The sequence below is a fragment of the Oncorhynchus nerka genome, linkage group LG13, assembly GCF_034236695.1.
Source record: "Oncorhynchus nerka isolate Pitt River linkage group LG13, Oner_Uvic_2.0, whole genome shotgun sequence".
NCBI classification, from domain to species: Eukaryota; Metazoa; Chordata; class Actinopteri; order Salmoniformes; family Salmonidae; genus Oncorhynchus; species Oncorhynchus nerka.
Window position 1 is genome coordinate 31191825 of NC_088408.1, and position 72089 is coordinate 31263913.

Sequence of the window (72089 nt, forward strand, 5' to 3'; positions counted from 1 at the left end):
CACTCATACTAAACAGTCATTTCTCTGCCCAAAAACACAGTGTTCAGCTGGGTTGACATCCCCCGAGGAAAGAAAGTGGCAGAAGTGAGGGGGAAGAAATCACTGTAACTTGGTTGAAGAATTTTACCACCACTAGCATGTGATGGGAACAGTTAATTGAATTAGCCACCTGCGGGCAGCAGTAGCCACACCGGGCCCAAAGCAGCCCAACAGACAGGCCGGTGTCGAGGGAAGGAGAGCCAGAAATGCAGCACACATAAGCGTCAGCAGAATCAAAAACAGCAGCCAAGAATATCCCTCTCAGCATACAGAACAGTAAAGACACAAACCAAATACATGACACAAAACACCCTTCATTCTACCAACTTTTCCTCTCAAGTAGTCTAAAAAAAGTATTGTGGAAACTCTCCAACATGAGGAGTAAACGTTGCGGGTTGAGAGTCCTTCTGCTGTTGCAGCAATCAGACAGCTTGCAGTCATCTTCTGTAATGACTATCACAGTTTCCTTCCTGTGCTAGCTGCTAAAATCGTTTGAGATTAAAATGAGGGCTTACCTCTCCAGTTCTCTGAATCTTTTAAATATTCTCCTGCTGCCACAAGATAAGGAAGAAGAAGAGAGCGAGAGGATTGCTGTCAGCCCTGCCAGCTTGCTACCACAGCACTGGAGCCTAGAAAAGCCTATTCAGTCAGCCACTGAGGAGCTGGGTAGAGCATCAGAAATGATAGTTCTACATTTCAACACTAATGGCCTGGTCTGAGGGCTCCCTTGTCTATGCTACTGAGTGCGAAAGAACATTGTGGTAGTCACAGGGTCACTAGCCAGTGTTCCTGTGGTATTGTTCACTTCACACCCCTGTGCATCCCTTCTCCTTCCATCATTCTCTCTACGCCGGGCCGAGTGTCTCTGAGCCATGGGAAGACCTAATGGGTGACTGACCACATTTGCATTTACATTACAGTACATGGATTACATTTGGGGTGATTAACCATGGAGAAACGTTGTCCCTATAAACAATGGTTTAGACAAAATATGCTAAGTGATTTAGCTTAAACATGTGCACCAGTGGCGGTCGGTGCCTTTTAAAATGAGGGAGGACCATCTTTTTTAAATGTGCATGGCCTTATTTATATTACAGCATATTAGATGACTGTCATTCATATTCCATTCACCCAGCTCATCGTAACATCAATAGGTTTAGGCTACTAAATGATACAAACATTTTCCATATACCCATCATGAGGTTGCTACTGTACAACCTAGCCTATGAATTAAAGTTTACAACGTAGGTGCACAGGTTGAGATAAATATTTGAGTATTCAAGGTGACAGACAGTGACACATTCAATGCTGCCTTGCACACTCTTGCCTGCATCTAGCTGATCTAGTGTGTAATCATTAGTCCAACAGTTGCAAACGAGAGTTTCTATTGGACAAATTCAGTTATGTTTATCCCCGTTCCCTTCCATGTGCTTCCAATTAAGAAATGTTTTTCAACAGAATCAGTGGAATGAATACACCCCTGATAACCTCAAACAGTTCACTTTCACAGCAGCCACATACAAACACCATGATAATTTGCTCTTTGTACAATTCCTTCACGTATCTACGGGCTCTCCTCATCTCACTTTTTCCCATGGCTTGTGGAATGCTAGCAGCTACACACAGCATACATCGTTGCCGCCATTTTAGCTAACGTCATAGTCAACATAGCTAGCTACTATAACTAACGCGTTAATAAACCCACTAAAATAATGCAATACAATGTACAGCAAGCAGTTTAGCAGTTACACCGGCAGGCCCCAGTGGCAATAAATGTTTAAAACCAAAATCTTACCTTGATAATATATTCAATTTTATTTGGAACAGCAAGCCACACAAAATTAAATGGCCTATTTATATAAAGCATTTGAATTAAGAGGACAGAAATGATTAAATATTAAAGCATTAGAACTTTTACTAAAAGCTTCAGTCATAGAAAAGTTATACTTAAATCCAAACTAGTTCTCTAGCAGATGAGTAAGAATGTCTCACCCCATGTTCAAGAATGGCCTTTTTCCTTTTATTCAGATTACAACCTCCAAAATATCGCTATTTTTAAAGTTGGTTGCAGTAAAACGTTGGTTGCAATTTCAAATAATACAACAAATATTATGGTTACTCAAATGTCCTAATTGATTTTTTTTATGAAGTATAATCTTCGTAAATGATATCATAGGACTGGTGCAGTTATGTCACACATGCAGCTAACAAAAATATATGGACATGGTCTGTCTCTACCCAAAAATACAACCAACTAATTGGAGCGTTACCGCAAAAATGGTAAAGGGAAGTGGAAGGGGGATAAAGTAAGGAACTTGTCTGTCGACCCTGCATTAAAAACGAAAATTGGTTAAAGAAAATTGTGATACATAAAAAAGTATACCAGTTTAATTTAAGAACCAAAACTGACAGTTGTGCCATATAGTTGGGAAGAGATTTCCGATGTACCGATTCCACGGTACATGGTTTATGAACTGATACGCAAAATGACACCAGATTCAAAACGTATAATTTTTCAATTTAAATTATACAACATTTTTGCAACCAATAGAATGTTATATACTGAATATGGGGGATATACCCATCCCAGCTCTGCAGATGTTGCTGCGAAGAGACAGAAACATTATATCATTTGTTTCGGTACTGCCCATATGTAACTTGTTTTTGGTGGCAGGTCCAAGAATTGCAACATTTACCTGGAGCTAACTCTGTAAATAGCACTGCTGGGTGATTTGAAAAGTCATAGTCAATCGATCAATAATATAATCATACTTTTAGCAACAAAATGTATCTTTAGTTTACAATCTGTAGAAACTATGAGAATAGAAAGGTTCAGAACTTTTCTGAAACATAACAGCACAGTTGAATGATTTGTAAATCAATTTGTAAAATATACTGTGCCTGTAAAATGTAAATAGGTTCAGAACTTTTGTGAAACAGCAATTAAAAAAATATCTCAAAAAGGGTTGAGGGAATCTGAAGGATGGGATTCAAAACAAAACAAATATAACTATTGTAAAATACATTGTGTCCGTAAAATGTATATAGTATGTATAAGTTGAAAGTAAAAGCCTAAGTGGTGATGTTCACTAGTTTACTAGTTTACTCCAAGTAGGCTAGGGTTGGTAGGGTTAGGGGAAAATAATAAAGGAATATATATATATATATATATATATATATATATATATATACAGTCATACGTTTGGACACAGCTACTCATTCAAGGGTTTTTCTTTATTTTTAATATTTTCTACATTGTACAAGAATAGTGAAGACATCAAAACTATGAAATAACACATATGGAATCATGTAATAATCAAAAAAGTGTTAAGCAAATCAAAATATATTTTAGATTTGAGATTCCTCAAAGTAGCCACCCTTTGTCTTGATGACAGATTTGCACACTCTTGGCATTCTCTCAACCAGCTTCCCCTGGAATGCTTTTCCAAAAGTCTTGAAGGAGTTCGGCACATATACTGAGAACTTGTTGGCTGCTTTTCCTTCACTCTGTGGTCCAACTCATCCCAAACCATATCAATAGGGTTGAGCTCAGGTGATTGTGGAGGTCAGGTCATCTGATGCAGCACTCCATCACTCTCCTTCTTGGTCAAATAGCCCTTACACAGCCTGGAGATGTGTTGGGTCATTGTCCTGTTGAAAAACAAATGATAATCCTACTAAGCGCAAACCAGATGGGATGGCGTATCGCTGCAGAATGCTGTGATAGCCATGCTGGTTAACTGTGCCTTGAAATCTAAATAAATCACTGACAATGTCACTAGCAAATCACACCTTCTCCTCCATGCTTCATGGTGGGAACCACACATGTGGAGATCATCAGTTCACCTACTCTGCGTCTCACAAAGACATGGCGGTTGGAACAAAAAATCTCAAATTTGTACTCATCAGACCAAAGGACAGATTTCCACTGGTCTAATGTCCATTGCTCGAGTTTCTTAGCCCAAGCAAGTCTCTTCTTATTATTGGTGTCCTTTAGTAGAGGTTTCTTTGCAGCAATTCGACCATGAAGGCCTGATTCACGCAGTCTCCTCTAAACAGTTGATGTTGAGATGTGTCTGTTACTTGAACTCTGTGAAGCATTTATTTGGGCTGCAATTTCTGAGGCTGGTAACTCTAATTAACTTATCCTCTACAGCAGAGGTAACTTTGGCGGTCCCCATGAGAGACAGTTTCATCATAGCGGTTGATGGTTTTTGCGACTGCACTTGAAGAAACTTTCAAAGTTCTTGAGATTTTCTCTGACCTTCATGTCAGTCAATGATGGACTGTAATGATGGACTGTCATCTCTCATTGCTTATTTGAGCTGTTCTTGCCATAATATGGACTTGGTCTTTTACCAAATTAAATGCATTCCAGGTGACTACCTCATGAAGCTGGTTGAAGGAATGCCAAGAAGCTGTCATCAAGGCAAACGGTAGTTACTTATAAAATATATTTATACTTGTTTAAACCCTTGTTTGGTTACTACATGATTACATATGTGTTACATTGATGTAAGCTACAATTTATCTGAAATATTAAATCTGATCTACCTTCCATTACTCTTGACTTGGAAGAGTTCCAGTGTTGGATAGCCATAGCCAGCTCTGTTCGAGTAAGCTAAACTAGCTAGCTGCATTCGCTAGCTAGGTAATTCAAAGCGAAAGAAAAATACTATGAAATTTAGCTAGCTAGCCATCTCTCCCTCCCTCTCTCTCGCTTCTTCTTTATTTTTTAAGAAATTAATTTGTTCAAAACTGTTCAACTATCATCTTTCTCTCTCTTTGAGCCAAACACTCACCACATTGTATGTACTGCAGTGCTAGCTAGCTGTGGATTATGCTTTCACAACGAGATGAATTATCCGATCCTTTGATTGGGTCGACAACATGTCAGTTATTACTGCAAGAGCTCTGATGGGTTGGAGGATATCCTCTGGAAGTTAACATAATTAGTGTGCTGTTGAGGCTACTGTAGACCTCCACTGCAAAACAGTTTCTTTTAATCAATTATTTGGTGACGTGATATTATTTAGTATAGTTTTATCTAAAAAGTATTACTTTTTTAATGTTTCACAATTGATATTTTCATGAAATTCACTGAGGAGGATGGTCCTCCCCTTCCTCCTCTCAGGAGCCTACACTGATGTGCACTTAAACAAAGCTGTGATTACTCCCCATGCAATGTCATCTGTTTTCACCATAAGCCTCATAGCAGCACAGGGGTTACAGTTGGTGTATGCAAATTAAATAAAGTGTCATTTTAGGGATGAGGGGCTGTGTTAACTATAGTACACAAACACAAATTGTTGTCATAACCACATCCTTACACTAGCTGCTTGATTCAGAGCCTACATTCTATGTATCCCATCTATGTACAGCATATCCAACATAACATTCAACCTTGGTCACAATCAAACTCCAAATACCATGTATTGATTGATATACAGTCAGCTCAACCCACCACCAGTTTTCAACTCTGTCTGACAGGATCACAACAGCACCCACTAAACCATTCACCAGAATCCAATCAGTTATTTTGCATAAAAGACACATAAAGCATTGAAAAGTAAAGCAATGCAACCAAACCATTCTGACAAATCAAAAGTAATTCCATTGTAGAATGAATGGTGTGCATCTCTCCTGGACCCCACAGCCGTATGTAGAGCTTATGACGTGCACAAAGACATGTTATTTCAAGCTAATGATGACACGTACATAGCCTCAGACATTAGCATTTTCAAACCTAATCCAGACTCCAAATAAATCATCAAGTCATTCACCCAAGACTTTCTGTCTTTAACACTGAGCACTTTGTACTGTCGAAAAGATGGCTGACACGAATGTTCACTATGTTAGTAGCATTGTATTTAAACTGGCCAAGCACACACAAGTCGTTATGAGACAGTTCCCCTTTCAGTCTGTTGCTTATTCTAAGGGGGGGAAATCCTACTGCAGTTCTCAATTGTTGACATTGACATGTGGTGTAGAAATGCTGTATGAAATTGCAAATACAAAAAAGGGGGATGACTACAGTATTGATGAATGAGCAGAAAATACATTGGCTGGGTTCACAGGAGGTTGGTGGCACCTTAATTGGGGAGGACGAGCTCGCGGTAATGGCTAGAGCGGAATCAGTGGAATGGTATCAAATACATCAAACACATAGTTTGTTGCCATTCCATTTGCTCCATTCCAGCCAGTATTATTAACAGTCCTCCCCTCAGCAGCCTCCATTGTCAGGGTTACAACCAACCTAACAATACAGAATAAATGTGTTCTTGCTGTTATAACAGTAATGCAGCGTAGTCAACTACAGTTTATAATTGCACAATCTTATTGCACTGTGTTGTTGTATACCTGAACATGCAAACTTAACTATGCTTGTGTATGATCGAGGGGCAGACATTAGTTCACCTGCTGCTTGGGTTATTCTGACTTTCCTATGCATCTTTCAATATTCTAATTCAGTCATCATGTTCAATGGTTGTTTCACACATCTTATTGCAGTGTTTTCCTGGCAAGAAGTATAAGATAGAATCATGAGCCCAACTGAAGCAGGTTTGATGCCTATCCTTAGTATAACAAAGTGTGGTGAAATTTTAAAGTAGCCTGCTATCACCTGCTACTCAATAACAGTGTTTGGGTTTTTATATTCACACATGGAGCATCAGACACCACAGTGATCAATACCAAACCTCAGTTAATGACGTCTTCACGGATGTCCTCAATCAATGACCACGTTCTGTCCAAACTCCAAACTCAAAATTACACCCTACCACACATCAGACAGCCTGATTTAAGTGATAAATAAAACCATAAGCAAGGGGGTTTGGAAATCGAGAGGATTTGGACACTGGACAGCCACGTACTGTATTTTGGATATTGAATACAAATTAAACATTGGTGGAGGTACTGACTTTCTCAGCTGAGCAGACAATGAAATTGTTACAAGTGATGATTGGTCGCACGTTTGAACACACCGTAGACTCAGAAAGACAGCGTTAAACATAGCTTCATCAGAGATGACTTGTACACAGTAACCACAGCAAGCAGAGTATTTGAAAATATGAATGGACTATCCTGTATCATGAGAGTCTTGCAAAAAAAGCAACGAAAGTTATTGGAGGGTTAAGCATGTTCATGGATCACGTATAATCATATTGTAATCTGAATATTCATTAGAAGTTATGTAAGTATGGGTCATAACAGCACGGCAAGCCTTTAAGCTCAGTCTTAGACATTTTCAGCGTATAAAATGCAAATACTTTGTCGTTAATGTTTGTTATTTTGCAAACTATTCTGGTAGACTAACCAAGCCAGATAAAACTGTGGTGTAGTAAAAAGAGGCTGTAATATTTCCCTGTAATATAATGGCCAAGTAGTGAGGAATAGACAAACAAACAAACAGACAGACAAAGAAGTCTCCCCGTAGAAAACATGTTACATTTGTTGAAGCACAACAAACATGTAGGTCCACTGCAGTGTGCGATGGGTCGACCCATTCTGTCTACTGTTGGCATCCCACAGTTTATTACTGGCCTACTGTAGTGTGCGATGGGTCGACCCATTCTGTCTACTGTTGGCATCCCACAGTTTATTACTGGCCTACTGTAGTGTGCGATGGGTCGACCCATTCTGTCTACTGTTGGCATCCCACAGTTTATTACTGGCCTACTGTAGTGTGCGATGGGTCGACCCATTCTGTCTACTGTTGGCATCCCACAGTTTATTACTGGCCTACTGTAGTGTGCGATGGGTCGACCCATTCTGTCTACTGTTGGCATCCCACAGTTTATTACTGGCCTACTGTAGTGTGCGATGGGTCGACCCATTCTGTCTACTGTTGGCATCCCACAGTTTATTACTGGCCTACTGTAGTGTGCGATGGGTCGACCCATTCTGTCTACTGTTGGCATCCCACAGTTTATTACTGGCCTACTGTAGTGTGCGATGGGTCGACCCATTCTGTCTACTGTTGGCATCCCACAGTTTATTACTGGCCTACTGTAGTGTGCGATGGGTCGACCCATTCTGTCTACTGTTGGCATCCCACAGTTTATTACTGGCCTACTGTGTTCAACCTTTTTTTTTCTTTATTGCTTTTTTATAACAAAACTTCAGCTTAAAAAAAATCTTATATTGTAGTTTTTTTCCCCTATTTTTCTTATAAAATCTTACAAAAAAATCATATACAATTATATCACATGATTCTCTGGCTTTTGTCTTGTTGAACATAGAGGACATGTAAGTTTTTTTTTTTTGCACAAGATGTTATAGAATATGCATTGAAATAGGTTACTACAGAGTAGCAAAATGAGGATACACAGACTAAATGTACAAAAATGAAATGCATGCATACATACATACATTACAGTGCCATGCGTACAGTCATTTTGGGAAGTCAATGATTTCAATTGGCATTTTGTTCCCATTATATTAAATGTTCATGCTTTCTTGCTATACATACATGACATGGCTTTTACAAAATGCAGAGATACCAACAGCTGCAGGTGTTGTAGCTAGCCTATACCCCTCACTAAACTATGTCTGGTTCAAAGGGACCAGATTCTCTCTGGCTATTTAGGTTTAAATGCTTATGATTAATCATCACCACAGACAAGAGATTTGAAAATGAAATTAGGGATTTACCTTGTCAACATTTTTAACATGAGAGATTCATTCTTCGCTAACTCTGAGACAAAGAATTTTGTAAGGAGGATGATTATTTCATGATGGAGGACCCCTTTAATTGCATTTATTTCACTAACGGAGGAATGGGAAAGCCCATGTGCACTTAAAGGCTTTATCTTGATAACTAGCGAACTATCATACTGAAGTATAAACCACTCTTCTTTTCTTTACATTAATATGTACGCCTACAACATGATGCTTTCACGATGGTTAATTCTACTAACCCTTTTTCTCATGGAAGCTTCTCTAACTTTTGGTCCAAACACACACAAATCTGCTTCAGCTGCCCTGCTAGCTTTATCTGTCCTTTCTGAGGAGTACCTCAACCCTTTCAAGCCACATATAAAGAAAGCAATGCCTTCTCAAAGTCATGACTTTCAAATAAGAATAACCTAAGGACAGCCACATCCTTTTACATGAGAGGCACTCTGTCACATGCCACAAGCCACTCTAAGATAATGTGTCAGAGGTCAGTGATGACTATCTCCTGCAATCTGACCTTGAGAGTGTGCTTCTCAGCCCTTACAGAGATCGTATCCAGACGTTGCTAGTTAATGGTTTTCCCCAGGGGGAGAGGGACTACATTTTGACCACTCTGGATCGTAGAGAGGCTACTGGAGGAGAACGTTGATATTCTCTGGAAAGTTCTAAAGTACATCAAGCATGGGACAATAAAAGCCATTGGAATATGAATACCAATGGTTGCTTAAACTAGAATAATTGTGATGTATGACATTGCTTGTGAGGTTAGATCCAATAAGACGTCTTTTACGTCATGGTTTCATTTGACAGAATGTCCACATTTTACAAAACAAATCAAGAAGTGTTTTATCTGCAACCCAAAAGTTGTTTTTCTCTCTAATTATGTGGCACCATAGAATTTCACACAAGCAAAAATAGCTAATATACAGCATCTCTGATTAAATAATGACCTAACATGTAGCCTGTCGTGTCTAACCCACCCAATCATTTATTTTGTTCATGACCCATAATCATGGGCCAATAGAACACGTGACACTGAAATGTGTTAAACACTAACCATGCCTCGTCAACCATGATGTTCAGATGACCCCATATCCGAGCCCAGTTAGTGTGGCAACACAACCTTTAACCTCTGCAGTACTCCATCCTTTGGGTTTTACTGCTTTAAAAGAGGCCATTTCACACCTAGTTCATTCTGCTAGGTTTTCTAGAACATGCATGACTCTATTAAATTACGTACCTTGCTGCAGTTCCACTGTAATTGTTGGCTAAGAACAGATGTGAAAACAGAAATAAAGCAGATATACTTGTCTTCCTGTAAAATGTACCTTGACAATTGTACTGTGCAAGATCATTTTTCATAATGGACACAGTGTATGCCATCTGCCCAGTTCAGCTGTTCGCTTGGGTGTTCACCGAAAAGACAGAATGGAATGTACTGTTGGTATTCATTATCTCTGTGTACTCTCAAACAAATTCTAATGTATAGATCCTTCTGCCTGTCATTCATCAAACTAATCATACTATAAGGGTGGTCATATATGCCAGTGAATGGCCAGATTTACTATGACAAATGGTAGAAAAGAATTTAGATAACCTTGACAACCATCCTGGAGGTAGACATGTCTCTCATTGTCATGCTAGCATGCTTTGCTCAAGGTACTGTACATTTACAATTGTTAAAATAAGATGTATTATTCACATACACATAACACTGTAAGTGAATGTAGGCGTTTGTAGTTGCGTCCTGGCTGTGTGCATGTGTCTGCATGAACAGCAGAGGGAACCATGAGCAGACTGTGCAGATAATATACACTGTCCCATCCAGTTTGAAGGCGTAGCTGATCTATAGGTCTGATCTGGTCTGGTCTCTACTCTGGACAGCATGGCTGCTGGCTGTCTGGCTGGGTCACGGCTGCTAGCCTATCTATCTCCCTCCTCCCTCTGAGGACCAGTCAGCTCTAACCCCTTGGGCCCTGTGAGGTGCTACACCGCATGGCCACCTTCACTTTAGGAAAGGCTTCCAACACCTCATCCACCAATCACTGAAGACCGTCCCGCTGACGCTCAACGTTCGCCGCTCACCGCTCACAGACACACGGCCTCTCAGACGTTAGTCACGTGATCAGGGTTCTCCCTGACTTCAATGCACTCTATCTCCTCCCTTTCCCTCACTCTCTCCCTCTCCATCATCTCCCGCTCCCTCTCTCTCTCTTTCCGTTTGGCCCGTTTCTTCTTCTTGTGCCTTTTTTTGGACGGGGGGAAAAACGTTAGAAACACAGGCAGGATAACGAAACAGTGCAGCACTGTGCAGCCTGCGGTGAGGAGGGAGCACTTGAACAGTGTGTAGGTCAGGTTGGAAGGCACAAACACCAAGGGCAACATCCCAATGATGAAACAGCAGGCATTTTGCAAAATGGCCGCCCCGTGCTCCTCCAGCGAGATCTTAATGCACTGGGTCCTGGTGTGCTCCGTGGCCAGTACGAAGGTATACAGGTGGGGTGCACAGTGATCCATGGCAAAGTTGAGAGTATAAATAAGGCACAGGATAGAGATGCTGTCCATGTGTACATTCCAGAGGGTCATGAGGCCCAGGACCCCCAGCTCTACGGAGGTGACGGTCAGGATCAACCAGAAGTTCCCCAGAGGGTTGATGACCAGGAAGAAGGTGAGGATGAGAATGGTGAGCACACTGAAAGCTGAGGTGAGGATGGGCGACACTACGGAGGAGCTGTAACGGTCCATGAAGACAAAGGTGGGGTTGAAGACAATAAACTTGATGTTGTTGATGAGCGATAGTGGGCGGAGCCTCTCCAGCAGCTCCACCACCTCCTCCCGTGTCTTCTCCGTCGTCCGTGCCACCAGGTACATCCTGGACGCGATGATCTCCATTTCATCTCCATCTGTCTTGGACAGAATGATGTCCTCCATGAAGTGCTGATACTCCGGGCTGCGCAGGAAGGAGCCCTGCAGGATGGTGATGAAATCACTTTTGGTCGAGGCGCTCACATTCACCACCTTCAGATACTGAAAGTAGTTATCCATCCAGGAGATCTTGTTGAAGCCGTGGCTCAGCGTTGTGAGGTGCTCCTGCACCGTGGAGTTCCAGTACTCGATGGGCTCATAGATGTAGAAGCCGATCACGGGGCTGTAGTTACTGAAGTACTTCTGCTGGGTCGTGGCGTAGGACACACTGGGCGTGTTGCTGGCTAGGAGGTTGACGATGTTGGATCCATCACTGATTTGTAAACATCCCATGAAGGAGAAGGAGGCGTAGATCAGGTAGAGGATGACCACGAAGGGCTTGACGTAAGTGTTGGTGATCCACTCTGTGTAGTGCTCCCTCAGGAAGTGCTGGATGAAGTGGTTGTGGTAGGGCAAGACCTCGTGGTGAGTGACGTGGTCATGGCCGTCGCTCATCATGGTCTTGAACCAGGTGGGCTGGCGGTCCAGGTACTCCACTGAGGGGATCTTACAGCAGAAAACACTGTGGTAGCGGTTCTGCTCCAGCTGACCAGCGAACACCAAGCAGGAACCATAGAAGGAGAACACGTAGAAGTAGTTGACCAGGACGGCTACGCACATGCTCTGGCAGAAGATCTTCACCGACTCGATGTTGGTGAAGGGGCTGGCACCCATGCCAAAGGTGATGATGTAGAGGGAACTGGTCATGGTATAGCACACCATCACGTCGGCGAAGGCGTCTGCCACGCGCTCCTTGAAGGGAAGGCTCTCTCGAGTTCTTCTCCAGCCCGCCAGGAGCTCAAACACTCCTTTGGTTCCATGACCTGAAATGACAGGAACACATACTTTGTTAATGCCAATGCCAGTGAATACACAGTATTCATGATCTGTGTCTAAGTATGGTAACATTTTAAAATTAATATAACACAACACATGCATTGTAAAAATTAGTTAAATCTGTGGGATTGTGAGCTATAAAAATAGACTTGAATAGACACACTCAGGGGCATATTCTCCATATTCACCCACACCCATATTACACACACACACACACACACACACACACACACACACACACACACACACACACACATTACACACATTTTACACACACACACAAATTACACACACACACACACATATTTTGACATATTTCTGGCTGGGAGTTGCCTGCCATGAATGTGTTGGCTTTGAAACATTTGAATAAATTTAACGCTCCTCCATCTAAATATTTCAGTGGGAGTTGTGGATTTGGCTCGTCTGCATGCTGTGTCCACACTGTTTTAAAGATTTCCTGAAAAATCTGCCTGGTTGGTTCCTTGCTCTCGACGGCGTCATAAATTTAGACTCATTTGACACAATGAAAAAAAGTTAATTAACTATAAAGGATTAGGCCAATATAATGAGTCAGGTGGATTTACTTGGCTTGCTTTTAGTTTTATTAAGCTGCGGTACAAGTCAATTAGTTAGTGTCAGTTCATTTAGATGGTGTGTGGGAATTTCACACTACAGTATACGCAGCAGTTTACTAACATTATTCAGTAAGGATGGTACCCATGATTTCCATTTTCTACATATCTGGCATTTCTGTGTATGATTGGAAAAGCCCTGGGTTACATTAATGTGATTTATGAGTCACAGGTGGGGAATGGATAATAACGTTGGGCCCATCTGGTAAAATATCCCCAGATAATATCTCCACTCCATTACCAAAGCCTTGGTCTGATGTCACCATCTTGATGTAAAACAGAAAAACGTATTAAGGCAGACAGGGACAGGGCTCCACTCACTTTGTGCAGACTAAGATGTATGTAAGAAAAAGGGGAATGAATTAGCCTCCACACACAGCCAATAACAAAGCTCCTCTCATTCCACGCCACCGAACCCCTGACAGGGCCATTATCATGAAACTCCACACTCGTAGAAAAAAAGGTGCTATCTAGAACCTAAAAAAATTACTTGGCTGTCCCCATAAGAGAATGTAGGACCCTTTCCACAGAGATAAATACAGTATGTTATCACTCCCTTCAGATGCTGCTATAACGCTGCATTTGTTAGCTAATGTAAGATGTGAAGCTGGCCATAAGCAGGGAGAGGATCTGGATAAAGAGGACTAGACGCCATGCGACGCGACGAGGCACTCTCGGCGTGATACAGATGTGTCCCACGTGGCTTTATGAATCCCTGTTGCATATTCTAATCATGGCTGAGTGCTGGGCTGGCCAAGGTCAGCAGCACTGCTGGCTGCTTGATTCATAGTCTGCTGCTCTGCCTCCCTCTGACACTCCGCCTGCCTGCTCGCTGTGGAATACACTGTGGCTGCTGTGTGTGAAGGGAGCTAGCGGGAATACACTGTGGCTGCTGTGTGTGAAGGGAGCTAGCAGGAATACACTGTGGCTGCTGTGTGTGAAGGAAGCTAGCGGGAATACACTGTGGCTGCTGTGTGTGAAGGGAGCTAGCGGGAATACACTGTGGCTGCTGTGTGTGAAGGGAGCTAGCGGGAATACACTGTGGCTGCTGTGTGTGAAGGGAGCTAGCAGGAATACACTGTGGCTGCTGTGTGTGAAGGGAGCTAGCGGGAATACACTGTGGCTGCTGTGTGTGAAGGGAGCTAGCGGGAATACACTATGGCTGCTGTGTGTGAAGGGAGCTAGCGGGAATACACTGTGGCTGCTGTGTGTGAAGGGAGCTAGCGGGAATACACTATGGCTGCTGTGTGTGAAGGGAGCTAGCAGGAATACACTATGGCTGCTGTGTGTGAAGGGAGCTAGCGGGAATACACTGTGGCTGCTGTGTGTGAAGGGAGCTAGCGGGAATACGCTGTGGCTGCTGTGCGTGAAGGGAGCTAGCGGGAATACACTGTGGCTGCTGTGTGTGAAGGGAGCTAGCAGGAATACACTGTGGCTGCTGTGTGTGAAGGGAGCTAGCGGGAATACACTGTGGCTGCTGTGTGTGAAGGGAGCTAGCGGGAATACACTGTGGCTTCTGTGTGTGAAGGGAGCTAGCAGGAATACACTGTGGCTGCTGTGTGTGAAGGGAGCTAGCAGGAATACACTGTGGCTGCTGTGTGTGAAGGGAGCTAGCGGGAATACACTGTGGCTGCTGTGTGTGAAGGGAGCTAGCGGGAATACGCTGTAGCTGCTGTGTGTGAAGGGAGCTAGCGGGAATACACTATGGCTGCTGTGTGTGAAGGGAGCTAGCGGGAATACACTGTGGCTGCTGTGTGTGAAGGGAGCTAGCGGGAATACACTGTGGCTGCTGTGTGTGAAGGGAGCTAGCGGGAATACGCTGTGGCTGCTGTGTGTGAAGGGAGCTAGCGGGAATACACTGTGGCTGCTGTGTGTGAAGGGAGCTAGCGGGAATACGCTGTGGCTGCTGTGCGTGAAGGGAGCTAGCGGGAATACACTGTGGCTGCTGTGTGTGAAGGGAGCTAGCAGGAATACACTGTGGCTGCTGTGTGTGAAGGGAGCTAGCGGGAATACACTGTGGCTGCTGTGTGTGAAGGGAGCTAGCGGGAATACACTGTGGCTTCTGTGTGTGAAGGGAGCTAGCAGGAATACACTGTGGCTGCTGTGTGTGAAGGGAGCTAGCAGGAATACACTGTGGCTGCTGTGTGTGAAGGGAGCTAGCGGGAATACACTGTGGCTGCTGTGTGTGAAGGGAGCTAGCGGGAATACGCTGTAGCTGCTGTGTGTGAAGGGAGCTAGCGGGAATACACTATGGCTGCTGTGTGTGAAGGGAGCTAGCGGGAATACACTGTGGCTGCTGTGTGTGAAGGGAGCTAGCGGGAATACACTGTGGCTGCTGTGTGTGAAGGGAGCTAGCGGGAATACGCTGTGGCTGCTGTGTGTGAAGGGAGCTAGCGGGAATACACTGTGGCTGCTGTGTGTGAAGGGAGCTAGCAGGAATACACTGTGGCTGCTGTGTGTGAAGGGAGCTAGCGGGAATACACTGTGGCTGCTGTGTGTGAAGGGAGCTAGCAGGAATACACTATGGCTGCTGTGTGTGAAGGGAGCTAGCGGGAATACACTGTGGCTGCTGTGTGTGAAGGGAGCTAGCGGGAATACGCTGTGGCTGCTGTGTGTGAAGGGAGCTAGCAGGAATACACTGTGGCTGCTGTGTGTGAAGGGAGCTAGCGGGAATACACTGTGGCTGCTGTGTGTGAAGGGAGCTAGCGGGAATACGCTGTAGCTGCTGTGTGTGAAGGGAGCTAGCGGGAATACGCTGTGGATGCCTGTGATGCAGCAACACATGGGGGGGAAGCATCAGGGAGAGAGGAGGGGGAGGGAAGGAGATCCCCCCCCAGTAATGAAGATGCTTGATCTCTCTGAGGCATGGTGTTAACTGTCTTTACTGTTTGAGACAAAGAATGCAAGGCTATGGAAGCTGGTAACTCGAAAGATAATATATAATTATATAATTGAGCACATGGGCATAGCTCTTTCTTTGATCTAATCCTTCTGTATAGGTAGAGTTATGAAACAAGTGAAGAACAAGACTGTAGTTTGGGGAATATGTTCAATCAATTTTTGCCTCTGGGCAAAAACTTGATCGTATTGATATAATACTGTTTAATGAATACACACTTGGAAGATTACAGTTTCACCTTGATTACTTTGAGGTCTACTTTTAAGAATTATGCTACTTTAACAAGAAACCACTATGTAAAACAGGGAATGGAACAGAATTTAAATTAAGGGGTGAGAGCACTTTCAGAAACAACATATTCACGAGTGTGATACTCATTCAGGCAGAGCAACCTCAAACAGTTGAGGAGACACTCTCACATCCAATATGCACACAATGTCTGAAATGCAATGTCTGAAAGAATCCAAACTCCTCAATCAAACATGAGGTCTGAAAACAGGGCTGCTCAAAGCGTTCCTCTAGACAGTGAATGTTATGCTCAGAATGTTCCATTTTGCAGTCCACTGGCCTTCCCAGGCATAAACCCTCATGCGCTGTAGATCCATACTGTTGGCAGCACATACACAATGGGCTGAGGTTAAGGCCTAGCATAGCTTCAACTCAAATCAATCTGCCAATAAAACAAAACCAGTGCCTCTTGATCCTTCACAATCTCATCTTAAAGATTGTCCTATCGCCATACGGACGGACAACCCTTAGCCAAACAGTCAAGACACATTGTAACCGACAGGACAGCCACACATCTCAGGACGTTTAGAGCCATGAGCAATAGGCTAGGGGGGCACACCTGCCGCACTCTCTCAAGAGGAGGGAAACGTTTTATGATGCTGTAAATTGTGTTCCTGACGGACGGAGGACAACACCCGGGGAATGATCTCAGACGCGGCATGCCATGAGGCAGTGGCCTACGGTGTCTCAAGAGGAGGCAGGCGGTGAGATGAAAGGTCGTGCTTCATGTCCACCACAGCTCCCAGGTACAACGTTCCATTGAGCTTAAGAGGGCAGTTTGTCAAAGGCCTCTGGTGGACCATTTCAGGCACAACACTGAGGAACTGAAACCCTTATTGGAAGTAGGGAGACCGCAACCCTGAGCCTGAGTCATTAAACCAAATTACAGCTCTAAAACTTCAGTGGCACACAGGCAGAAAACACATCAATCTCAGATGAGGAAAGGGATTTATAAACCACATACATTTGTCACAGGTAATGTGACAGAGCAAATATTGGATTATTTTTTGTGTGTGTATCAAACTCGATAAAAAGACAGATGAATAGTGTGTAATAGAGAAAGCGTCTTTGCGGAGTATAGCATACCAATATCGAAGTAAACTAATGTCAAATGTAACATCTTGACAAAATGTCTAATAAAACTAGGTGTTTAGATAATAACCTACTTTATAATATTATTTTTTTCATTATATTTCCCTCAGAACAACAAACTAGCTCTTGCTAGACTTTTGAGACATGTCTTTCGTTAGGCTTTCATTAGGCTACAGATTTCCAGTGCTGTCTACTCCAGAATATACCTTTTTTCCAAACCCTGGCCTAGTTAGCAGACTTCGTTCTCTCTGTAGGTGAGCTAATCCCTCTGCAGTGGATTACAGATGCAATGAGTGAAGCCTACAGTACTGTATGAGTGATAGAGGGAAGCCATGAAGACAGACCTACAAACACAGCGGCAGCCTAGCTAGCCTACACATGGGCATCACACGTGTTGCCAGCAGCACAGTACAGCACATCCACATCCACCCACTGCCTGCCCTGAGGCATGGAGAGGGAATGCCCAGCCATCTGGAGAAACTCACCACAAACAGTCAGAAGTGGAGGGATGTGAAACACACAAACACACACACAGAGGAACTATCAGGCTACTCCTTAAACCTGCAGCATGTTGGAAAACATATGAAAGATATAAAACCCGAAAGGTTGCAAGATCAAATCCCCGAGCTGACAAGGTAACAATCCGTCGTTCTGCCCCTGAACAGGCAGTTAACCCACTGTTCCTAGACCAGTTAACCCACTGTTCCTAAACCAGTTAACCCACTGTTCCTAGACCAGTTAACCCACTGTTCATAGGCCGTCATTGAAAATAAGAATTTGTTCTTAACTGACATGCCTAGTAAAATAAATCAAATCTGCTGACTAACAGAGCCACCTTGGGTAAATAAAGATTTCACTGCACTTGGAACATCAATCATCTTCAAATTCCTTTGACAGATGTATGATATACTGTACAAACAGAATCAGAGACTAGTTTGTTTTGTGGCTCTTTTATTTTGATTTTGATTGTTTGAGTGCACATCTAAAAACCCAAAAGTGGCAGAGTTTGCTCTACTGTAAACTTTCAGTTTCAGCCGTGAATCTTGATATTTCCAACAGGCGTGTGATGTGTCTTTAGGAGTGTGTCCCTGTGTGGATGGGGAAGATAGAACTGAATGTTTGATACTTCAGGAAATAAATACTGTCCCCTTTACTGTATGTGTGTCTATAGTTTTGTTTAATGTTGTGTTAAAACACATTCCACATTCACAGATGTAACAGGTTTTAAAAAAATACAATTAAAATATATAATAATAATTATAATAATAAAAATACAAAAAAAATACCAAAAAAAAATGTTTTTTTTTGGTGTATATATATACAGTGGGGCAAAAAAGTATTTAGTCAGCCACCAATTGTGCAAGTTCTCCCACTTAAAAAGATGAGAGAGGCCTGTAATTTTCATCATAGGTACACTTCAACTATGACAGAGAAAATGAGAAAAAAAATCCAGAAAATCACATTGTAGGATTTTTAATGAATTTATTTGCAAATTATGGTGGAATATAAGTATTTGGTCAGTAACAAAAGTTTATCTCAATACTTTGTTATATACCCTTTGTTGGCAATGACAGAGGTCAAACGTTTTCTGTAAGTCTTCACAAGGTTTTCACACACTGTTGCTGGTATTTCGGCCCATTTCTCCATTCAGATCTCTAGAGCAGTGATGATTTGGGGCTGTTGCTGGGCAACACAGACTTTCAACTTTCAGCTCCATACATGCATATAGGTTCCACTTTCAGGGGTACATCTTTTACAGTTAGGAGACATCACTGATAGTCAACCAAGGTCCTTTTCCCAGATTATTTTCAAAGGAGTAAAGGAGGGCAGACAGTGGATTTGTTAAAATTGATCTTTTAACCTGAAAACTTGCTATACTGAGCAATTGTGTCTAAAATGGGAGGGAGTGATTTCTCAGGGTTGGATATGTAGAGCAAGACATCATCCGCGTAAAGCGAAATCTTGTGCTGCAGGCCGTCTGCAGAGACACCCATAATACTTGGATTGCTCCTTATCAGCTCTGCCAGAGGCTCCGCCCCCAACAAGTAGAGCAGGGGGGACAGCGAGCACCCTTGTCTTGTGCCCCGTTCCAAAGGGAATCTGTCAGAGTTCAGTCCATTAGTAGTCACCATGGCATTTGGATGGGAGTATAGTGATTTAATCCATTTAATAAAATCTGGGCCCAAATTTAACTTTTCTAAGACTGAAAACAGAAAGCTCCACTCCATCCTGTCAAACGCCTTCTCAGCATCCAGTGAAGCCAGCAGGACAGGGGTCTTCTGTCCGTTTCCTTGATCATTAATATAAAAAAGATGGCGAATGTTATCAGAAGAGTATCTGTCTCTAATAAATCCAGTTTGGTCCGCTTTTATTATTTTGGGAAGAAGAGTGTTTTTAGTCTTTTGGCGAGCAATTGGGTAATTATTTTGTAGTCGAAATCCAACAAGCTTATGGGCCGGAAGGATGAGCAGGATAGGGGGTCCTTGTCCTTTTTGAGCAACACTGTAATGTGAGCTATGTGCATTGAGTCTGGGAGAACTCTGTTTTTGCAAAACTCCACCAGCATTGGCATGAAGATAGGGCTGAGCTGGGGCCAAAAAGCTTTGTAGAACTCTCTGGGGAATCCATCTGGGCCTGGGGACTTATTAGGTGGCATGGAGGTAATTGCCTCCAGGATCTCCTCAGGAGTGAAGGGGGAGTTGAGATCTTCTTGGTCTGTCTCTTATAGTTTAGGTAGCGAGATTCCCTCTAGGAAAGAGTGGAGTTCTGCCTCTGTGTGTTTTCTCTCAGAGGTATATAGTTTGCAGTAAAAATCATCAAAAGTTAAATTGATCTTTTTTGGGTCATATGTGACCTCGTCCTCTGCTGTTCGGATAGCCATGATTGTACGCTCTGACTGCTCCTTTTTTAATTGGTAAGCAAGCAATCTACTGGGCCTATTGCTATACTCATGGTATTTCTGTTTAGTAAAGAAAACCTTCTTTTTTTATCTCCCGAGTATAGTCCAAATTCAGTTTGGCTTTGGCTGCTTTAAGATGACTCCAGGAGGTGCTGTCTGGGGATTGTTTATGTATTTTTCACAGCATTTCAGCTCCCTCTCGAGATCTAGCCTGTGTGCTTCCATTGCTTTTTTCTTAGAGCATATGCAATTAGATGACCTCTTAGTGTGGCTTTAGCAGCGTCCCACATTGTGGCCGGAGAAACAGGATAATCTTTGTTGTCTTGTGTGTAGTTGTCTATCCATGTAGTTACCAATGTATGGAACCCTTCGTTTGATAGCATGGAGGTGTTGAATTTCCAGCTCTTTGACCTCGGGATGTTTTTGCAGAGGTCCAAGCGGAGGTGGACAAAGTCGTGATCTGAAAGTGCTATGGGTTCGATTGTACATGTGGCTGAATTTATTAAACTCTTTTGATAAAAATGTAATCTATACGGGAGTAGGTGTTATGGGCATGAGAGTAGTTTGTATAGTCCATAGATGAGCTATTAGTCTCTCTCCAGATATCTATCAGTCCCATCTCTTTAGTAAGAGAGTTCAACATCTTTGCAGATCTAGGATTTGTGGTGGGGACTTGAGATGATTTGTCTAGGGTTGGGTTAAGGGTACAATTAAAATCTCCGGCCACCATGCCAAAGGAAACACAATGCTCATTAACTAGTTGCTCCTACCCTCTACTTTTTTGAACATTTTGTTAAAAATCGCGCAACATTTCAGCGCCCTGCTACTCATGCCAGGAATATAGTACGTTCATATGGTTAGAATGTGTGTATAGGAAACCCTCGGACGTTTTTAAAACTGGTTAAATCACGACTGTGGCTATTACATAACGTGCGTTACATCGGAAAGCGCAGGAAAACCTGATCACAGAAAATGGAAATAAATATCCTTGCGCCACTTCCAGCAGTTGTTAACAGTGAGCCGAATTAGATAAGACCGAGCATTCAACTCCCACAGCATCCCCATGTAGTCGAGTATCTTGTGAATTTAATCCTCTTTGATTCTTGGTTGAACCGAAAGAGGGGCACGACGTACCTCCGGTCTCCGCCCAGATCATTCCGGAAGAGCTCTCTCCTGAAATTTTTTCCAAGACGACAGCTAATGATATGTACATCGCCTACGGATGATTTTTATCGCTTATTAACGTTTACTAATACCTAAAGTAGCATTACAAACGTATTTCGAAGTGTTTTGTGAAAGTTTATCGTCTACTTTTTGAATTTTAAAAATGACGTTACGTTGTGAAATCGCTGTTTTTTTTCGTTTATCACACAGTCTACATATAACGATATCTTGGCTTTATATGGCCCGATTTAATCGAAATAAAGACCCAATAGTGTTTATGGGACATCTAGGAGTGCCAACAAAGAAGATGGTGAAAGGTAATGACTGTTTTCTATTTTATTGTGCGGTTTGTGTAACGCCGAAATGCTAATTATTTTGTTTACGTCCCCTGCTGTGCTTTTCTGTTGTAGTGTATTGGTGCATGCTATCAGATAATAGCTTCTCATGCTGTCGCCGAAAAGCATTTTAAAAATCTGACTTGTTGCCTGGATTCACAACGAGTGTAGCTTTAATTTGATACCCTGCATGTGTATTTTAATGAACTTTTGAGTTTTAACTAATACTATTAGCATTTAGCGTAGCGCATTTGCATTTCCAGAGCTCTAGTTGGGACGCAAGCGTCCCAGGTAGAGGTAAGAGGTTAAACAGGGTTATCATTTTGACATGAAAGCAGGAGTATCAGTGTTAGGGGCGTATATGTTTAATATAGTAATTGGTTGACCATACAGTGACCCAGTTATCAAAATAAATCTCCCCTCCGGATCAGATATGTTTTTGTCAATTATGAATGGAACATTCTTATGGATAAGTATGGCTGTACCCCTACTGTTTGATTTGAAAGATGAGAAATTCACCTGTCCCACCCAAGCTCTGCGGAGTTTGGCATGTTCGGCATCACAGAGGTGTGTCTCTTGTAATAGCGCAATGTCTGCTCGACGCATCCCGTTGGATCTATTACCCCCCAGCTCAATCTTAATTCTGTGTTCCGAAAAAAAAAAAAACGGAAAAGTTAGCAACGCACAACGTCTCCCTCTCCCCACCAAAGAAATGCCTCATCCTCTCCTCTCCGCCCCGCATTGAGTAAATGACAACGTAGACCCCGTCCAGACCACACTAAAAGAGGGAGAAAATAAAATCAATAGCCCAGCCTACATATACCTCCCCCAGGGGACATAGGGAACCCCAAGTAATAATAGCAACAAAAAAAACAGGGAAATAAAAGTAGGCTGAAACATTAGTAGGCCTAGGTTAGGCTATAGAGCCCATCCCTCTCAGCTATAGGAAAATAAATATAAATTGGACGGCTATAATGACATTTAGCCGGGCGGGTGGGTCTTTGGATATCGGCTATATGTTGCCTTACCTCCTTTAGTAATAGCATTAATTGCATTTAGTCTCATTGACCAGGATTGTCTTTCAAAAAACGTTTAGCCTCTTCGGGAGTTTTGAAGTGTCGCAAGGCTCCTTGGTGAAGAATCCTGAGCTCGTTTGGGTATTTGAATCCCCTGAAGATGCCTCGGTCAATGGAGTATTTCTTCACCTCGTCAAACTCTCGGCGCTTTCGGCGTATTCCAGCTTACAGGTCCTGGTGTAAAGTGAGTTTGGCGTTTCCCACTGTGATGGTGTTGTTTTTCGCCGCCTGTAGGACTCGTTCCTTGTCGGTGAATCTCAGGAAACGTATGGTGATTGGGCGCGGTGGTTGTCTGGCTGCTGGTGGGGGCCTCAGTGCCCGGTGAGCTCTGTCGAGTTCTATGGGCCTGTCGGTGGGCAGGTGGAGCCACTCGGGAAGTTTGTCTTGCAGGTAGCGGATCAGTGGCATGTTTCCCTCTTCTTTTTCACCCAGATTTAATAGAACACAATTATTCCTTCGCCCCCTGTTTTCCAGGTCCTCTGTTTTCTCTTCCAGATGCTCTATTTTCTTTTTAGCATATGCTATTGTTTCCATGGCATCTGTCAATAAGTTTTCCATGGATAGGATTCACCTCTCTGCCTCGGCCAGGCGCCCAGCGTTTATGGTTATCTTGTTGTTGATGTCAGGCAAAGCGTTTTCCAGGATTGTCACCTTGCCCCCTATCGCACTGAGCTGAGAATTAATGGCATCTAATTTAGTGTTGAGTTCTGTACGTTGGGATCTCAACTCAGAAAGGATGTCTTCGACAGAGTGCGAGGTTGGAATTCGTTGGGCCTCGGGGGGGGAGCGGGTTCTCTTGCTCCTGGCTAATGGCGCTAGCTTTTTCTGAAGCTAGCTTCTTCTTGGAGGCTTTTTCCGTCGCTAATGCTCGAGTCCGGGTAAAAATGTCACCTGTAGTGTCGTCTTTTGTAGCCGCCATGACTTTTTTTACTAAAGCTAAAGGAGTTTGAACTTGGAGTGGAGGTAAGATTGGGAATTGGAAACTACTTGTGCGGAGCTCTTAGTTCATGAGGCCATCTCGTTCAAGGGTCACGTGATCCTCCGACCAGGTCTCTTTTGAAAAATAAATGTTATCTCAATGAGAAAAATCCTGTATAAATTAAGGTTGAATAAAAAAAGACATTGCCAGTAGGCTGTGCGGGTTGTCTAGTCTACATGATGAGATTATTTGTTTTATTTTTTATTTTACCTTTACTTAACCAGGAAAAGCCCATTGAGACCCAGTCTCTTCTTCAAGGGAGACCTGGCCAAGAAGGCAGCAACAATCAATACATTACAGAATTAAAACATACAACAATGCAACATGATTCAGCCTAACAAAAGCATTTACACCCCTCTATAACGGAGTCTTCCATCAATATTTTTAATTAATTCAGTGGCACTACCATATCTAGATGAAGCATGGATTGTAGACTATTCCATGCGTCTGGTGCACAAGAAGAGAAGGCTGTCTTGCCTAATACTGTGAATGTCCTGGGGACTTGAAGTAGCAACAACCTAACAGACCGGGTCTGGTAACTGCTGGTGGTGAAGGAGACCAGACTACAGAAGTAAAGAGGGAGTTTATCCAAACGGGCTTTGTACATGAACACATAGCAATGTATCTTTTTCTGAGCATATAAAGTGAGGTCCAACCTACCATTTGGTACATTGTACAATGGTGGGTGAGTGACTAGGCATTTGTCATAAAGCGCAAGGATGCATGATAAACAGAGTCCAGTCTCTGTAAGACAAAGGCGGTTGCATGCATATACAACACGTCAACATAATCAATTACAGAGAGAAAAGTGGCCTGAACAAGCTTCTTTCTAGCCATAAGTGGAAAGCAAGCCTTATTCCGAAAATAAAACCCATTTTCAATTTAAGCTTCGTCACAAGATCATCCACATGAACTTTAAAGTACAACTTGTCATCCAACCAAATACCTAGGTATTTGTAGGAGGAGCCTTTTTTAATGGGCAAGCCACCAGATGTGACAATGCTAACCTTCTCTGGCTGAGTGCGAGGTCTGGTAAAGGTCATGAATTTAGTTTTTTGTATATTCAAGACCAGTTTGAGACCATAAAGGGAGGCCTGCAGTGACTGAAAAGCAGTCTGGAGCTCTTCAACAGCCTGAACCAGAGAAGGAGCACATGAATATATAAATGTATCATCTGCATATAGATGTTACTTTGCTGGTTGCATCCCATTTCCCAAATCATTAATAAAACAACACAGGAGCTAAAATGAAACCCTGGGGCACACCTCCATTAACCTCAAGAAAGCTAGACATGTGATTGTCAGTATATACACATTGTGTTCTGTCAGAAAGATAGTTCCTAAACCAATTTACTGCCCCTTCACTGAGACCAATGTTTCTGAGTCTAGCTAGCAACAATTCATGGTCAACTGACTCAAAGGCCTTTGATAAATCCACAAACAGAGCAGCACAATGTTGCTTTTTACTGAGTGCTTTAAATGCCGTTTGCCACTGCCAAAGCTGCAGTTGTGGTGATGTGCCCAGATCTAAAGCCAGACTGAACCCTGCTCAGTATGTTCTTTTCAATTAAGGCATTTTTTTAAAACTGTGAGCTCACTAGGGATTCATAGACTGGCCAGGATAGGGAGTTTAGAGATGGGACAATAGTTATTAGCATCTGAGGGATCTCCACCCTTTAGCAGTGGGAGGGGTATGGAATTGGTCAAGAGACTCAAGTTGAAAATGTGAGCCACCACAGGTTCAGAAATAATACCAATAATACTCTTAAGAGGTAGGGGTCAAGGTTGTCTGGACCTGCAGATGTTTTTGTGTTTATTGCCTTTAGTGCTGTATAGACCTCAGTATAAGAAACATGCTCAAAGTTAAAATGGTTCACATGAGGGCCTATATCATAGTTGACTGTAACAGCGCTTACATTAGAGGCCTAGGCCCCACCATTAACAAAAACTGAACCAGCAGATATGAAGTGCTTGTTAAAAACCCCTACAATATGGGCTTTATCCTTCACTTCATTAGAATCTATCATTAAATGGTCAGGAAGGCCAGAGGATACATTAGATCCTGACACTGATTTGATTAGCTTCCAGAACTTGGTAGGGTTGTTTAGGTTCTCTGTGACTGCATTTAAATAGTCATCTGATTGGGACTTCCTGATCAAACCTGTGCATTTGTTTCTTAGCACTCTGAAGGAGGCCCAGTCAACAGGAGCATTTGTATGTCTAACTTGAGCCCAAGAGACATCTCTTTCTAATTAATTCTGCCAAGTTATCTGAAAACCAGGGATTGTCCCTTCCACTGATTCTACATGGCTTCACAGGGGCATGCTTATCACAAATCGACACAAATTTTACGTAAAAATAGTCCCAGGCAGTGTCAACATCAGGAATCAGACTTACTCTGTCATTATTATGGTACAGATCATGTAAGAACGCTTGCTCATCATACTGTTTAAACTGTCTTTTAAAAATATAACGGAGTTTGGCTTTGGTAATTTTTGTATTTCTAACACAAGCAATTGCACAGTGATCACTGACATCATTACAGAATATCCCAGTCAATGTGTATATGTATGTGAGGGGTATTCGTTACAGTAATGTCCAATAGCGTTGATTTGTTCGGTTCTCTGGACAAGAGCGAGAATATTTTCATTTGTCAAACAGCAGTCAAGCACCGATCACCATGTCACCAGAATAAGACCCTCAACATTTATTGGAAGACAGCATCACGTTCATCACCTTGCACTTTCACCACCCTGTGAAGTTAATCATACATGATTCCATCTGTAGCCTAATAAACTGCATGGCTTCCCGAGTCGTAGTGGGAGGACAACACACCATATCATCGCGTGACTTCAAATGTACTTCGAGATAATGGTTATTTTATCAATATTTGCTTAAAGGCGTTTCCACCGCCATAATTCAATTTACCGACACAAAAAGATCCCACCATGTCGGACGAACAAATGATCTGTTGACATTTAGAAAACTACACCGAAACTATCCTGTTTCCATTACAGCGGTCAATATTTTTTTTTATACACAATATGACTTTACTCGCATAAAAACTACGGATGGAAAAAAGGTTAGTGTAATCAGTTAATTAGTTCTATGTTCATAGGAAGCAGGCTCAGTAGGATCAATAGAACTGCTTTATAACATGAAATACTGTATGGGACAGAATGGTTGGTTCTATGTCTATGCATATCTACATGTATCTGTCAAACATAGGTACATTATATATTCATTATTTATCTGGATGGATCAAACCCATTTCATAGTTCTGTGACCCATATCCATATCACTCTAAATCAATTACTCTGACTTGTGTCTGAGTTTCATTAAGGGTAATAAATTATTATTACAAATGTGAGCTCACACAATAGCAAGTTCGCTCTGGTAAATCCAGTTACAGTTGAAGTCGGAAGTTTATATACACCTTAGCCAAATACATTTATTCTCAGTTTTTCACAATTCCTGACATTTAATCCTACTAAGAATTCCCTGTTTTAGGTCAGTTAGGATCATCACTTTATTTTAAGAATGTGAAATGTCAGAATAATAGTAGAGAGATTCATTCATTTCAGCTTTTATTTCTTTCATCACATTCCCAGTGGGTCAGAAGTTTACATTCACTCAATTAGTATTTGGTAGCATTGCCTTTAAATTGTTTAACTTGGGTCAAACATTTTGGGTAGCCTTCCACAAGCTTCTCACAATAAGTTGGGTGCATTTAGGCCCATTCCTCCTGACAGAGCTGGTGTAACTGATTCAGGTTTGTAGGCCTCGCACAAAATATTTCAGTTCTGCTCACAAATTCTCTATAGGATTGAGGTCAGGAATATGTGATGGCCACTACAATACCTTGACTTTGTGGTCCTTAAGCCATTTCGCCACAACTTTGAATGTATGCTTGGGGTCTGTCACAACCGTCGAAAGAACTGGACCAAAGCGCAGCGTGGTGAGTGTACATATTCCTTTTATTTGAAATGACACCGACAAAACAATAAACAATACAAAACAACCGTGAAGCTTAAGGGCTATGTGCCACAAACAAAGACAACTTCCCACACATAAAGGAGGGAAAAGGGCTACCTAAGAATGGTTCCCAATCAGAGATAACGATAGACAGCTGTCCCTGATTGAGAACCATACCCGGCCAAAACAAAGAAATACAAAAACATAGAAAATAGAACATAGAATGCCCACCCAAATCACACCCTGACCAAACCCAAAATAGAGACATAAAAAGCTCTAAGGTCAGGGCGTGACAGGGTCATTGTCCATTTGGAAGACCCATTTGCGGCCAAGCCTTAACTTCCTGACTGAGGTCTTGAGATGTTGCTTCAATATATCTATATAATTGTCCTTCCTCGTGATGCCATCTACCCCCACAACATGATACTGCCACACCCGTACTTCAAGGTTGGGATGGTGTTCTTCAGCTTGCAAGCCACCCCCTTTTTCCTCTAAACGTAACGATATCCATTATGCCCAAACAGTTCTATTTTTGTTTCATCAGACCAGAGGACATTTCTCCAAAATATACGATATTCGTCCCCATGTGCAGTTGCAGACCGTAGTCTGGCTTTTTTATAGCGGTTTTGGAGCAGTGGCTTCTTCCTTGCTGAGCGACCTTTCAGGTTATGTCGATATAGGACTCGTTTTACTGTGGATATAGATACTTTTGTACCTGTTTCCTCCAGCATCTTCACAAGGTCCTTTGCTATTGTTCTGTGATTGATTTGCGAATTTTCACCAAAGTACATTCATCTCTAGGAGACAGGCCGCGTATGACGGCTGCGTGGTCCCATGGTGGTTATACTTGCTTACTATTGTTTGTACAGATGAACGTGGTACCTTCAGGCGTTTGGAAATTGCTCCCAAGGATGAACCAGACTTGTGGAGGTCTTGCTACACCTCCAACTGACTCAAATGATGTACATTATTCAATAGGAAGCTTCTAAAACCATGACATTATTTTCTGGAATTTTCCAAGCTGTTTAAAGGCACAGTCGACTTAGTGTATGTAAACTTCTGACCCACTGGAATTGTGATACAGTGAATTATAAGTGAAATTATCTGTCTGTAAACAATTGTTGAAAAAATGACTTGTGTCATATACGAAGTAGATGTCCTAACCGACTTGCCGAAACTATAGTTTGTTAACAAGAAATGTGTGGAGTGGTTGAAAAACGAGTTTGAATGACTTAAGTGTATGTAAACTTCCGACTTCAACTGTATGTTACTCCGGTAAAACTGGCAGGAGTTCCATTGGCAGGGACAGATCAGGAAACATTCCTGCGGGGATGGAACAGCAAATGCTTTCATTTGCATTTTGAAGGTTTATCTTCCTGGAAGAAAACGAATTAGCACGAATTGCTAAAACCTTCTGTTCATGATGGCTGCACTAGAAATACAAAGGAGGAGAAGAAATCCACTTTACTCTGCAAGTCTGTATGTTTGTGTGCAGTTAGAACACATCTCAGTGTTGTGCAGGGTTATGACATTCCTGAGGCAACACAAGGTATATTGGTTTCTAATGGATTTGATTTCAGTCATTTGATTCCAGTCATGCACCAATCCAGAAAGACAGTTGATTTGTAAGAGTGAGTGAGTGTGAGTGAGAGAGTGTGTGCTTGTGCGTGCATGTGTGGCTTCCATCTGATAATTTCACAATAAAAACAAAGAAGCACCTTCAACATCCAACTATTGCCTATCAGCCCATAAAATGGCATTACAATAACCATGTCAATAGCCGTGACAATATCAGCCAAGCATCAATCCTGATTTAAAACTCTTGAGTAAAAATGTTGGTACATTTACCAATATTACACCGAAAGGATAATGCTCCAAAACAATCAAAACACTTTCTCCAGTTATGGACACTTCGGTTTACTCTGTACTGCATAACAGAGTGTTTGCGTCACATAAATACAAGAACAACTTATTGCATGCGGTTTTGCTGTAAGGTTTTATTGACACTTGCTTTCTCAGACGTCATACATGACTGCAGTTGGGGGAGAGTCTTTATGATTCCACTTCAGAAATGTTACCACATAAAGGAGCTATTCAGACATATCTGCAAGATAAAATAACCATTGTGGGATTCAAGATGACTTGTTGGAAACATTCTCACAGTTATATCATTTTTGTTGTTGCTGATTAAATAGACTATAAACCTTACAGTATCAACACAGTATTTGTCTAGAAAATAATAGTATAAATTGGCGTCTAGACATAAATACATGGTGGCTGTTCTAGCTCTTATCATGAACTGGAGCGACCTGGCTTTGGAGGCCAATAGAAGGAAATACAGCCCTGGCAGGAACACATCTGTCAAATCAAAGTACATTTCCTGCTGATTGTTCAATTAAAGATGGATTACCCTAACATACCACCACATTGATTCTCATCTATAGTGGCTTCCTCCCCAGTCGATACTCATCTGCTTATTTACCACAAGGCAGATCACTTAAAACAGCATCAAGCTAATTCTTACTGCTGTAATCTGGAGTAAATGGTAAGAAAATACAGAAAAGAGATGTTTGACAAAATGATCCTCTCTCTGAGTTCATTATGTCTTTATACAAGCATGAAACCAAAGACAAGATAGATGACGTGAATGAATCTGGGCAAAACATAGGCCCAAGTATGGGCAAAAGTTCAGATATTTATTTTATATTATTTCACCTTTATTTAACCAGGTAGGCTAGTTGAGAACACGTTCTCATTTACAACTGCGACCTGGCCAAGATAAAGCATAGCAGTGTGAACAGACAACAACACAGAGTTACACATGGAGTAAACAATAAACAAGTCAATGACACAGTAGAAAAAAAAGAAAAAAGAAAAAAAAGAGTCTATATACATTGTGTGCAAAAGGCATGAGGAGGTAGGCGAATAATTACAATTTAGCAGATTAACACTGGAGTGATAAATGATCAAATGGTCATGTGCAGGTAGAGATACTGGTGTGCAAAAGAGCAGAAAAGTAAATAAATAAAAACAGTATGGGGATGAGGTAGGTAAATTGGGTAGGCTATTTACCAATGGACTATAGAGGAAAGTAGGCGTCATCTACCCGTCATCTACCTGTATTGAACTATTGGTTTGTAAGTAAGTATTTCACGGTAAGGTCTACACATGTATTCGGCACATGTGACAAATACAGTTTGATTTGATTTGCACGGTGAGTGGTTCTTCTTTCTGCCTGGATGAACATGGAAATGCCATACTAGCTGCTGCATTGCCAAGAAATCTCCCTACGTCCTGCCCAACACGGCAATGGGATATTAAATAGTCGCTAGCTTAAAAAAACTTCTTCAGGCTAGGGCCTATTTTTTCTCAATTTCCGCCTGACTGATGTGCCCAAAGTAAACTGCCTGTTGCTCAGGCCCTGAAGCCAAGATATGCATAAAATTGGTACCATTGGGAAGAAAACACTCTGAAGTTTGTATAAATGTTAAAATAATGTAGGAGATTATAACACAATAGATATGGTAGGAGAAAATCCAAAGAAAAACCAACCAAATATGTTGTTTGTTTTGAGAGCAAGGTCTTCCAATAGAACGTATAGAGAAATCGTTAAATCTAGCTCCCAGTATGAAATTCCTATGGCTTCCACCGGATGTCAGTAGTCTTTGTTCAAGGTATGTAAGTATGTGAATATTTAATCGCTATTTGTGAATTTATGAAACCTGTGCCAGTGGAAAAATATTTTGATGTGGGGCGCCGTCCTCAAACAATTGCATGGCATGCTTTCGCTGTAAAGCCTACTGTAAATCAGACAGTGCAGTTAGATTAACACAAATTTGAACTTTCAACTGATATAAGACACTTGTATGTACCTAAATGTTTAATATCCATCATTTTTACGATTATTTATTTGAATTGCACGCCCTCCAGCTTCACCGGAAGTTGTCCCGCTAGTGGGACCCCTAGCCTTTTGACATGTAGTATGTCATGCTTGAGGACATTAGCGATAAGTATCTATATCAGAATGGCTTTAATGTCTCCCTGAATATTTTTCTCTCTCCTTGGAGCAGATCAATACATTTTTTTCAAAACATACACTTTCCGATCCAATAAATTGACATCTTTCGTTCTGCTCTGCTCTGTGCATTAATTTGTGTGAATCTCTCTCTCTCTCTCTCTCTCTCTGGGTGTGGTTGTGTTTGTGAGAGAAAGAGTGAGAGAGCATGTCTGTGTGTGGTCTCTCTCACTGATTGCGGGGGACACTGTCATATGCCTTCCCGGAGCAACTTGAGCATGTTTGCCATGACCACCCAGCCCCTGTCCTGTTTACAATTCTAAACAAGACAGGTGCTGCCTGCTAGTGTAATGGTGTATATTCGAGTGAGTAGTGCATACGTGACAACACACAGAAATGCTCTCTCACTCTTACTCTCCGAAAGATGTCAATTTATTGGATCGGAAAGTGTATGTTTTGAACAAAATATATTGGACCACAATGGAAATAAGCTTTTAAGCTTCAGTTGTGTTATCATTGATGATTTTCTTAAATCATATGTGGAGGCGTCACCGGCTGGAGCGCCCTGGAGGCAATGGGTCTACGTGCATCCATATGTGTGTGCATATAGCACACATTCCTCCCCAGTCTAAGGCCAATAACAGTAATGAGTTGGATCAATGAGCTGACGTACTGAGGAGGAGTTATCTGGACTGTCTCTGGTAGCGTGCCACACCCACCAAGTGTCTGTCTGTATCACACATACCCTATCTGGACTGTCTCTGGTAGCGTGCCACACCCACCAAGTGTCTGTCTGTATCACACATACCCTATCTGGACTGTCTCTGGTAGCGTGCCACACCCACCAAGTGTCTGTCTGTATCACACATACCCTATCTGGACTGTCTCTGGTAGCGTGCCACACCCACCAAGTGTCTGTCTGTATCACACATACCCTATCTGGACTGTCTCTGGTAGCGTGCCACACCCACCAAGTGTCTGTCTGTATCACACATACCCTATCTGGACTGTCTCTGGTAGTGTGCCACACCCACCAAGTGTCTGTCTGTATCACACATACCCTATCTGGACTGTCCCTGGTAGCGTGCCACACCCACCAAGTGTCTGTCTGTATCACACATACCCTATCTGGACTGTCTCTGGTAGCGTGCCACACCCACCAAGTGTCTGTCTGTATCACACATACCCTATCTGGACTGTCTCTGGTAGCGTGCCACACCCACCAAGTGTCTGTCTGTATCAAACATACCCTATCTGAGGCCATTCACTCAAGGTTGGTGGCAGCAGCAGCACAGCACTGAATACGGATGACTTGTCTGTGACACAACAGTGGTGACAAATTGGCCCAAGAAGTGCATCAGCTGCCTGTGAACCTACATTATCATATTGCTTGGACTGCTCTTAGGAATCAATGTGTTATGTGGAATGAGTAAATGTGGTGGTTTCTTCTTCGGTGGTGTATCGACATTATCCATTCTTTCCATGGACTTTTTGATCGTGAATGATAATAACCAACACACTACTAAATGAAAATCAAGCCTCAACCAGTTATACTACAGTGTTTTCACTTATTCCCTCTTCTCTGTGAATCCCACTTCCACTCATGCGTATTATTCAGTGTGCTCATTAGGTACCAAACACATCAGTTGTTCCACTTCCCACCGCTTCCTTCTCCATTCTCATTGGTCCCGGTGGACAGGCTTTTGCCAACAAAATATATACACGTATCTTCAGTGTCGCCACTCGAAAATGTATGTACTGTATACTGTACATGGAACAACTGTCTCCATTGGCATACACTAAAATAACATCATCCCCTCATCCTGACATTGATTCACTGTGGAGTTCTCTCAGGATGTTTCTCATATCTGCTTCAATCACTCTCTGATAGGACTGTTCCTGGACTCTAATCTGAGTACAACTCAAAGGTTCTAATCAAGCCCTAAAGAAGATTGTATTCCCTATCAGTCACGCCCTGATCTGTTTCACCTGTCCTTGTGATTGTCTCCACCCCCTCCAGGTGTCGCTTATTTTCCCCAGTGTATTTATCCCTGTTTCCTGTCTCTCTGTGCCAGTTCGTCTTGTATGTTTAGTCATGTCAACCAGCGTGTTTTTCCCGTACTCCTTTTGCTATTCTCTTTTGATAGTCTTCCCGGTTTTGACCCCTGCCTGACTCTGGACTACTTTCCCGCCTGCCTGATCATCCTGCCTGCCCTGCCCTTGATTCTGCCTGTCCTTCGGTACCTTTTGGACTCTGAACTGGTTTTGACCCTTTTGCCTGTTCACGACCATTCTCTTGACTTATTTGATTAAAAAATATTGTAAGACTCCAACCATCTGCCTCCTTTGTCTGCATCTGGGTCTCCCCTTGTTTCATGATACTATGGCCATAATCATAATGGCTGAGAAATTGTCACATCCATAATCATCATCATCCTACGCTCATGACAATAATATTAATGAACGTGTCATCAGCGTTCCAGTCCATCAGCAGCCAGCTGGGTCTCAGAGGACCAGTGTTCGCCACATTGTGTGAAGCCTGTAACCAGCCGTGTCCAGTGTCACTATTCGTCTTAGCCTGTGGAATAAAATCAATTCCTCCAGAATTATGTTTTCCAGACAGGAAAATGCAAACCCTGTAAATCAGAAAGGACTTCCTGTAGAGCATTCACTGTGATTGATCTGACTGTGGACTAGATTTAGGAGGCATGGTGTAGATACAAGTACTAGGTGTAGGCTTTTACCAGTTCTTCAAGAGTAGTGTTCAGTAGTCACGAAACAGGAGAAATTACTTTGAAATGGAGTAAGACTCCCACAAAGGCCACCGTGCCTGCCTGCAGAACCATTCTGCTAAGCATACACACAGCGTCAACACTTTTTAATTGTTTACAATGATTTATGTTTTAGTAGTGCGAGCGAAATCTTTCTAGGACAAAGAATAACACATGTTGTAAAACAGAGGATTCAGAAGAACTGCAGAAAGTAAGTACTTATTTTACAGCAAAGTGAATAGTGTGTGAGTTACAGTACAGTAGGTAAGGTGAATGTCCACGGCTCATTTGGTGCAGAGAGAACAACAGGCAGTGCCCTGCCAGTGGTGACATGTACGTTTCATGAGTCCTGGCACAAAGCCCTCTCTCCTCCCTCTTTTCCTCCAGTTAACAACTATCTACCCAGGGAGACGAGAACTGACAAGCTCAGCAATACAGTAATTGGCTTCACTAAGATGACATCCCAGGTAGACATAGTTGGTTAAAGACATGAAAAGGTGCACTGTGTTAAGACAGTCTGGCTGTCTCATCTTACAGTCGTCCACTGACGTGTGGTGAGAGTCGACTGCCCTCATGGGGTTTGGCCCAGTCCAAAAAGACTATCGTTGATTGGTTAAGTACGATTTGTCAGATGATTTAACATTACATAACTAAAATATCATTTGGACTTTGAGTCTGGCGATAATCACGTTGCATTCATTTCGAGGATAACTACAAAACAAATGTTGGACAAGGATGGAGTCAAGTATAGTCTTTGTTTACTTTGTGAGAAACTACAGTGTCATCCCTGGTGGTGGGTGGTGGAAATCTTTAGTCTCGGAGGACCTGTCACGTGTATTTTGTGATTTTAAAGCAGCAGTTAGCGGTTGAAACAATAACAAAGCGCTCTCTGTTTCGGTAAAAGCTGGGGGACGGGCCTGGAGAAGTGTAACTACTCTCAAATACATAGACTGAGCTATGGATGCAAGGACTGACCATCCACGATATCAACATTAGTTTTAATCATGTTTTAAAGCTGCATAGTGTTTGTTTAAATTTACATTGTTAACTAACATTGGAGTAAAACAAGCTTATATGTTGAGTTCTGATGGGGTACAACAGTTGAACTAAGCTCATGAGACATGAATAAGTTATTTTCTTCATGAATAAATGGGGACATATCATTCATTTATAATTACAAAAAATGGCTGTAGCAACTGCAGATTGCCTCTTTAATTAAGTTCCTCCCTGCCTATGTCTATCCTCCCGCCATTCCTCCCTGACTCTGTCTCTCCTCCTCCCTTTCCTTGGTGAGACACAACCTGCAGGTCACCCAGATGCCTCTGCCTCCTGTTCCTGCTTCTTACTTAAACTTTATTTACGTCAGAGTAGTTTAGTCTCCAGGGATTGACTGACTTCTGAACCTTTCAGACTGGGAAAATAGGTTACTACATATGACAGAAAACCACATATACACAGGAGATCGCCTTGTGATACTGTGGCTTAGAATGGTTTGAGTAAAAACTCTGCCGGGAAACTTGTATTACCCTCCACAGACAATGGGACAATTAAGACGGAGATGTTTGTAGATGCTGGCACATTCATAAAGAGTTTATCGATTTAGAAAATATACATGTTATAAGTAGCCTGCAATTTGTGATTGTTAAGATTATCATAACTCAGTTCAAAGTTTTCATACTAACAATAAATAGTCAGGCTTTTTTATTGCAGCCATTAGATGATGTACAGTAGTGCTTTGTAACGTACGTAATACAATACATTTTAATTGTGATTTCATAGTTGATTAAAACATTTATCTGATGATTATTTGGGAAATATTGAGCATTGTTGTACTGATGTTAGATACACTCACATATATGCAGGGCAGGCACACACAAACACACACACATATACACACACATACACGTATACACATACACACACACATACACACACACACACAAACACAATTCAACACACTCCCACCAAAACAAAACTGAAAACAATCAGTGGAGGAAGGGGTGGCCCTCTTTGAGGAAGCCCTCAGCAGCCAATTACCCTAATCTTTTCCCCAATCAGCAACATGGCTGCCCCTGATAAGACTAAGCAGCTCCAGACTCACCCATGGAAAAGAAGGGGATCCCCAGCAGCGTGGAGTTAAACTTCCCGTCGGAGATGAAGAAGATGCCAGCTGCAGTCACGTTGGCGATGGCTATTGTGAGCACACCCAGTAGACCCAGGAAGGGCTTCCCCCTCAGGCAGTCCCTCATGGAGCTGGAGATGGTGGCTGCCAGCAGGAGGAGTACCATGCTGACCAACACCTCCCCTTTAGCCAGCACTCCCGTCTGGTGGAAGTCCCTCCACAGGCTGAAGGATGTGAGAGACTGGATGTGCAGGTCCTCGCTGAGCGTGGACAGGCGCGAGATGAGGGCGCAGAAGGCGTTCTCCCACTTCTCTGCGATGACGTCCTGAACCACGGGGCCATGATTGCGGAGGTAGTAGGTGATCTGGACGGCACGGGCAAACTTCACCTGCTGGTCTCGGCTGTTGGGCGAGAAGGCCACTCCACCCAGCTGGTGGCCGATGAAGGACACACGACCGTCCTGGGGGAGGGAGCACAGCAGACAGGATACTATCAGACACACTGACAGATGAATCTCAAGTCCCTACAGAGCATAGCTGGTGATACGCTGTTTGGTTTCTGTTACCTGAAATAACAACAGTCGGTTATGTTTTTGGATTATGATTATCTTGTGAATGATTTAAACACTGTGACCCATCAATCAACCATTACATAATGCATGAATTCCCTGCAGGATAGATAATGACACTGAATACATTTTACGGTAAGATAAATAATGTGTAATATCATATTTACTAAGCAATAGTAAAATTGCACTATGATAAACTATTCCCATCATTTATACTATAGTAAATTGTGTATCTGGGAATCATGCCTGAAAAAGTCTGGTTACTACAGCTACTACAGAATCAGAGCACATGTACTGTACTGTATGATTCCTAAAACACGGTTGAATAAGACACGTTAAACCAATCACTGGCTGCCGAGTTGTTTTTAGAAAGGCATATTTTGTCCTATCAGTTCAGCACGCCGCTAGTATAGGGATGCCGTGATATTCATTCCCCCAGAAGGTGACTGATATGTGGAGATGAGATACAGGACACCACTTAACTGTCCTCCAGAGAAGATGGATCTCCTAGACAAGTGGGGAAACAGTTAACTTGTCAGCCAATTGTGGAATTATGCAAATGTAATAGAGCATTGTTTGTTCATTTCGGACAAGGGCCCTAGCTGGTCTGATTTGATCACTATTTGTAATCTGCAGCCTACTGTACTGTACAGACAATCCTGGATCTCTTCAATACAATACTTGATGTCGATTGTACAACTCTAACGTCAGAAAATGAATGATTCCATGGGGTATTGTAATTAAATACCACTTGCACTGTCAGCAGAACAGGGAATTTCCTGGTATTATTGCCATTCATTCCCTATCATGATCATGTAGATGGAGAAATCAGTAAGAACTTCTCAAAACAGTGGACCTGAACATTTATAGCCAACCCCACACCACAAAGACTCCTCTAACAAGCAGACGACATGAAAGTCTGACATACCAACCAGAGATGTAAACGTTCATAGTGCAGTGCCGTGGCTTGGTTTAGCATCAGACTAGTAAGCACATGAATAAAGCCCCCAGCTGACATCACAGCACTGAATGAAGAGCAACAAATGTGTCAAGACATTCAGCTCAGACAGACGGGGAGTATCAATGATGCAGACGATAACCAGACAACGCATGGAAGTATCTGCCAAAGAGGGGTGGAAAAGAAGGTCAGTATATGGTCAGTATATTCCAACCTTAAAACGGAAGCCTTTTACCCAGATGAGGTGAAAGGGGTTGGTGGCAACGGGAGGACAAGGGCCAGAGACATATGGGGAAACAGGCAACTAGCTGCAATAGTAATGCGTGGAGACCGTGGCCTTGGATGCAGAGGAATGAACGGTAGTAGGATGTGCTGTCTAGAAGTGATTTAGGGACAGCCCAGTATGAATTAACAGTGCAGGCCCAAGTGCATTACACAGCTAGGCCTGGTGCAGGAGAATTAGCTAGCTCACACTAGAAATGCTCATATTGGAGGAGACACAGTAGCTAGACATGTGCCTTGCAATTTAAGATGCTCTGTGTAGCAAAGGCATTATTTTGTACAGTACAGTTTTCCACTCAGTGACTAGGCTACTCATGTTACCCAGCATAATAGTCTCACTCAAGGTAGATTATTACCTAAGGCTCTATCTACACTCATTAATCTAATGGGCTCAATGTGCCATGTTACTAGCAACAGATCTGGTCACCTGTTGTAAAATTAGGCTACCTGTTGTAACTGTGTAACAGCTGATTAAAATATAAACCTCATTTATAACCTACTGTTTAAAATGACATGGGCATATGTAGCCTAGCAGCCTAGCAATACATCTGCAGAGGTCTGCAATCACAACATACACTTAGGAGGCATAACAATATTTTACAGGGGAAGACGGGATGCAGGCCCTTACTAGTCTATCAGCTATGTCATTATATATGTGCAGGAGAGGGAGAAAGACACTGCATCAGAATAGGAAGGGGGATATTCCCTGTATACTGGAGCAGTGCAGGGCTGTGCCGCCAATTCACAACCTGCAGCTAACAATTAGCCTACACACCGGCAATTCAATCAATCTATTCTGAGTGTTTCCTTGCCTTGACTGCCTGATATGAAGACATCAGCAACCTACATAATAGGCTTAGTGAATACAACTATTGCGTTCATTGAGAAATTATTGCAGGTTTCAGACAGTGGGTTATGGTCTCATTACAGAAACATTGTCCCACTGCTAATCCAAGTAATTCGTTCGTTTTTTTAATAACACAACGTGTCAGTCACGTTCTCTGACACTCAAATCGGTAATTGATGCTTGCGGCCAACAGAAACATTGTAGCCTATCATTTTACTATAATAAAACAGAATTCTCGCCTTCTTACCTTTAAGGTTGTATTTGGATAGCTCACGGGCACCTTCGAGAAAGTATAATTCGACAGAATAGCTAAACGGATATCTTCGAATATCGTAATTATATCATCCAAGATGCATCGCTTATCCTGATGGCTCAGGACACAGAGATGAGCGAAAGTGTAATTGAATCCCTTGTAATTAACACTCAAATCCAACACCTGCTTGTGAACCTGCAGGACCTGGTCGGCTAGCTCCAATATATTTCCCCCAGACTTGGCCAGTAGAATCAGTCTGCCATATCTGCCGGGGGTGTGCAGGTCGGAATACAGCTTGTTTTTAGACTGGTCGATGGGGAAAAGGCTGTTCGCAAGACTCCGCTCTACTTTAGCAAAGCTGTGGGTCGGGGCAACCAGTATCTCGAGGTCCGTTTCGGGCTTGAATCTGCTCAGGACTGTAGATCCGAAAATGATGGTTAAGACTGCGGGAACGGTGAGGAAAAAAACCGGATGCCTACTAACAAATAAGCCCAGCCAGTAGAAAGAAGCTTTGAGCCCTCTGTGTATCATTTGCCGCAGCATCCTCCTCCAGATCCAGCTTGCAGATGCCCCGTTTCTTCCTATGAAGCACATGTGACATGAGACTCCGTTGCCCAGTTTAGTTCATCTGTATAATAATACACTACACCTGGGAAAAGAGCACTGCAGCAATTTCCAACAAGACTGTCAGATATTGCTCATCTCTCGTTGCTTTTTGTTGTTGTTGTTTAATCTCAAGCCATTCCTCCCACTTATTAACCTCACATCCGTGACTAGTCCTATTGCTCCTGCTGCAATAGCAGCAACCTGCGGCTGTCTGATGTGCTTGCATACCTAGTTCTAACTACACTATTGGTGCCGCCTACTTGACTGTAACCATGTGCTGGTTGAAGGGGGAAGACGGAGAAATGCTGATGGTGTGTTATTTTAGGAACACGCGCAATAGCCATAAGAGTCGTGAAATATTCACTGGTGGCACAATGGCCACATGCACTTCCTGAAATCACTCCCAATACCCCATGAATGAGAACCATACTGTTGCGCTTAACGCTAAATAGCCAGTAGCCTAGGCTATGCTAGGTGTATTTTATACATGGGTGTATTTGATAAATCACATAGTCTTGCTCATATTTAATACTAGCTAATGAATTATCATCGTGAGAGGGGGAGACAGCATGTCCTTCAAAGCCTTTCAAAGTCATGGGGAGTTTGCTGAGGAAGTTATTTTTTCACCTCAGGAAGTTTATATTTACATTTTAGTCATTTAGCAGACGCTCTTATCCAGAGCGATTAATAGGAGCAAAGTAAAGTAAAGACAACGCTGGATTGCCTCTCAGTACAACACTTGTTTACACCTGCCACACAATCTGGGACAATACTGTCAATGATACCATCGGGTTACAGCAGGCTACCTATAGCTCACATTTATCTGTTAGGATTCATTGGCAGTAAATAAACAAACAAGCAATTCAGCACTATTGAGGCGATTCAGCGACATAATCGGAATTCCTATTTTCAGCACCAGGACAGCGTGGACAGCGACAGTCACTTGACACTGTAGAGTCCCAGGCCAGGATACATGGAAAGAGGCCTATACAGGGAGGGAGACGCCTAGAATAACCTGGAAGCCACCCCTATGAACCCTGCATCCTTGCATGACGTTAGCTTCAACTACCTCCACTAGGCTACATACAATCAAAAGACACATTGACAAAACTGTTGCCTAATATAGTCATGTTTGTTCCCTTGTGCACTGTGAAGTGTGCCCTCTCCTTGGAGAACGGATTCACTATTGCTCTCCTCAGTGATTGACCATACCACTTGCCTTTAAATATGTGCCAAGTGTTTTCTTTAAAAATCCACCAGGTCTGTGGGATGGTCACATGCACACTGCTGTTATTATGAGTGAAAGGAAAACATCTCAAGACAAGTGGATGAAGTGGAAGCTTAATCGCTCAGACCACCCTGGTTGCTGCAATATGCAATGTAATACCTATAGGCTAATGTTAACTAACTCTCCCTCCACTCAATGCCAGTCACACCACGTCATAAAACACTAATGAATTGAGTTTGTGACGCTTTCTGATGAATGGTGTCGTGAAAGAGTGTAACACAATCCTCCAGCCTGCGTTGCTTCACACTAATGACTTTTCATTCAGCTCACTTATAAGAGAAATGATCTAATTATGGTGATGCATTCTCCAAAGTGCACATAAAAACAACCACGGCATTGAAAGTGCAGCAGGACATCCATCATGGCAATGAAGTCATATATGGCATACCTCAAATAAATAATCATAATAACGTCATGGAGGAAATTAAGTCACCAACAAAGCTAGTAAAGGAAGTTCTCCAATTACTCTAGAAAGAAAGAAACCATATGGTAGTACAGTAGGTTTTGCTGCGTGCTGATCTGCATTGGACGAAGAGCTTGGTTTGAGAGCTTCAAGTTCCTCGGTGTCCACTAAGGATCTATCATGGTCCACACACACCAATACAGTCATGACAATGCCTCTTCCCTCTCAGGAGGTTGAAAAGATTTCTCATGGGCGCTCAGAACCTCAGATCTTCAAAAAGTTCTACATCTGTACCATTGAGAGCATATTGACTGGCTACGTCACCACTTGGTATGGACACTGCTTGACATCCAAGGCTACAGGGGGTAGTGCGTAGAGTCCAGTGCATTAGTGGGGCCGAGCTCCCTACCATCCAGGACCTCAATACCAGGCGGTGTCAGAGGAAGGCCCTGAAAATTGTCAAAGACTCCAGCCACCCAAGTCATGGACTTTTCTCTCTTCACGGCAAGCGGTACTGATGCACCATGTCTGGAACCAAAAGAACCCTGAACAGCTTCTACCCCCAAGCCATAAGACTGCTAAATAGTTAACCAAATAGCTACCCAGACTATCTGCATTGACCCTTTTTGCGCTAACGTTTTTGACTCATCAGATACGCTGCTGTTACTGTTTATTATCTTTCCCTTTATTCCTAGTTATGTGTACATACACTCCATGACAAAAAGTATGCAGACACCTGCTCTTCGAACATCTCAATCCAAAATCATGGGCATTAATATAGAGTTGGTCCCCCCTTAACTGCTATAACAGCCTCCATTCTTCTGGGAAGGCTGTCCACTACTGTAGATGTTTGAATATTGCTGAAGGGACTTGCATCCAATCAGCCACAAGAGCATTAGTGAGGTCAGGCACTGATGTTGGGCGATTAGGCCTGGCTCGCAGTCGGCGTTCCAATTCATCCCAAAGGTGTTCGATGGGGTTGAGGTCAGGGCTCTGTGCAGGCTAGTCAAGTTCTTCCACACCGATCTCGACAAACCCTTTCTGTATGGACCTCGCTTTGTGCACAGGGGCATTGTCATGCTGAAACAGGAAAGGGCCTTCCCCAAACTGTTACCACAAAGTTGGAAGCACAGAATCGTCTAGAATGTCATTGTATGCTGTAGCATTAAAATTTCCTGTCACTGGAACTATGGGGCCTAACCCGAACCATGAAAAACAGCCCCATATCATTATTCCTCCTCCACCAAACTCTACATTTGGCACTATGCATTGGGGCAGGTAGTGTTCTCCTGGCATCCGCCAAACCTAGATTAGTCCGTTGGACTGCCAGGTGGTGAAGTGTAATTCATCACTCCAGAGAACGAGTTTCCGCTGCTCAAGAGTCCAATGGTGGCGAGCTTTACACCAGTCCAGCCGAAGCTTGGCATTGTGCATGGTGATCTTAGGCTTGTGTGTGGCTGCTCGGTCATGGAAACCCATTTCATAAAGCTCCCGACAAACAGTTATTGTGCTGACATTGCATACAGAGGCAGTTTGGAAGTCGTTACAACCGAGGACAGGCGATTTTTAAGTGCTACGTGCTTCAGCACTCTGTGGTCCCGTTCTGTGAGCTTGTGTGGCCGACCACTTCACGGCTGAGCCATTGTTGCTCCTAGACGTTTCCACTTCACAATAACAGCACTTACAGTTGCCAGCTCTAGCAGGGCAGAGATTTAACGAACTGATTTGTTGTGAAGGTGACATTCTATGACAGTGTCACGTTGAAAGTCACTGAGCTCTTCAGTAAGGCCATTCTACTGCCAATGATTGTCTGTGGAGATTGCATGGCTGTTTGCTCTATTTTATACACCAGTGGGTAACGGTTGCAGATGATAGCTTAATCCACTCATTTGAAGGGGTGTCCACATACTTTTGTATTTATTGTGTATCTACCTCAATTACCTTGTACCCCTACACATCGACTCAGCACAGGTATTCTGTGTCATGACTGGCCTGTGAGGATCAGAATGGGTCAGATCAGCTTGGCAATGGCTGACAGTAACCAGACCTTCTCTCACCAACAGGAGAGGGGAGGAGGGAACTGGTGTGGGGGTTTTAACACCTCCACACTCTGTTGTAAATTAAAGTAGAAGAAGAATGCATTATTGGTTTTTATTTTGTGATGCCATTAAAAATGGTATGGACGAAATACGGTAACTTGGAAAGTTTCCATCCAATACATTGTGCATGTAATATGAAAAATGATGTAAGTATTATTGTTAAGATAGGGACATGATTTTAGGAACCATAAGAGAAAATAGTTTCACAAAACTTTGTGCATAGTAAGTAGCCATGCCCCGAGTGAGGTCAGTAGAGCGTTTCAGCCTGATGGAACCGTCCTTTTTGACCAGAGTGCTTAAAAGGACTGGCTGAGAGTTAACATTTCAGACCATGAAAGACGAGGAATTGCAGCCCACGTCTAAAGTGGTTTAAACACTGAATCTCAGTGACCAGGAAACGTGAGGCAGGAGCTACACGTTTGAAGTGGTTTGAACTTTGAACCTCAACATGAGGTGAAGAAATAAACTCTCCTTCCTTTAGACCAGAAAGACGGCGAGCTGCAGCTCATGTCCATTGTGGTCCGAATCCTGAATACCAACACAAGGGGGAAAACAAACTCCCCTCTCAGACAATCACTGAGACAGCTGATTAGCTGTCTTGAGTCAAATATCTAGAAAAGCTCATCTAAGTGAGACTATCCTACTACGCTCATCACATAATGGGAACCGTCGACACGGCTGGCTAGCTATATTCCAGAGTGAACAACAGTAGAAGACGGGAAAGGGGTGACCCCTTTCGGACAATCAGAGCCATACAATCTTGCTGCTGAAAGGCCAACAACATTCTTAAGGAAGGCTGGTTCCCGACAGAGATTAACAGAAAACAAAGGCATTCACACGTAAATACATTAATGATTTCTTATTCCAAATGGGTGGCGGTTTGTGTGCAAACTATGTGACTACTATGAGGATAGTTCTGAAATATATAAACGGTAAGTCTCTCTCTCTCTCTCTCTCTCTCTCTCTCTCTCTCTCTCTCTCTCTCGTTGTTGTGTAAAAGTCGCCATCTTGTAAACGTCCGCTAGGGACCTTTGTGTCATGTATAAAGTGTGCATGTTATCCTGTTATTATTTAGTTAGCTAGTAAATAAATAATGAAACCAATTTGTGTAGTACTGAATCATAGGTAAGGCTGGGGTTTTTGCAGATCCAAGAAGGTTACGACTGTTCAGAATGATGATATGATAAGAGGTAATGATTAATAAGATGACTATTTATCAATGTAATTGATATACACCTTATAGAATTTAATTCAGGAGATGTTAACTCTTTAAACAAGCTCTTCTGTGGTGCCCCAAATTCCTAATGGATTAATTGTTACATGATTAATTTAATCGGGTAACAATTAAAATAAGAATATGTTCATAACTGACTTGCCTAGTTAAATAAAGGTTAAATAAATAAAAACACATTTAAAAAACATAGTTATTGGATTAAATAAATAACAGTCATGAGATTACAGTTTTTCTTAATTGCTAAAACACAATTTCTGAAACCTTGCTCCATTTCCTTAAAACATTCAACACAAAACCTCATCTTCAAGCACTATTTACATAACCTCTGACTCCTCTTGCAAAATGAAACATTCGCCTCAAAACAGTTTGAGCCGAATGTTCAAAATCAAACACTGCTCTCAAATCATAAACAAAGTGATCAAAATGATATACACTCTCAAGCAGTCAGTAAACAATACACCGAAAAATAGAAAACACATTGTTCGAAACATACAATTCTCAGGGAGAAGTACATTTTTAATCTAAAAAAAATTCATATTTTTCTGTCATTGTCTTTTGATGAACTAAATGGAAAGCACAATGTTCAGGGCCATACAATTTGTCCATTGTACAGTATACAGCCTACAATGCACTGTACTGCAGTATCCATTCTCAGACTTTCTCCTTCCCACCTTCAACAACCTGTTTGCTCTCTGAACTGGCTTATATTGGTTGTGTCGCAGCATTTGAAACAGGTTAAATCAGTTTTGAGTGGTTGTGTTCAATCAATGACATATGTTCTCTATTTGTATTTGATTGTTGCCACTTGTATTTACCAGTATGGATGACATGTGCATTAGAGTGCAGAGTGTGTTTTGAGAATGAGAATGTGTTTAGAGCTTTGCTGAAAAGTCTAAGTGAGATCTGCAAATTGTGTTTTACCATATGAAATTGTTTAAGGTATTGACAACAGACTGCATAATTAGCTAAATGAGTCCAGGCAACTGAGAACTTTGTACAGCCAATGGGTTTGAGTGTTTTAGCAATGGAGAAAAACTGTAATGAAAGTCAAGTCACAACATCTGTGTGTATTGCCATGTCATCGTTACTTGTGTATTTATTATTACTTTTATTATTACTTTATTTACTTTTCTATTATTTCTCTATTGTCTTTCTCTCTGCATTGTTGGGGAGGGTCCCTCACTGTTCGTCGACATCTGCTGTTTACAAAGCATGTGACAAATAAAACTTAATTTGAATGACCGCAAGCCTTGCATAAGTTATGCGTTTCTTAAGTACACCGCATACAGATGACAGTCAAGCCAACCAATGTAGTTGTAAACATGCAGTTATTATAGTACATATTTTTTTTATTATTTAACAATGCTCAGTTTTTCTTCCATAAACTTTCTATGTTATTTAGTTTCAGCTGTGGAGTTTTGAATGATATCACACTGACACGCAGATATCACCAGTGACTGCTGGTTTTGATTTGAAACATGGCAATGATTTTTTCGGTTTTATATTTCTTGTTGGGAACCAGCATTGGGGTTTAATTTGTTCCTCAGCTGTCCATGTTGAAATTGTTTTTACGTAACCCATTACAGCACCCTGGGCCTATCAGGTCTTGTTTGTATGTGGAGTGTATTATTTAAATGTAGACTCTTTATGAAAGTTATTTTCTGCCTCAGTGATCGTCTTCCATCCTTGTGATGGCTTGTAATCCTGCAAACTGCTCTCACATTGCCTCTCACAACTAATCACCACTATTCATCAACACCCCCAGACACACAGAAAGAGAAAGAAAGAGAGAGAGAGTGTAGACACATTTACCCACTGAATTACGGATTGCTCTCCTTTGTTGTGGAGTTCTATGAAAGATGACAGTCACTGTCAAGAAGGTGGTTGGCCTTGCCAAGCATACTGTACAGTACGTCACAACGGTTTGTGTTGATATATGCGTGTGCACTTGTTCAAACACAAATCTCCATGTGGTCTGCAGCATGACAAACAGAGGTAATGCTTTGACATTTAAAACCTCTAATACCTTAAGCTGTGACTGCAGCACATCCTGTTTGAACAGTGATAAAGGTCAAGCTATGTTTCAAATGCATCATCATATCCTTTATACTTATAGTAATGCTTTATTTTCAGCACATAAATGCAATACACATCCGTCAAAATGTTCCCTTGAATTATGCTATAATATTCTAATGTTACAAAACAAACATTTCTTTAGGCCATATGATTTCAAATATTATATTGCAAGGAGCTTAGCCAGAAGAATATAATACAAGGAATTACAGATCTGTTATTCATATTTTGAAATAGATTCAAGGGGATCAGTAAACTGTCAGTGAATTCCAGGAGGACTTGAGCAACTGAGCCTTTTATTATGCTCAAATGATCTATTTCTGTCTCTACCTGACTACTAAAGGCCTACTGTCTACCTAAGTATAATACATATTAAAGGACGTAGCTTTGTCATTTGATTCATGTTCTAATTTCACCATCTCTGTTCTAATCATTATTTATAAAAAATATTTTTTTAAAAATCTAAATTTAGCCGGGCAGCTAGTATTTTTTGTAGTAGTAAATAAACAGAGCATCTTAGGAGCGATTCTTCCCTCTCTCCATGTGAAGGTGACTTAGCAGAAATCTACACTCCTTGTCCCTAATGAGGTTACAATGGAGAATGTCACTGATTAATTCAGCTTGTCCTTGCCTATTCCCCACAGACGAACCAAATGAGTACTGTATTCTACATTTCTTAGTTAGCTAATTTAACCTAAATTGGAAGTCATTAAGTCTCAATCAGCTCAAAGTTTTCCTCAGTAACCCCCCCCAGTAAGGCAACAATTATGCTACCCTATGGAGGATTCCTGGTTTCAAACTCACTACTGCAGATATTGCCTGAGATATGTGTGTTGTGTTACTCCAGTTAAATACATGGAAATACACTGTACATCCATTCATTTATCCTTAGTAATGGAAACATACGTGCATATGCATATGTTGGATGTACAGTACATGCTGCTTTTCTTTAAAAGGTAGTGCAAAATATTATTCTGTGTATCTCGGGAAGCACAAGACATCATCAATTCCCCAAAGAATAATAGTACATGCACGTTGCCTAGAGAAAGAGATGGGCTGAGTCTTGGTAGAGAGAGATGGAGAGACCACGGTGAGAAAGACATTTAGAGGTTGTGATAGGGTTGAGAGAGACAGAGGAACAGAGTGGAGGATTGGGCAGGAGGAGGACGTGGTTCAGGGCAGGGTGCTCCATGAGTTAGGGATCCCTTCTCGGTTTATTTTTAGTTCACCTTTATTTAACTAGGCAAGTCAGTTAAGAACACACTCTTATTTACAATGATGACCTACCTCTGTGCAGGGATGCAGGGATGTTGGGTGGACCACCGAATGTAGCACTGGTGCCAGGTGCTGCACTCTGGAGGTGCTCTGCCTCAGAAACACAGCCCAGGAGGACTTTTACATTCTTAAATCACACAGCCACAGACAGAATCCACAATCACTACTGTCAGACCATCAATCCGTTTTATACCACTCCAATCTGCCCATGTCCATGGCAACAAATTGGCAGTAGGCCTGAGCTACTGTAGTAGAGTAAAAACCTGGATGATAACAGTATATTGGATTTTCAATAGTACTGAACGTCAGTATAGGGTTATTAAAGACTATCTTATGCAACATCCATAAGCTGGGTATATGATATAGACATCTATAGATATCAACTGGTAACTCACTATGCTACCTATAGTTGACATCAGCTGAGAATTTGCATTTGTGATTGTTATTGTTTATGTGGGTGGTGGAATGCTTTTAATTGTTATGTATATATTAATATTCTCTGTACTGTAGCAAAATTATACTTCATTTTCATTTCATAGTATAGAATTGTACATCTATTGACATTATTAATGTAATAATACAATATCAAACAGATTGCTATATTGCTATGAGTTTTTCTACGTATGAATACAGAAGTATTGACATGTCTTCTGGTTAGGAGCACATCACCCACATGAGCTGACACTAATGTGTATAGATCACCACTGAGCCAGCCATAACATCCCAGCTAAGATGAATGAGCCTCTTTGATTAAGACTGGCTTTTAAACAGAGCTTTCTCTTGAAGGGACCCACATAGACTGCTGCTGTCAATACACCCATATCATATAAATACGAAACCTTATGCATTATTTAATATCTACTTGCGTAATGCAATTTTAAAGACGTCCCATGTGAGGTGGGATCATATCCACGAGCTGGAGATATTGGAAAAGTGTACTCAAAGTGCACGCTATAGGCAATCTTTTTTTACATCTATTTGAATCTTGACTGTCGATGATCAACAACTCTCATTTGAAAGCGAGTCAACATTGCAGAGCCATATATATTCAGCAATCACATGTATAATGGCCTAATGTACTGTAGTTTGATTTGCGGCAACTTACGAACGAGGCCTACGACGGGTGTATGGCGATTTGAAATGATGGGTGTTTTGCTCCAACGTGACACGCTTTTATACACATAGGGTAATTCATAACACCACTTGGGTGGCCAAGTGTTACACTGCACTTATAGCTTCTGGTAAACATCATACTAGCTCACAACAGTAGGGAGAGAGAGAGAGGGGGGAGAGAGAAGAAGAAGAAGAAAGAGAGGGAGGTACAGGTCTCTCATTATTGATCCTATCTGTTGATCAATTAATCACAAACAACACAACAGCCGGTCAATGGAACATCGGCCAGAGAAGGACAGTGTCTGTTGCCGTTGTTTCTACCCAGCGTTATCAACGGGCTTTTATACATACGGTATGTACCTTGTCTTGTGCTGACTCCCACCTCTGATTCCCAGTCAGAGCAACCTTGAGTCATGGATGGACTTTGCACACGGTCAGAGGAACAGGAAGCACCACCTGGTCTGGAAATCTGAACGTATTTTCCTTGAGTACGTCTTCATCGAGCACACGATCGTGAACCCTCCTGTAAGAAGGGGAGACAGGCCAAGCCCCGGTCCACACTGGCTCTGCTATACTGTAGTACTATTCTGCAATAGGTAGTACTATGCTGCTGTGATTGTAATGCAATATCTCTTAACCACTTCCCATGAATAACAAGGAGCAGGGTGGGGGGTTGTGGGGGTAAAAAAAAAACGTGTTAATAATTTCACTTGTCACAGTGGATTCTACCGCCACCAAGCTGACATATCTTTTCTGGATTACAACCTCCTTCCCTCTCAGTACTCACCCACATGTAGAAAGTTGAGTGGTCGCAATTAATTGGCTAGGGGTTTCTCCCTTGCTTTCTCCTCCCGATGAGTATTGCAGTCGCGTGACTGGTGTAATGGGCCATCCGTCATCTCCTGGCACCTCCCTTCCCGTGAGCTTGCTACCCCAAGCCCAGGTCTCCATCCCAAATGGCATTTGATTGCCTTCATAGCGCACTACTTTGGACCAGAGCCGAATACAGGGGATAGGGTGCCATTTGGGGTAAATCTCAGTTCTAGGTGACTCATCTGGCTGGCTAAGGTAGATGATGAAGCTGAAACAATCAGTGTAGATGAAGGTCAAATGTGTCCTTTAGGTGTAAGAGCTATGGAGAGGTATTGAGTGATTTGATGGCAAATAACCAGCACTCCATCGAGCCAAGACGAACCAGCTGGCTCACACTAAAATATTATACAAATGTTGTAAAGGAGACTGGCCATTTTTATCTCCTCTGACCCAAGAAGGTATATGGTGCTTTTTCTTTCAACGGTTCATTATGAAAATGACTTGATTATTTTGGTTGGCGCTGTGAGGCTCTCTGATATCTCTCTGGAGGAGGGGGGCTTTCGCATTCATAATGCTGTCACAGAACGAGAGGTGGAGGGGTTGAAGGGGCGATGGCAGCAAAGGACGAAATCAATCAAATATCAACAGAAGAGATCTTCATCGCAGCTCCAGTCCCCCAATGAAAAGAATACTGCTCATAATAGTAGTAGTGGCATTGAGTACTGTACACACACAGAAAGATACATGTACCCCTGACTGCAGTGTGCAGTTCAGGGCCGGGCTCAATGTGGGTGGAGGTTTGACAGTCACGCACTGAATACAAACTCACACGTTCGTGCACGGCACACGTTGAATACGAACGTATTTCGTTTTTGAGGATCATAAGAAATATTATATAAAGTGGTACCAGCACATTAACACTTTTGCCTCATGCTATATTTCAGACAAGCTACTTGTAACGTTTGTCGTCGGAAGGAGACCAAGGTGCAGCTGGTAAGTGTTCATGACTCTTTGTTTACTCAGAACACCAAACAAAACAACAAAAGAATAACGAACGTCACGTTCTGCAGGCTTCACAGAGCTAACAAAAAACAAGATCCAACAAACACCAAAAGGAGAATGACAACTTATATGTGATCCCCAATCTGAGACAACTATAAACAGCTGCCTCTGATTGGGAACCACACTCTGCAAAAAAACAAATAGAAAACATAGAAATAAAGAAACTAGAATGCCCACCCTAGTCACACCCTGGCCTAACCAAAATAGAGAATTAAACCTCTCTATGGCCAGGGCGTGCCACTACTGACATTGTTGCAGCGAACAACAGGCTTGTTATGTATGTCATGTACTGTTAAAATTGTGTTATAACTTTGTAATTATATTATTTCATTGAGCATATATATACAGTTACTACCTACCCTGATTTATAATGAAATTTACTTTCCTCATGAGAATGGAGACAGACTATACCATATAGACATACTGACAAGCTGAATGTGCTTTGTACATGGAGTTAAACCAGCTCCAGTAAAGAGATTAGAGACTCTGCTGACTTCTACATCAGCTTTACTAAACAACATACCATAACACATGACACAGTCTCTCTGTGGACTGTTTAAGGGTCTCTGGGTGCTCTTGAGGGGCCACTGGCCACTGTTTAAGGGCCTCTGGGTGCTTTTGAGGGACCACTGGATGCTGATGGTATGTCAGGTGTTCAGAAACCGTGCTCTGTTGTTTATTGTTGCCGTGCAAAAGCAACAAGGAAAGGGTGTCGCACTTCTTCAAATGAAGCCACAGTCTATGATTGTGAACTCTGAAAGAGAGGAATAACAGTAAAGTAACAAGTTATAAAATTGAATGCAATACACTGATGTAACTGAAAAACAACAGGGCAAATCAAAAAATGTGAACGTCAAATATATTCAAAAAACTAAGAAAGAAAGAAACTCAGCAAAAAAAATATACGTCCTCTTACTGTCAACTGCGTTTATTTTCTGAAACTTAACGTGTAAATATGTATATGAACATCAAAAGATTCAACAACTGCGACATAAACTGAACAAGTTTCACAGACACGTGACTAACAGAAATGGAATAATGTGTCCCTGAACAAAGGGCGGGGGGTCAAAATCAAAAGTAACAGTCAGTATCTGGTGTGGCCACCAGCTATATTAACTATTGCAGTGCATCTCCTCCTCATGGACTGCACCAAATTTGCAAGTTTTGCTGTGAGATGTTACCCACCTCTTCCACCAAGGCACCTGCAAGTTCCCGGACATTTTTTGGGGGAATGGCCCTAGCCCTCACCCTCTGATCCAACAGGTCCCAGACGTGCTCAATGGCATTGAGATCCAGACTCTTCGCTGGCCATGGCAGAACACTGACATTCCTGTCTTGCAGGGAATCCTGCACAGAACGAGCAGTATGGCTCGTGTCATTATCATGCTGGAGGGTCATGTCAGGATGAGCCTGCAGGAAGGGTACCACATGAGGGAGGAGGATGTCTTCCCTGTATTGCACAGCGTTGAGATTGCCTGCAATGACAACAAGCTTAGTCCGATGATGCTGTGACACACCACTCCAGACCATGATGGACTCTCCACCTCCAAATCGATATCGCTCCAGAGTACAGACCTCGGTGTAACGCTCATTCTTCTACGATAAATGTAAATCTGATGGTGACCCCTGGTGAGACAAAACAGCGACTTGTCAGTGAAGAGCACTTTTTGCCAGTCCTGTCTGGTCCAGCAATGGTGGGTTTGTGCCCATAGACAACATTGTTGCCAGTGGCCTACAAGGCCTACAAGCCCTCAGTCCAGTCTCTCTTAGCCTATTGCGGACAGTCTGAGCACTGATGGAGGGATTGTGCGTTCCTGGTGTAACTCGGGCAGTTGTTGTTGCCATCCTGTACCTGTCCCGCAGGTGTGATGTTCCGATGTACCGATCCTGTGCAGGTGTTGTTACATGTGGCCTGCCACTGCGTGGACGATCAGCTGTCCGTCCGGTCTCCCTGTAGCGCTGTCTTAGGCGTCTCACAGTACGGACATTACAATTGCCTTCCACATCTGCGGTCCTCATGCCTCCTTGCAGCATGCCTAAGGCATGTTCACGCAGATGAGCGTCAGTAGAAAGGCCTCTTTAGTGTACTAAGTTTTCATAACTGTGACCTTAATTGCCTACCGTCTGTAAACTGTTAGAGTCTTAACGACCGTTCCACAGGAGCATGTTCATTAATTGTTTAAGGTTCAATGAACAAGCATGGGAAACAGTGTTTAAACCCTTTTCAATGAAGATCTATGAAGTTATTTGGATTTTTACAAATTATCTTTGAAAGACGTGGTCATGTGCCTCACTGAAGCATGACCTTTGATGTGGTTGTTGTCCATATATTGTTCAGCCTTATATGGGCAGTGAGGAAGTTGACTGCTGCTGCATTTTTTTTAATTTTGGGTCTCTCGTCCTCCAATAACACACTAATGTGTCTCTATACATCAAAGAAAATAAGCATAGATATAAAAGGCATGATAATTAGAAAGGCATCAAATATATATACTATGTGTAGGCTGTGTAGACTCGCTATGTGTAACTTAGGGAACGGCCGTCAGGATCAACGATACACATTTTGAGGGGACAAGGAGGCAAGGAGATGAGACTGAGAGAAAATGTTATTTGCATTCTAAAAGGAGACCTTTTATTTGTTTGCTGCAGGTTACATCGTTTCTGTGTCCTTTTTATGCATATTCTATTCGGAGGCAAGATGTTCCATGTCAAATCAAAATCAAATCAAATGTATTTATATAGCCCTTCTTATATCAGCTGATATATCAAAGTGCTGTACAGAAACACAGCCTAAAACCCCAAACAGCAAGCAATGCAGGTGTAGAAGCACGGTGGCTAGGAAAAACTCCCTAGAAAGGCCAAAGCCTAGGAAGAAACCTAGAGAGGAACCAGGCTATGAGGGGTGGCCAGTCCTCTTCTGGCTGTGCCAGGTGGAGATTATAACAGAATGTGTGTGTACAATGCTCCTACCGTCCTGTGAATACCTTATGTTCTTTACACTGCAGAGGGATTTCTATATAATCAAACTATTTTCATGTCCATTCCATGGTGTGGCCATTACTTCAGTTGCAGACATGCATCTTATAACGTGATATCCACTTCGTGATCTGCACTGGGTTACTCCACACAGTAGCTGAATTAGAAGGTCAAGATCTGGCCTGTGTGGGAATTTTGAGAGACACTAAACTTGATTTCTTCTGTTATCATTGGTCAATATATCTGGAAGGCCTCTTTTTTTATTACACACCAAGAGTTGTTTTTGAGATTAAATGAATAAAATCCATAGATAACATTTGAGTTGTTCCAAGCAGTATATAGATTAGGACCATAATGACCATGCGTATGTGAGGAAGGTTTGTGCTAGTCTGACGTCATCATCATATCTCTCTTACACGCACGCACACGCACACGCACACAGACACACACACACACACACACACACACACACACACACACACACACACACACACACACACACACACACACACACACACACACACACACACACACACACACACACACACACACACATACTAGAGGTCTTCACTGATCCACCTGTACCCGAATACCCGAGACCTGATCTGGGACCCGAGCGTGTCCGGATCTAAATTTATAAATAATATCACAGGTCTGGGTCGGATTTGATATGATTGTCAAGGGTTTCGGGTATGTATAATTTTAACTGACTTGTACAGATCCGAACGTGACTGCTACAGTAGAGAAAGAGAGAAATGCTGCTGTTTGCACTTGCTTTACACTAGAGTGGAGCGTGGCTTGTTGTTGGCCAATCATGAGTCATCAAAACTGCAATGCACTGCAGCCTTAGGTAGCCTAGCTAGCTAACATTAGCTAGCTTAACGCCTCCTAGGTATGGCAAGTCGGCTTGGTTGGTTGGTGTCTTTCGTCTCTCGCTCCCTCCTCCCTGTGTGAGTGGCACCTCTTCCTTCCTCTCGCTTTTTCAACTGGTTAATAAAGTAGCTTAATTCTTTTTCTTCTGCTGCTTCCCTCACTCACTCACTCACTTGGATTGGACCTGGTCTGGATCCAACCAGATCTATACGGAACGGGTCTGTCCCTCGGGTCCGTACAGAACGGAAAACACACACACACACACACACACACACACACACACACACACACACACACACACACACACACACACACACACACACACACACACACACACACACACACACACACACACACACACACACACAGAAGCGACAAAGGGGAAAACAAGGGGAAAACTTAATTAGTGGAAACTTTCTAATGAACGGAACTACATTTTGATCAAATTAGAAACATGTGAGTGTAATAATGGGAGTGAATTGGGAATGAATTATCTTTGATCTCCCAAATGAAGTTATTTCTCTGTACAGTGTTAAATAGGGCATGCACTGTCTCTCCCCAAGAACACATTCAAATTGATAGAACACTAAAATATACATTTCTATACTTTACTGTACATAATGGTCGACTTATGGACATCAGATCAATTCAAAAACACTGCAAAAAAGTTTTCGAAACACTCCCTCATATGTTATGTGAATACTGTTTCTATGCTTTCATAGAGGTTAAAGAAACAAAAATACGAATCAAATAAAATATATTTTCATTTACTTTTGGACTGAATAGTTTAATCTAATATAGAAACCCGTTTTCTATTACATTTCTTCCCCCTCAATGCGATCACTACACAAAGTTTACTGACCTTCCGGTAGAATATATTTCCATTGGTTTGTCATTCACAGGGCTCAAACAGAGGTCCACTTGAGCCTGTAACCTAGTAACCTGCTGCGAGGTATGCACTAGAAAGTCTGTATAACGTGACAGCGGTACACAACAACCAGAGAACCATGAATATACTGCACGTCTTCTCGATGTGGATTCATTCATTATGTAAGGCAGCTAGGCAAAGCAAAAAAAAAAAAAAAACTAACTGGTATAAGGAAGTGAATATAATCCAACACCAGCAGGAGTCTGAACTGTAAATAAAACATCAAAAGGTAGAAAGAACAAGGAGAATATATGCTGTATGTCCTAACTATTAAACGGGATAGAATCTAGTCCAATCAGATTCAATGCATGGACTCTGGTCAGATACAGACCCTCCTAAAATAGGTTTCTGCAGCAATTCAAGCATCAGCCACTTATATTAGCACCTTGCCAAGATGGTGATGGGCTCTATCAACAAGGACCAGGCAGCATCTCCCTTTGGAGATGAGTGGAGTGTTTTCCAAGGCAACACCTTGATCAGTGTCATTACGGCCGTGATTGTGTGTCAGCAATTCCATTATGTGTGTGATCAGTTGGAGTGGAGAGAGTATCTGGTTCTGTGCAGATAGCTAGAATGCACAGGAAGAATGATATGGGATTCCAGATGCTATGGTGGTCCCCTGAGAGAGCATTCTATGCAGCCCTTTTCTAAAGTAGCATCTGTGCTGGAGGAGAGAGAGATTAGAGGTAGAGAGAGGTAGAGAGAGGTAGAGAGAGGTAGAGAGAGAGAGAGAGAGAGAGAGAGAGAGAGAGAGAGAGAGAGAGAGAGAGAATGCCATGAGTGTGTGTACACATGTACATGTGTGAGTGAGAAACAGTGAGAGGAAGAGACAGAGGGAAAATAAGGTAGGTGTGAGTGTATGCGTGCATGTACTGTTTAAATGTGTTTGAGCTCCTTTTGTTTTGTCTTTGTAGCACAAAGAGAGCAATGCCACCACATAAAGCATTATACACGCCTGGAAATGTAAGAGGAGAGCTGTAGAAGAAAGCACACAGCAACAGTTTTTTCCCTCTTTTTGTTGAGAAGCATATCCTTGTTCTGAGGGCGGATTCTCCTGTGATTTAGCAGGGGATTATCCAAATGAGCAGCGCCAACCAGCCAAATTTAAAGCAACCTACTTTTCCCTCTTTCTTTTTCCTCTTTCCTTTTTAAGAGTTGTTCTGGCATTTAGCAATTTCTCCAAACTGTTCTTGGGCCAAAGGTTTCTCCCTGCTACGAATCTCCCTGGTGTATATGGTGAGGCCTTTGCATGCTATGGTGTAGTCTACATACACAAACAGTGTTGTTACAAGAGTGGCATCTGGTCACCATAGAGACTGGTTCTGACAGCATGGAATCGTATTGCCTCCCAGCTATCATTACCTCATTCACATGCACAGGATTGATACAGAATGGCCTTCAACATGGTTCACAATGAGACTAATGCATGCAAGAACGCACATTCCCACATTCACACACGTAGGCATCAATGTTCCCTCTAAGCTGCACGCGGGCGCGCAGCTCTCCCGGGACTGCCACACAGAAGAAATATCAGTCAGCACAGAGAAGCATGGGTACTATTTAATGAAGCTGCCAGTTGAGGACTTGTGAGGTGTCTGTTTCTCAAACTAGACACACTAATGTACTTGTCCTCTTGCTCAGTTGTGCACCAGGGCCTCCCACTCCTCTTTCTATTCAGGTTAGAGACAGTTTGTGCTGTTCTGTGAAGGGAGTAGTACTCAGCGTTGTACGAGATCTTCAGTTTCTTGGCAATTTCTCGCACTGAATAGCCTTCATTTATCAGAACAAGTATAGACTGACGAGTTTCAGAAGAAAGGTCTTTGTTTCTGGCCATTTTGAGCCTGTAATCAAACCCACAAATACTCATGCTCCAGATACTCAACTAGTCTAAAGAAGGCCAGTTTTACTGCTTCTTTAATCAGAACAACAGTTTTTAGCTGTAATAGCATAATTGCAAAAGGGTTTTCTAATGATCAATTAGCCTTTTAAAATAATAAACTTGGATTAGCTAACAGCACATGCCATTGGAACACAGGAGTGATGGTTGCTCATAATGAGCCTCTGTACACCTATGTAGATATTCCTTTTTTTAATTTTTTTTAAAAATCTGCTGTTTCCAGCTACAATAGTGATTTACAACAGTAACAATGTCTACACTTAATTTCTGATACATTTTATGTTATTTTAATGGACAAAAAAATGTGCATTTCTAGCCATCTTTGCAAAGTAAGTCAGGTATAGAGCTTTTTTTCTGTAAGGGCAGTGTTGTATTTTGAGACAGGCTTGAATAAACTAAGTAGCCAATAGGCAGAGGGTAGCATCATTTGTATGATTCTCTGTAATAATGCGATGGGAATAATAACACATTTGACTTTGTAAAGTTTTTTTTTTCATCAAACATTTTCAGTCACCTCCTTATCTGAAGGACAAGTGGATTAACAGGTTTATGTCAATCTCTATGTGTTATTTTTCAAAAGTCTCATGGAATATAGACCTACATTGAACACCACACATTGGCTGATACTGTAGGCTGAACGATAGAACAGCTATTTCCATGTTACAATGTTATGGGATGTATTTTCTCCATTGTTTTTTTATGGTAGGCTACTCTGATAGGCCTACAATATGATCAACTAGCCACAGTAGCCTATTGGCCACTGTTAAAACTGTAACTTAAACAGGTACAGCTTCAGGGTTCACAGTAAACGCGCGTTGGAAGTTGCACAGAATTTTCACAACGTTCAAGTCCCTGTGCTTTGTAATCCCTTTGAAGACTAGCCCCTTGGCCTCAAATGACATGGCTGCTGCCGAACGACACTGTCCTCCATTTGAGCTCCACGTCACATGACTGACTTCATTTGCTTTTGTAGGGTAAAACACTGTTATTGCTACTGCAGAACGTGTTTCCTCTCGTCTTTATGATGTAGCCTCGGGTGCTTCTGTACTCTCTCTTTTCCCTGCCAACCAGGAGCAGCCTGATGGCTCCCCACAGACTCCACTGGTAGGCTGATCCTTCTGCTGCATGAGCTACTATACATCCCAACACCGCACAGGTGTTCCAGGAGTTCCTAGGACTTCACAGATGGTTAGCATCACAAATACCATCAGACACATGCACACGCACGCACCAACGCACGCACACACACACCTACAATTGTAGACCTGTTCTTTATTTTGGCCTTCATGAGCATCCATCCTAGTGAATTGCCCAGCTCCATCAATAAAGCACAGAGAAGTCTCGTTTATACCTGGTTCTAACCAATGATTTATATATACACTGGATGACTGATAGAGGGCGCTGTGTTAAAACCACCGTGCCTCTATATTTGGCACTCCCCAACCATTGTAAAAAACGATGTTGGATGCTATAGAAATGCATTTCTTAATGTCATTCGTTTTTGCTACATTTATTCTATTACAGACACCTCAAAAGCATATTTTGAAATTATATTGTGTAAACATTAAAAAAAGAGAAAATATATGTATTTTTTTATCCTTCAAACATTTAATTGAAATACTTCAGCATTTCATTCAATCCTATGGAGGACTGCTCCTACTGGGGAGTACCAATATGGCCGACCAGTGTCTTCAAAGCCGCTCAAAGGCCAACGCATAGCATCAGCAATCCAGGGTATATATACATCATTGGTTCTAACATGCGTCCTTTTTCCTGATCTTGTCCACATTCTGTTTGTGCCCACATTTTTAGACCGGTGTTGACAATCAAAATGCGCATTGTAATCTGATTGTGATCAGTTCATCATGCCCACCTCTGGAGGTAGTCAGACGTGCATTGTGTCTCGATATCTTACAAGTGTAGACAGATCTGGACAGATAAACCATTTAGATCCTAATTATTCCACCCTCTAAAATCACCATTGACTTAGGGCATCAACTGTTGTCAAAATAAATATTATTTTGAAATAATATATGTCATATAACTTGCAAAATAGGGAGGGACCAGGAAATCTAGTCAAAATGTGGACACAGTGGATAGATAAGAGACACATTTTATGTGTAGATACATGTCTGAAAATGTAGGCACAATCAGAATGTAGACAAGATCAGGACACAGGACACATACTAGAACCAGGTATAAACTAAGATAGAGATATAGAATACAATGACATGATTGTCTGAGTGTGGATTAAAAAAAAGTCATTTGCTCAGTCTTGGGCTGGAGACGTACAGTATCTCTATTGCTTCCCCCACACACACACACAACACACACACCATTTGTACACAAACTACAGAAGCATGGTACGAGCCTATCGATGTGATAAATTCACATTGTGGGAGTTAATCGTTCGGGGCACATGACAAATCATCTCCAACACCACTTCAATATATCTGTACTGCATCGTCAGTCCACTACTCATGTAAATTATCTCCATTAACTTCACTCAGGAAATAATGCCTTTCTTTGCTAGAGTGGCTAAAAGTGGCTCTTTGAACCCCCTCACCTGATCACAATAGGTGATGACAGCCTTTCCAAGAGAGTGTTCTGGAATTGCAACCAATAATGTTAATCATTAAAGTCCAAATCAACACTGCTGTTCCTGTAGCTGAGATCTAACAGTAATGAATGGTTGGTAAAAGACCAGATTGAGGAGGAGTGGAGAATGTGGTCGCTCCTGCTCCTATTCATCTAATTGGAAAAGAGGAGACACGGAGTGTAACTGCTGTAGTTCTGGTCAACAGAGCAGAACGTTGGTAAGGATGAAATCATTGATAATGATCACAACCTCCAAGCTAATGTTGGGTCATTTGAAAATGCACCTGAACATTCCCCCGACACAGCAAGCAAGGGAAATACTCCTCAGAGGCAGCAAGCTGCTAATATTACCAGCATCATACACTTTGTTGTTAGACTTCACAAGGTGTTCTATCTTTATACTCTACAGCGACTTGATCCAGGAAGGGTGTGTATTTTGGCCTGATGTTTAAACAGAGTGACATCAACATGTACACCACACGCATTGTTAAACCAGTAGTTGTCTTTACTGTACATAGTCCGTATGTCACGCCTGCTGTGGATCGGAGGTCTATCATTACAGTACGGTACGGTTGACGGTCCTGGCCTCACACGCCCGATGACACTGTTACAGTAATGTCATTTATAGTTGAATCCTGGCCACTGAGAGATGCCAAGTGCAAAGCCCCAACTGAAATGATGATTTATTATGTTATTAAAGCCATGCAAAAACTCACCCGAAAGTTTGATTTTGAAGTTTATAATGACCATGCAGGCAAAACTACAAGGTTCAGTTCTGATGACAGTGATAGCAATGTGACACACTTGTCATCACTGCTGATCAATAAATACAGTGAGCCACTGTCAACATGTCAGTTGTGATTTGAGCTGTGGAGACAAGCATGTACCTTCATTGTAATTGATGATGACATTGTCACTTCAAAGTGTATGTTTTTACATAACTTGGATCTAAGGTGAGGACCACATGCTTCAGGTAGAACTTGCCATTAGGCACAGATCTAGGATCAGCTTACCATACCCAAATCCTATTTTAGGCGGTAGTTGGGTTAGGACGAAACTAGCCTTAAAGAGCGACTGAACTCATCGATTTTTCCGTGCATTTTTTTGTTGCTCACTAAGAAAAACAAGATTTCGGTCTTGGGGGTGTAGTTCGATGTGTGTTATTGTACCCTGGCAGGTACTGTTGTTTGTCACTCTTGAGACAGCGTAGCAACAAAATAACTACTAGCCTACCACTTCCTCAAAATAGTCAGAATTCATCTAAGATAAATCAATGAATCTATAATTAATTTGGAAAAACATTTCTGAGGAGGTTTTAGTCGTTCAATTTTACATGTAGCTGAGGTGTTTGGTGCAGTATTTCTCAAGTTCAAAAATGTGCATGAAAACAAGCAGTGCACTGCATACAGTCACATTATCGAGTCTGCCCCTGTGCAGGGATGTCCACAAGCTGTCAAACTATGTAAGTAAAGCACAAGCTACACACTTAATCAGAGCCCAAATTCACCAGTGATGGAAGTGTTTTTTTTGGGGTGTCTGTACTTCGCTTTACTATTTATATTTTTGACAACTTTTACTTTAACTTCACCACATCCGTAAAGAAAAGAATGTACTTTTTACTCCATACATTTTCCCAGACACACAAAAGTACTCGTTACATTTTGAATGCTTAGCAAGACAGGAAAATGGTCCAATTCATGCACTTATCAAGAGAACATACCTTGTCATCCCTACTGCCTCTGATCTGGAGGACTCGCTAAACACAAAATGCTTTTTTGGTCAATTATGTCTGCGTGTTGTAGTGTGCCCCTGGCTATCTGTAAAAAAAAAAATTTAAAGACATGAAAATTGTGCCATCTGGTTTGCTTAATATAAGTAATTTAAAGTGATTTATACTTTTACTTTTGATACTTAAGTATATTTTTGCAATTACATTTAAGTATACATTTACTCAAGTAGTATTTTACTGGGTGACTTTCACTTTTACTTGAGTCATTCTCAAGTAAAAGTAATTAACTTTTACTTGAGTCAAGCTATCTTTACTTTTACTCAAGTATGAGAATTGGATACTTTTTCCACCACTGAAAATCACTAGCTAGCTAGCTAGCTAGCTAAGTTCCATTTGTGTTTGTCAATTAAGCTAGCTAGCAGTAGCTAGCAGGCACATTGAGCAGGCGAGCCACGCTAGCTAAATTAGCTTATCAAGTCACTGGCGGGTGCGATGTATGTGCTTTGGTGCAATTTTGTTTTTTACAACTGTTTCACTATCTACTACCAGGGTGTGTCTGTCTGGCAGTGTTTCATAGGGAATCATGTTACAAAACAGATCACTGCAGGACACAAGATGATCATGAATATGTTTTAGAATACTTTTTTTTAATACTGACAAATGGCAGTTGGGATACAAATAAGTATGCATCGTCTCAGCTCTCATTTCGCCTGACAATTCCTCTTAGGCGTTACAATCCCGTGTTAGTGAGCAAGTTGGCACAATTTAAATCAAAATCCAAGCACGCGTAAATCAGGACAAACTCAGTAACGCAAATCTCACAAAACAAAATGTTGGAATATACTGACTTTATGACCAAAATTATCCTACTTACACTTTTTTGTCAATTTTGGATCTGGAGTAAACGTTTCGGACTAATATCGATGCAACATCTTGCGTTCAATTGCCCTTTAAATCAGTGCATAGGGCACAAATTCCTCTTACTCAGTCTCTTTAGGCTACAATAACGTTCCCATATGGTATCCCTCTCTGCACCAAGCCAATCCTGCCAGTGGAGATAGACGTTTGCAAGGATATCAATGTTGGGGATAAATCAGAACAAATCCAGAATCCTAATGGTCTTCTCGACTCAATCATGGGCAGATAAAACTGCAATAAAAAAGCCATCATGGGCCCATTTATCCCATTCCCAGGCAGAAAGCGGCTCTGGCTCCCCATAGCGCTGGCTCCAACCCATCTCTGGCCCCTTTCACGGATCACAGCTAGAGATGCTGGGTATGGATCATAGAAATATATGGAGGACTTTCTATCAAAGACTGGGGCTATATGGGCTATATAGGCTATATGCTATCCTCCTAATATATTGGAGGGAGGGTTTAATGTTATTTTGCATCATTAACAAATGTTTTATTATAGATTAACCTGTGCTTTTGAACTACAGATGGACAATGGGCCCTTAACAATTACATATTGTAGGGCAGGCTACAAATCACTGTATCTAAGCTCAGGGATAAGAGTGAGAGCTACTGTATGATGAGAGCCCAGCCCTATCAAAAATATACGGAGCTTATAGAAAACGAAACCAAAAGCAATTTCAAACAAATGCAGAACGCTATTATTCATCACAGCAGTTTTCCCATCCAAAGCAATTTACTATAATTCAATTGTGAAGACAATTGAATTATGAACCAATAAAGGTCATCATACTGTTCAGTGATGAGTAAGGCAATGTCTATCCAGCCTCTTCGTAGGTAGGGTGGGAACACGCCAGCTTGTCCTGAGTACATGAAATACCTTCCCCAGTGCACATGAAGCACAAACACGCACAGGCACACGCACACGCACTAACACACAACATCTGGCCCCATCTAGAATGCATTAACCCTCCTTATACCCATCAGGCAATGGAGTGTATATGTGCCCATCAGGGGCTTCGTCCATTTCCAACTGAGAACTTTCTACGCTTCTGTGCAGAAGGGAGGCATTTCAGAAGTCATTTGTGGATTATCTGAGAAAGCTAATAGTGAGGTCCCTAAGGTACAACGTGATCAGCAAGTGGTCATTTCATGCCGGGCATCAATCAGTCAACAGAGGCCCAATTGATGTCCCACTCATTTCAGCCATGTGGCAGACATCTGGCGTTATTGACTCTCACAGGATAACTCACTGCTGTGACTGTACACTGTAAGTAAAGTGGACAAGACAAGGTAATCAATATTATTTTTTGACTCACTGATGTAGTTTTCCCTCCAAGTACCTCTGTTCTCTTTGTGGGAGGCTGGGGGAAAAGTGAGGAGCTTTTTTTGTGAAACACTTTCCAATGCATAAGCATTATTTCAGGGATAATACAAAGGAGAAGCATTGATTGAGAGTTTATTTGACATAGCCATCTTTTTAGTAATTTGAAGACAAATTATTATGGCAGGTTAATTACCTAAGTAAACCACATCGTGAAGTAATATCACCCTGTAAGGTAGTTCTGGCCAGGCTTTCCCAGCGGGGGGTTGGAGCGAGAGAGAGAGAGAGAGAGAGAGAGAGAGAGAGAGTGAGAGAGTGTGTGCCCTCATATCATCAGGGAGCACAGACAGTAATGAGAGCACTGTTTCCATACATCTTCCGCCTGCACACTCACACGACCTTGACGTCACCAGAGAATTTATCCTTCATCAGCATAAACACACTGCCAAAAATGATGTCATGCATACTGATGAGGACGAGTCAACAGCTTTAGCGTTGCACTTGGGCCCTCATTAGAATGCCCTGCGGTGATTGGTCCTCACAGTGACCTCTCTCAGCTGTGTCATCCCAGCCCCTCCCACCCCATGGGTTAGTTTGGCAGAGAATCAAATGCAGCAATACCTAGTCCCTGTCAATAGGGATCGGGCTTATTGCTAGGCAGGGTGAGGTGCTGCTAGGCACTAGCCAATACAGACGATTACTCAGTGTTATGCTTTATCTAAAATTACAATTGATCAAATGCTTAGAATGGATGACATTTCGGAGATAATCCACAAAAAAATGTATTTGTGGTGTGAAAAAAAGTAATAAAAAAATGACTGTCAATGATGTACAATTAATTATTATCAACAAATCTCCTGCTCTGAGAAAAAAGTATAATTTAATGGAAAAGCCCGTCTCCTTGAATCAATATATTTTCCCCTCCGCCATCCTATTTTTTTTCACACACTCTTCTGGATTCTTCTGGACTCCTATTATTTTCCTAAATCTCAAAGCTTTTCCATTGACAGAATAGCATGCAGAGACAGCCATGATAAATTATAATAAATTCACAGAACATAGCCACAGCCCATTTGCCTTCTGGCCAGTTTATCCTGAAATGTAATTGATCAATTCAACAATTTCATAGGAGTGAATAGAAAGCCATATATTTAGTGAATTCATATTTAGATAAGAAACTACTGTGATAAATTGAAAAATCACATTCTCTCTTGCCCTCGAGATAACAAATGAATTGAAATAGTCGGGATATTGTGTGACTGAGTGGTTTCAGAGGAATTGGTTATCAAGGGCAAGCCAAGGTAATGACAGATTTCTCTCTGACGCTTACCAGACATTAAGCAGCTATAGCGCCTCCCTTCTATAACCTTGTAGACTTTTGTATCCCTTCCACCAGCCAACGCATAGTTCTTCTAGCCAGATTCCTCTCCTCTCAAAGTGCCCCCCCCCCCCTCCCCACATTGACCAACCCTTACTTGTCTTTGGATAAGCTGCTTATCAAATTCACCCTACGAAGGTCATCAATGGCCTTTAATTAATACCCTGGACTGAAATGATATCTACAGTATAGGTGGAGGGTATGAACTGGGTAACTGGGTAAAAGCCTGGTGCTAGGAGATAGTGTTCATATTGAAGTTATTCACTAGATCTCGGGGCACAGTAGGGAACTAACCTATTTCCCTGCCTGCCCTACTGGAAATGAAACTCTTTCCTTGATCTCTCCATTTAGCGTGGTTCACAAAAAATAAAGAACATTTAAAATGAATCTGGTCTTATCAGTCTATCATGACTTTGGTTCAAAATGTTAATAAATAAGTCCCATCACATCAATGTCGGTGAAGATATGGAGCATTGGTTAGGTTTTAATAAGAAAGTAAGAGAGAGAGAGAGAGAGAGAGATTGAGAGAGACGGGACATAATATTTTATTCATGTTGGGGCAGGTGGTGCAGTATACAGAATTAGAAAGGCCCCTGGCAACAGGGAGGGAGGGAAAGAGCCTCCTCCTTTTAGAACACACTTTTAGAACACACTTTTAGTGTAAAGGGAGACTTTCAGGATGAGAGAAAAGGGGAGGCAGAGATCTCTATCTTACTTCAAAACTTTAACATCAACTACCTTATGGTAAGAACAATCTCAAGGAAGTGGAACACTGTAAGTGTGTGGGACATAATCACTAGTGTGACTCCCAACAGGTTCCAATGAGGAATCCACGAGGAGACACAAAATAATAGTGCTAGTACTGAGGATACTAGTGAATACTGTGTAATTTGTTTTTGATATCTTCCCCCTCCTTGCATAGAACCTGTACAACATTGATGTGAGCCCTTTAGAAAGGCCGGAGAGTCTGGGAGTGAGGTAGTCAAAGGCCATCTTCACTATTCTCCACGCTCCCATCGATAAAGGTTCACGTCCCACAGCTACATAAAACAGAGCTGACAGTAAACACAGCCTACGATGTCGTTTACTTACAATGTTGTTTACCCCTGAGATTGCTGTGGTGTATCTCTGTCTCATACGGAATGCCTGGGTGTTCTCTTTATCTTTGTAAACAGAAGGGATCTGTGGGATGCTGCTGAAAGGGAGATTTTAGGACTACCCCTCAGAATACTATCACAGCTTTGAGGCACGAGCATCTGCTAGCACCCGATGGTGCACGGATGCCTGGGATAAGCCTAAACACTGCAGAACAATGTGTCTGTTTCTGCATGGAGAGGTCATCATATTCAAAGTTGAAAAACTGTTGACTAAAGTGCCACAGGAAACTATAATTGATCAGTAGAATGGCAGCATAACAACATATGATAATACAAAATACAAAAATAACCCTTTCTTTACATAAAACTATATACACCATTACATAAAACTGTATACACCATTACATAAAACGGTATACACCATTACATAAAACTGTATACACCATTACATAAAACTGTATACACCATTACATAAAACGGTATACACCATTACATAAAACTATATACACCATTACATAAAACTGTATACACCATTACATAAAACGGTATACACCATTACATAAAACTGTATACACCATTACATAAAATGGTATACACCTTACATAAAACGGTATACACCATTACATAAAACGGTATACACCATTACATAAAACTGTATACACCATTACATAAAACGGTATACACCATTACATAAAACGGTATACACCATTACATAAAACTAAACCATTATAAAACTGTATACACCATTACATAAAACGGTATACACATTACATAAAACTGTATACACCATTACATAAAACTGTATACACCATTACATAAAACGGTATACACCATTACATAAAACGGTATACACCATTACATAAAACTGAATACACCATTACATAAAACAGTATACACCATTACATAAAACGGTATACACCATTACATAAAACTGTATACACCATTACATAAAACGGTATACACCATTACATAAAACGGTATACACCATTACATAAAACTATATACACCATTACATAAAACTGTATACACCATTACATAAAACTGTATACACCATTACATAAAACTGTATACACCATTACATAAAACGGTATACACCATTACATAAAACTGTATACACATTACATTACATTACATAAAACGGTATACACCATTACATAAAACGGTATACACCATTACATAAAACGGTATACACCATTACATAAAACGGTATACACCATTACATAAAACTGTATACACCATTACATAAAATGTCAATCACCACCTTTCGGAGACATGAAACACCTCTTTCAGGAAACCTAGGATAGGATAAATAACACCTTAAAAGATTTTACTATTGTAAAGTGGCTGTTCCACTGGATGTCTTAGGTGAACACCATTTGTACATAAAACTTAAATGTAAATGTAAATGTAAATGGTATACACCTTACATAAAACGGTATACACCATTACATAAAACGGTATACACCATTACATAAAACTGAATACACCATTACATAAAACAGTATACACCATTACATAAAACGGTATACACCATTACATAAAACGGTATACACCATTACATAAAACTGTATACACCATTACATAAAACGGTATACACCATTACATAAAACGGTATACACCATTACATAAAACGGTATACACCATTACATAAAACGGTATACACCATTACATAAAACGGTATACACCATTACATAAAACGGTATACACCATTACATAAAACGGTATACACCATTACATAAAACTGTATACACCAAATACCATCCCAGATTGTATTACCTATGAAATGATCTGATTTCCTACATTTTCCTGCTGATAAATCTGGTCTTTGCTTGTGTTCTTATTTAGGTCTGGTGAGATAAGAGACCTATCTGTCCACAACCACCATTGAAGTGTGACTGGGCAGGCAGGCATGCGTCTGTCTGGGCCAGATGATGCGTACAGGTGGCAGCAGGTTAGAATGGCTAATGCACCTTGTAATAGGCCAAATATATATGGTGCTTCTGCCGCTCCAGCAATGCTGCGCTCTTCGATGAGCTGTGCGAACGGTTCTTTTCGCCATCCTGCCCTGTTTGATCCATCTAAAAATAGACGGGCAGCTGGATAAGGAGGGGGGGATGACTTTTGATTTATGCCAGGAACTCACTTGCTCAAGGATGAACATCCTGCCAGATTTCATGGTTTGGAAGCAAAAATAATTTCATGCTTTGTGAGCCGGGGAATGAATTAAACCTCATTCATGGGTTAGCGGAGAGCGGGGTGAGTCAAACTTGATTAATATCAGGACAGCAGGGAAAGGTCATTTGTAACCAATTCTGCTGACATAGAAGGTCGAACTCTGGGAAAACCGGACATTAGAAGAAGACCAAGCTCAATTAGATCCATTGGTGCAGTGGGTTGTAAACAGTGTTAATGACCCTCTAGCCAGACTGGAAAATTGAAATGTTTAGCTGGTTGAGTTGGAATGATTCTAGGTTGAAATCAGGGGACATAGTTAGGGTCAGAGGTCAAGGAACTAGTGATCTCATTTTGAACTCCATCTAAAATCAAAGATAATGGGGCGTATACACAGATTTGCAAATGTTATCGATTTGCAGATGTTATCGAAATGAATAAATATCAGAACAAGCAATGTCATAGTCCGGAATATAAACACTGCTGAGTGTACAAAACATTAGGAACAATTTGTTGGGCATGGACTCAAGGTGTCAAAAGCGTTCCACAGGGATGCTGGCCCATCTTAACTCCATTGTTTCCCACAGGTGTGTCAAGTTGTCTGGATGTACTTTGGGTGGTGGACCATTCTTGATACAGATGGGAAACGGTTGAGCGTAAAAAAAAAACTGCAGAGTTGTTGTTCTTTACACAAACCGGTGCACCTGGCACCTACTACCATATCCTGTTCAAAGGCACTTAAACCTTTTGTCTTGCCAATTCACCCTCTGAATGGCACACACACCCAAACCATGTCTCAATTGCCTCAAGGCTTAAAAATCATTCTATAAACTGTCTCCTCTCCTTTATTTACACTGATTGAAGTGTATTCAACAAGTGACATCAATAAGAGATCATAGCTTTCACATGGATTCACCTGGTCAGTCTATGTCATGGAAAGAGCAGGTGTTCTCAATGTTTTGTACACTCAGTGTATATATATATATATATATATATATATATATATATATATACAGTTGAATTCAGAGGTTTACATACACTTAGGTTTGAGTCATTAAAGCTTGTTTTTCAACCACTCTACAAATTTCTTGTTAACAAACTATAGTTATAGTCGGTTAGGACATCTACTTTGTACATGACACAAGTAATCTTTCCAACAATTGTTTACAGACAGATTATTCCACTTATAATTCACTGTATCACAATTCCAGTGGGTCAGAAGTTTACGTACACTAAGTTGACTGTGCCTTTAAACAGCTTGGAAAATTCCAGAAAATTATGTCATGGCTTTAGAAGCTTCAATTAGAGGCTAATTGACATCATTTGAGTCAATTGGAGCTGTACCTGTGGATGTATTTCAAGGCCTACCTTCAAACTCAGTGCCTCTTTGCTTGGCATCATGGGAAAATCAAAATAAATCAGCCAAGACAGAAAAAAAAATGTAGACCTCCACAAGTCTGGTTCATCCTTGGGAGCAATTTCCAAACGCCTGAACGTACCACGTTCATCTGTACAAACAATAGTACGCAAGTATAAACACCATGGGACAACACAGCTGTCATACCGCTCAGGAAGGAGATGCATTCTGTCTCCTAGAGATGAACGTACTTTGTTGCAAAAAGTGCAAATCAATCCCAGAACAACAGCAAAGGACCATATGAAGATGCTGGAGGAAACATGTACAAAAGTATCTATATCCACAGTAAAATCAGTCCTATATCGACATACCGTAACCTGAAAGGCCACTCTGCTCCAAAACTGCCATAAAAAAAGCCAGACTATGGTTTGCAACTGCACATGGGGACAAAGGTCATACTTTTTGGAGTATGTCCTCTGGTCTGATGAAACAAAAATAGAACTGTTTGGCCATAATGACCATCGTTATGTTCGGAGGAAAAAGGGGGGAGGCTTTCAAGCGAAGACCACCATCCCAACCGTGAAGCACGGGGGTGGCAGCATCATGTTGTGGGGGTGCTTTGCTGCAGGAGGGACTAGTGCACTTCACAAAGTAGATGGCATCATGAGGTAGTAAAATGATGTGGATATATTGAAGCAACATCTCAAGACATCAGTCCGAAAATTAAAGCTTGGTCGCAGACGGGTCTTCCAAATGGACAATGACCCCAAGCATACTTCCAAAGTTGTGGCAAAATGGCTTAAGGACAACAAGGTCAAGGTATTGGAGTGGCCATCATAAAGCCTTGACCTCAATCCTATAGAAAATGTGTGGGCAGAACTGAAAAACTGTGTGTGAGCAAGAAGGCCTACACACCTGACTCAGTTACACCAGCTCTGTCAGGAGGAATGGGCCAAAATTCACCCAACTTATTGTGGGAAGCTTGTGGAAGGCTACCCGAAACATTTTGACCCAAGTTAAACAATATAAAAGCAATGTTACTAAATACTAATTGAGTGTATGTAAACTTCTGACCCACTGGGAATGTGATGAAAGAAATAAAAGCTGAAATGAATCATTCTCTCTACTATTATTCTGACATTTCACATTCTTCAAATAAAGTGGTGATCCTAACTGACCTAAAACAGGGAATTATTACTAGGATTAAATG

The 72089-nt window shown here is 41.8% G+C and overlaps 1 protein-coding gene across 1 annotated transcript; it reads right to left on the bottom strand.

Annotated features, from left to right (window-relative positions):
• Positions 1-10453: 10453 nt before the first annotated feature.
• LOC115139359 (patched domain-containing protein 1) lies at positions 10454-40360 on the bottom strand. Its single transcript, XM_029676637.2, has 3 exons — positions 39665-40360; positions 36742-37222; positions 10454-12503 (listed from the first exon to the last, which is right to left on the bottom strand). The coding sequence occupies exons 1-3, from the start codon at positions 40262-40264 to the stop codon at positions 10822-10824; spliced, it is 2763 nt and encodes a 920-aa protein (XP_029532497.1). The 5' UTR covers positions 40265-40360; the 3' UTR covers positions 10454-10821.
• Between the last annotated feature and the right edge of the window lie 31729 nt (positions 40361-72089).

Coding starts and splice junctions, on each gene's coding strand:
- LOC115139359 (XM_029676637.2), bottom strand. CDS start 40,264: ATGTGCTTCATAGGAAGAAACGGGGCATCTGCAAGCTGGATCTGGAGG. Junction 37,223..39,664: donor ATCCAAATACAACCTTAAAG/GTAAGAAGGCGA, acceptor TCCCTCCCCCAG/GACGGTCGTGTGTCCTTCAT. Junction 12,504..36,741: donor GATCCCCTTCTTTTCCATGG/GTGAGTCTGGAG, acceptor CTGTCATTTCAG/GTCATGGAACCAAAGGAGTG.